This window comes from Solanum lycopersicum, chromosome 3 (genome assembly GCF_036512215.1).
Source record: "Solanum lycopersicum chromosome 3, SLM_r2.1".
Taxonomy (NCBI): Eukaryota; Viridiplantae; Streptophyta; class Magnoliopsida; order Solanales; family Solanaceae; genus Solanum; species Solanum lycopersicum.
The window spans coordinates 6,433,900-6,488,065 of NC_090802.1; the positions used below are offsets into that span (position 1 = coordinate 6,433,900).

Below are 54,166 nucleotides of genomic sequence, written 5' to 3' on the forward strand. Positions count from 1 at the left end.
TCAAAAAAAAATTGTATAGAGAAAACTTATAGTAATTTCTCCGTTTTAAAAAGAATGTTCCTATTTCCTTTTTAATTTGCTTAAAAAAGAATGACCTCTTTCCTTTTTTGGAAAACACTTTAACTTTAACTTTCCACGAAACATGTTTAACACCACAAGATTAAAGGATATTTTGGTACATTTGACATAACTTTAATTTAGAACCATAACATTAAAAATTTTTCTTTCTTTTTTTAAGTTCCATTTCAAATTAAGCTAGGTCATCACTTTTAAAACGGAGAGAGTATTTGTTTGTATGGTTGTTATTAGGGGCGGAATTAGAGGAAATTGAAAGTGTTCACTCTAACCCCACTTGGCAAATGTTAAATTATTGGTTTAGGAGTTCTAAATTCACCTTCTAAGTTCAAATCTCAAAACACTGTTTTTTATTTCTAAACCTCCTTAATGAATCTTATGAATCGTCCATTAATTATTACGTATTATTTCATAACGTATCATATTGTATAATATTATAGTATATCATAGAATAAATAACAATATTTGAACAAATTATACCATTTTCTATCATTACATAACGCCATACATCAATAATTTAAAAGACAAACAAAAAAAATTGACTACACAATAAAGCTATTAAAAAGGATAAAATAATTAATAAAATAAAATATTAAAATAACTTTATAATCAAAATCGATCATTACATAAAATAAATTTTTTCTATGTTATCTAACATAAATTTAATAATACAATTTTTTTTATATAAATAAATAACAACTAACCCAATAAGGTGATAACGCAATTAACTACGTTAAACTTTCACCTTGTCGATGAAAAATTACTTTCCTATTTATAATTAAAAAGAAAAAAAAAAACAGCAAATTCATTTGGTAGCCATCCTTCAGACAACGCGTGTTGGAGAGCAGTGTTGTCATCATAGTCATTTTTTACCCTGTCCTAATTTCTCTTCTTCATCCATTGCCCATCTGAAGCTCCCAATTTTCAATTTTTTTTCATTAAATTTTACAAGGTGACTCTTATTCTATGCTTTTTTTGGAATTTTTTCTTGTAAAATATATGTATTTTTTCTTTAATTTTACCTGCTAGTTTTTTTTCTTGATCTTGTGTCTATTTTGTTCAATTTTTCTTATTATTCAGTATTAGAGGGGGGAAAATGAAAAGGGTATTTGGGAATGATAATCGTTTTCAAAAGAACAGAAAACCCCCAAAAGTTATTGAGTATTAGAGAATGAATTGGGGGAGGGGGGGGGGGGGGGGATTTAGAAGATTTATGTAGCTGAATCCAATTTTTGTGGGATTTTTGTTTGTTTGTTGTGGTACTACTGCTGTTGTGAGTTTGCTGGGTGACAGTAGGAATGGTTTAATATCAGTTTTGTTCTTTGTTTATGATCTTGGTATGATTTTTATGATGAAATTATGTTTGCTCTTTTGGGAAAAAGTTGGGTTTTTTCTTTTTGCTTGGTGGTTTAGATATTTGAGGGAGGGATAAACTATAAAGATTCTATCTTGGTGTTGTGTTGGATTATTTAGTTAAAGAAGCCAAGTTGAAAGCTTGGATGGATTAGAAATGGATGGATTAGAAATGGGCGTCTTTAGTATTGTCTGAACTCATTGCTAAATGAAACATTTCGTAAACTATAAAGTTTCTGTCTTGGAGTTCTATTGGATTTTTTTTTTGTTAAAGAAGCCACATTGAGAGTTTGGGTGGACTGGAAAATGTTGTGTTTAGTATTGTCTGAACTCACTGCTAAATGAAACATTTCTTGAACTATTAAGTTTCTGTCTTGGAGTTCTATTGGGTTTGTTAAGGAAGCCACATTGAAAGTTGGGGTGGCCTCAAAATGGTGTCTTTGGTATTGTCTAAACTCACTGCTAAATGAAACATTTCGTAAACTATAATCTTGGAGTTCTATAGGATTTGTTAAAGAAGCCAAATTGAAAGTTTAGGTGGACTAGAAATGGTGTCTCTATTATTGTCTGAACTCACTGCCAAATGAAACATTTCGTAAACTATAAAGTTTCTGTCTTGGAGCTCTATTGGATTCATTAAAGAAACCAAATTGAAGTTGGGGTGGACTAAAAATGTTATCTTTAATATTGTCTGACCTCACTGCTAAATAAAACATTTTGTGAAGTATAAAGTTTCTGTTTTGGAGTTCTATTGAATTATTAAAGAAGAGAAATTGAAAGTTTGGGCGGACTAGAATTGGTGTGTTTAGTATTGTCTGAATTCATTGCTAAATGAAACATTTTGTAAACTATAAAGTTCCTGTCGTGGAGTTCTATTGGATTCATTAAAGAAGCCAAATTGAAGTAGAAAAAAGAAGAGAAATTGAAAGTTTGGAAGGACTAGATTTGGTGACTTTAGCACTGTCTGAATTCATTGCTAAATGAAACATAAACTATAAAGATTCTTTTCTATAGGATTTGTTAAAGAACCCAAATTGAAAGTTTGGGTGGACTAGAACTGGTGTCTTTAGCATTGTCTGAACTCACTGCCACATGAAACATTTCGTAAACTATTGTCTTGGAGTTCTACTGGATTTGTCAAAGAAGCCAAATTGGAAGTTGTGGTGGGCTCGAAATGGTGCATTTAGTATTGTCTGAACTCACTGCTTAATGAAACATTTCGTAAACTATAAAGTTTCTGCCTTGGAGTTCTATTCGATTCATTAAAGAAGCCAAATTTGAAGTTGGGGTGGGCTCAAAGTGCTCTCTTTAGTATTGTCTGAACTCACTGCAAAAAGAAACCTTCTTTACTTCTTGATGTAGTGTATATGAATTCTTTTGATTTTATCTAAAAGAAAGGAAGATATTTTTAGTTTCTTCACTTGGTTATGCAACTGGTTGATTTGGCAATGAATTGGTGTGCTCTCGTAGTGTCTTTTGCTAAGAGTTTCTCTGGAACTGTAGTATAAATATGTCTTATAGATTCAAAGGCATGATTCAGGTCTGCATACATCCTACACTCCTCAGACCCACTTGTAAATTACACTGGGTATGTTGTTGCTTTGATTCACAGTATGAATTTCTGAAATTTGATGTCAAAGAAACACTGATAGAAGTTGCGTATAAGAGGCATTATCTTGTTGGTGTAGTTTCCCTTCTTTTTTTCTTACCTAGTTCCTATGTGCAAATTTTCTGTTTTCTCTAGGGAGAATTTGTAACTTTTTTCTTCTCATCTTCAGCAAAATACATGCATTGTATGTCTGTTAACATTTATGCATTGTATGTCTGTTATAGATTGTGTTTTCTATTTTGATGACTTAAGTTGGGAGTGCATTGCGCTGCAATGAACTTGTTCATGCATTTATGATGCATTATCTGAATATCAAGAACTGTGTTGTGGTGATTGAAGTTACGAGTTGTTTGGTTAGAAGGAAATGGAAAGGAAGGAATGTAGCAGGTGACAAAGATAGTACAGGTTTAGTCAAAATTACTGTCTTATTCGTTATTTCTTTTAATCAACACCTTAGTCTTCTGATATGGTCTTAGTGAGATTCTTTCGTTCAACTGTGCTGTACTTGCTGATACTAACTAGTATTGTAGATCTTTATTAATGAACTTAGTTCCTAATTTGAATTTACCAACACAGGTAATGGCAGTTGAGGAAGATATTGATCTTTCAGATTTGAAGTACCAACTGAGCCAAACACATGTTAGTTGGAAGCAAGAGATGGAGGAAAGCCAGTCCCAAGTTGATGCTTTGCAAGCAAAACTATTAGACGTAAAAACTTGTATTCAGGGGTCAGAAGAAGATACGAAGAAAGAGTTAAATGTTCTTTGGAGCAGAGTCAGAACTGCTGCAACATTAATGATGTATTTGAAAACTAAAGCCAGAGTCATGTCTGTTCCTGATTTGGCCTCTACGTCATGCGGTATAAAAGAACTATATGGAGTAGGGCTTATAGATAAAAATGGTGTACCATTGTCCAGTTGGTCAAGGGACATAGATCTCTCGTCTTTTGATGATGCTGATGATGCAGCATTGATTAGACTTACAAGTACACAAGATTCTTTTGATGAACAAGATGGATCTTATAGGAGCGAATTACTCAGAAGTGCACAATTGGTTACATATGTTATGGAAAATCTTGTCAAGAGGGTTATAATGGCTGAATCTGAAACTGCTTTAGAAAAGGAGAAGGTAACAATAGGTCAGGAAGAGATTCAAAGAAGAGCACTTCAGATTGAAAACATGTCTACTAAGTTAGAAGAGATGGAAAGGTTTGCTTTTGGTACAAATTGTATCTTGAATGAGATGCGCCAGAGAGTTGAAGATTTGGTCGAAGAAACTTCTAGACAGAGACAGCGAGCTGCAGAAAATGAGCAGGAGCTTTGTTGTGTTAAGAGAGACTTCGAATCTCTGAAATCCTATGTCAGTGGTCTCATTAGTGTCAGAGAAACTCTTCTGTCATCAGAAAAACAATTCCAGACAATTGAAAAGCTTTTTGAACGGTCAGTGTATCTCTTTCGCTGGTGAACAGAATTTCTGTTTTTATATAATGATGATATAGCTGTTTATTTATGTTCTCTGAGTAATAATGGTCGGTGTGCCTGTGATGTCAGAAGAGACTACTGCATAATATGTTGCTTGATGATATGTCTTAATACTTGCAATGCAGTTTACCAAGAGTATATATATATCTTATAGCACACCTTTCTGAGTCAATAGGGTTAGAATCTAGTTATGCACCCGACATTATACACATGTTTTCTAATCAATTTCTTAATTCATTTGAGACTTTGAGTTTATGTATAACCATTTTTTCCAGCTATATTCTCCACGACACCAGAATGTTATCTGGTGTAGTGGGTTATAATTAATTTGCAATGTTTTTATGTACAAAAACGATATAAAATGAAATGGATCACTTGAATTAAGAATGAGGAATCATCATTTTTTTAGTGCAAAGGTTTTAAGGTTGAATAAAGACTAGCGTTATGACATGTCCTAGGGTACAAAACTTGGAACAAGAAGGGGTGGTGCAGGTTTGTAAAATCTCTTCTTTGATCCATTTGTAAAAGCACAGAACTAATGAAACTATGAAAGTAGTGATGAATCATCTTTTACAATTCTTTTAAGAATGGTAAGATTTTATAAGCCTTACTTGTGGGATTACATCAGGTATGTTGTTGTTGTTGATAAGATTTTATAAACAGAAACAGTGAAGCACAAAGTTTGTGCGGAATAAGTTCCTTTACATCACTCTAGGAAGTTCAGAAAGTCTCAACATTTTATCTGCTGTGTGCTGACTGCTGATCTTCTAGTCTACACCTAAAAGTCTAAAACCAAAAAAGATACACATTTATATTTCAATTTATGTATATTTTCATATTTGCTTTCAAAACATAGTCGATTTCTTTCTTTCCAAATCACCCACCATATGCATGAAGGAATGGTCTCCTAGATTTTCTTCCCAATACCCTTACCATTCAAACAATGCAGCATTTGTTTGATAGTCCTAGGCATCACCCAGCTTAACTTGATAAATGTTAAAAAACAGATTCCACGTTTGAGTTGTGATGCTACAATGCAGAAATACATGATTAGCATCGCTATTCTTTTTCATACTGTATACATCTACTATAAATAGGTATGGCCCTTCCCTATGAGGCTGTTGTGTAAGAAGTGCTTTGAATGTGAGAGTCTAACAAAAACATGTCACCTTGTATTGGAGGTCAATAGGAAGTAGCTGCTGACGGAGAAGGTACCTTTACTTAGTGGAACCCATACTAGCCAGTCAACTACCATTTCCTACTGGCGTTCAAAAGGCGCCGTAAGCGCTAACCTCACCTCTAATACAACATACTTCTAATCCACTTCATAAAAGAAGAAGAAGAAGATAACCTATCCACTTCCACAGTCATTGGAATTTCTCCTGAAACTTAACTCCCACCAGTACTAGATCTACATTGTATGATAGTATGATGGGTATGCCTCACTTAATTATGAAGATCTGGAAATAATTCCTTTAGAGGGGAGTGTTATGCGTCATGCCAAAAAAGAGTGTTGCCACCATTACCTACCATAATCCGTGTTTCTAACAAGGTCATCCCAAAAACTTCTTATATGCTTCCAAACACTGTGCTGAGGTAGTAATTTTGGTACTCCGGTTATGCTCTCTTCCGTACTTTTTGGTAACCACCACTTCCCATAATGCTCCTTCATTTTGATTGAATCTCCATAACCACTTGAAGAGTAAGCCCCTATTCTGGTATCTATGATTTCTCACCCCCATTCCCCTTGCTTCTTGTTCAACTTGACTATCCTCCAATCAAATAGGTGAAATTCTTTTTCTCCTCCAGAGAAACTCACTTCTTAGAGTATCTTGTCTATTTTCCACCTTGGCAGGCATTGGAGAAAGAGACATTGTATGTGTAGGAAATGAGTCCAAAATAATATTAAGCCAACCTGCCTCCCAAAGATAAGTATGGTCTTTTCCATATTGTTGAAGCTGTGAATATTTTTTTGAAATGGTTAACATCACTGAAGCTTTGTAATTTGACACCTAAAGGAAGTTCCATATATACTGTTGGCAAGCTCCCACTATTACGCTAAAGTATTGCGGCCAACTCTGTAAATTCTATACTACATTTACTGGAACCAAGTGACTCTTAACGTGAAGACCTGACACTCCTTCATCAGCCTCAGGAACTGAGCCCCTTCTGCCTCACATAGAACTGAGGTATCATCGGTATGCATGATGTGGGTGATAAAATTGTCTGTTTGGCACCTAATATCTGAAGCCCTGAACCCACCTTGTTTGTTCTTCCACCTTTAGCATACTACTGAAACACTCCATGACAGGATAAAAAGAAAGGGGCATACTCAAATGACACTATCCCCCTAATTGATGTACTAGACTCAATTTAGGTTCAGATAGCTGGATTTGATGATCTTATTGTAAATATGGCTCAGTGTTGCCTATGTACTGGTTGTAGTAATATACAATGTTACCCGTTTCAAAAAAAAAAAGGGCCTTCTGGGCTTCCATTGATAATCAGAGAAAATCCCACAGTTGGAATACTCACTTCGATCCATTTTATCCGCTTATTACCAAATCCCAAAGCCTTTAAAAGATTAAATAGGAACTCCCAGTTAACATGATCATATTTCTTTAGTCTAACTTGCAGATGACTCCAGGCTTCCCTTGTTTCTGTCTGGTGTCTGAGATTTCCTTGGTAATTAACCCGACATCCATGATTTGCCTTCTTTGATGGAAGTCATTTGAGTATAACCAACAAGCTTTGCAAGTCATTTGAGTATAACCAACAAGCTTTGCCAATGACTCTCTTCAATCTTTCAGTAAGGTGTGTGGCTATAATCTTGTCGAAGCTCCTGATTAAACTAATTGGTCCAAAGTCCCACCAATCTTCTGTTTTTGCTTTCTTAGGAATAAGAGCAATAAAAGAAGCACTAAAGAAGTTCTTCTCTAACTTCTCAGTATGATAAAAGTGAAATAAAGCCACCATTATGTCTTCCATGATAATTAACCAACATTTTTGATAGAATGCCTTAAAAAATCAATCGTTCCAGGAGTTTCATCTCCTGCCAACTACTAATAACATTATAAACTTCTTCCTCAGTAAACGTACCCTGAAGAAAGTCGTCCTGCACTAACAGGTGAGGAAGGTTGTCTCGTTGAAATCCCAGGTCTCCACCTTCCAAGACAGACTTGGTGGAAGTCCTTCAGTAAAGTAACTGCTTCGAAAATGTCCAACACCAATCTTGACACTTATAATTTGTCAGATGATCTGGTTTATTCACTACTTTAATCTGGATGTACTTGGTTTACTGGGCAAAGAGTTCCCTTTCTCCCTTACAGACCAGGAGAAGACTTATTTAAGCCAGATATAAACTCAAACGGTGAAATATAAAATTCAGCAGTGTTCTAAAATCAGGCTACCTGCTCTTACAACTGTCTACGGTGGGCTTCTCTTAAATTCGGGTTTGCTAATCATGATAATAGTGTTATAAATCTCATACTAATAGATGCACCATAACAGATGTCTGAGCACATCTAGTGGCTTATACTTGGAATCTCTTCTCCAGAATATAAATGTCTTGGGAGTTGGGACATAGATATTCGAGATACTTCCTTCTATTATGAATCGCCCTAAATTTCCAGTAGATTCATTCCGTAGCTTGCTTTGTTGCAGCAAGATGATCAGTCCGAGGGGTCGTTTGGTACAAAACAAGGTTATCCCATGATTATGATTCCACTTCCTTTATGAGATAGATAACACCAAGATTCTTGTATAAAATTTATATAAGTGTTAGCTAATACCAATAACCAAACGGTGGACAAATGCAACCGGGATTAGTATAGTAATCCCGATAACCAAGCGACCCTTTAGAAAATATTCTTTATACAGATGGAGTTGTGGTTATTGCAAGAACTATAATTGTAGAAGTTTGTCTTATATGTCGTTTACATGAAAGAGTGTAGTATAGTAATTAAAACAGACGGTAAAGTCCTGTATCTGCGATTTTTTTGGTACTCAGTTTATTTTATGTGAATCAGGTTAGCTGCAAAGACAACTCAATTGGAGAGTGAGAAAATGCAGAAAGAAGTTCAAGTCCAAAAGCTTATAGAAGAAAATGTGAAGTTGACAACTCTTCTTGACAAGAAAGAAGCACAACTCTTAGCCATGAATGAACAATGCAAGGTTATGGCACTTAGTGCTTCTAATATTTAAATTCTCTGAGATTTTTCTATTCAATGAATGCATCTTTGAGAGGAATATGCACCTATAGTTGTATTGTTGTATTTGCTCATTAGGTGGAGTGAAGTAATTCAACTATCCAGATGAACTTTGTTCTTCAATTTAATGTTAAGTTGTGCTGCACCGTCTTCGTGCATCGTCTTTTGTTTCTGTGCAACGACCTCACTCCTAAACAAGTTGGAGTTGGCTATATGAATCCTCGTTTCTTCTTTTATCTCTTGTGATTTTAGTTCATAATGTTCTGCTCCTAGCTAAGGAGCAAGGACAATGACTAGCTAGCTATTTTGTGTGATCACTTCACTACACCAAAAATGATCTTACCGGCAATAGCTTAATTGTTGCTAAATATGTATCTTTAGTGACAGTCACCACTCTTTGTAAATGTTTCTAAAACCAACAGCGATATTGAATCTAATGACGATTAATTAATATTGGTAAATTTTAGCACTCTTTGTTAACGTGTGTATATTTATTGCTACTAAAAGTTATTTTTGCAGCAGTAGTTGCAGCATGGTTTGTCCTTGTTGAAGAAAATCTCTGTCGAATAATGAGTTCTCGATAGAGGTAAAATTTAGGATCTAGAGTCTGTGAGTTCAGGGTGAGTGTGATCCTGTTATATGCATAAGTTTTGAATATATATATCTGACAAGTATCAAATTTGAATCCATTATTCTAGAGTAAAATGTGTTCAATGCTAAATCCTAGTTCGACTTTTAACTTGCATGAGGCATTCTCTATATGTTCAAATTGATAAATATAAGATTTAAATTAAAATTACTAATCTCGATTGGTCAAACTGTAAGCTATACATACACTAGCTCAGCCTTTGGCTTACATTATACATTATTGGATACGATACGAGATGCTTCATGCACCGTGCTACTATCAATTTTTTTTATTGTAGCATTAGTTGCATGTTGTAATGTTGGAATGCTCCTTTTAATTAAAAGGTACAAAAAGCTCAATCTAGCTAAGCTGGGGAGGTTTGTTGGTCATGATGGATCTAAACATTGAGGGTTAATTAGAGTACATGAATACATGCTAAATAATAAAATGTTATCAAATAAATAAAAAAGAACATGTGATGTTTTCTTGTACATGAACAAACTCATTTTAGAAAAGGAAAAATAAGTACATTCATCTCCTTTTTTTATCACCACATCACTGTCAAAATTAATCTCCCATGACCTGCATAACACTATAGTCCTTTTCATCTTTGATCCCTATGTTGTGGATAAGGTAAACCATGTTTTTTTTGTCTAGACAAAATCAAATCGAGATGGATTCAAAATTTAAATAGTAGGAGTCGTTTTGTCGCTGATCAGAGTTGTGCATGCATGTATAAGTAATGTAGGGATTAATTATGACTTATGAGTGAAAACTATGTATTATTTAACGCAAGCATTATTTATGCGCAGAGATAAGTTTTATTTGTTCCACTGGCTATATATTCTCAACAAATTAATAAATAGATTTTCTCATAACTTATATATGTATTAGTTATGCGTATTTGAAATTCCTAAATTGTGAACCAAACATTATATTGATTTTATACATGAACAACTTATTTCAATCTACCTACCAAATGTCGTATAAGATCTTATCCAACTACGGGTTCAACATCAGGATTCTATATAATTTATTTGATTTACTTTGTTTAAATTCTATTATATGTACTTATTTCGTGACTATTCTTAACACATGAAGTATTGTTTGATAGAGTGTTTTAGCAAAAATAATACTTATACTAATTTTATGTATTAGTAATACCTTATTTGGTACAGTTGTTCATCTTTTATATAATCAATGCTTGTATTAGTTATACAATCTATTGTGTATTACTAATACTATAAATTTCTAGGTACTAGTAATGCAAGGGGTTTATCGTACGCATTAGCATGCTTAAAGACCCTATTGCCCCTCATTTTTTTACATTTTTCCCACCATAATTATGAAGTGTATTTTTGTAAGTAAATATTTTTATGTAATGCATGTTATTTTTAATACACCAAATCTAACCGTGCATAAGAAATTATCTATGTATAATCAATGCAAATATTACTAATACAAATATTACGACTCACACTATTTTTATTTTATTTTTGTTTCTCACATGATGTTTGGAGCTCCAATACTAAATTCGGACCATATTCTGCAGGGCTCATTCAAGGTTGACGCTCTCAACATGATTTTCTTCATACCCAGGGCTCAAACTCGAAATCTCTGATTAAGAATGAAACACTCCCATCAGTGCACCACAATCAATGTTGGTTAGTACACTCTATTTAATGCGCTCTATCAAACAATCTGGAATAGAGTTTGAGCAAAAACTACTGAATTCGTATGCATATGACTTTGAATTTCCATTGGTTGCATTGTTGTACTCTTGACATTATTGTTTTGGAAACAAAGTACGTAATGGTCCATCTTTCTCCCTTCTAATTAATTTGGTGTTTTTCACATTAGCTGTGGTCTAGTTGTTTTATGTCAAAATTGTCTAAAAGTGCCTACAATCTAGGAGGAATTTAGGGTTCCTAATGTGTGAATTATTATTGAGAATGTAACATGATTCTGCTTGGTTCTTTGTATCTAGTTTTGATGAAGTAATTATATTTTGATTTATTTCTATTTTTTTTTCATCAAGAGTTTCATAATTGGACTTTAAACCCCTTTTATATGTCGGGAGTTATTAGTGTACGTACCGAGCTTTGATTTGCTATGGTGCTATCGTAGAAAATACTATACTAGAAGATGGTTCTGAAGCAAATATATTTCGTGCTTTTAACCCAATTTAAGCCGAAAGAACTTATTCTATGGTCACTACTAACTACTTTTGCTTAATGTACTTATTTCATAATTGTTCTTTAACACAAAAATAGAATTTGAACTAAAATTACCGAATTTACGTACATATGACTTAGAATTCCCATTTGTTACATTGTTGTGTTCTTAAAATTTATGTCCATGTCTTAGTTTATGACTTGTTCATTTAGTTCACATTATTGTTTTTGGGAAGAAATTAAAGTAATATGGTCCATCTTTTTCACTTCTAATTAATTTTGGTGTGTTCATGTCCATTGTCTAAAAGTGCCTATAATCTTGGAGGAATTCAGAATTTATGATTAGTGAAATATTATTGAGAATGTAACATGAGTGTGCTTGGTTCTTTGCATCTAGTTTTGATGTAGCAGCTATATTTCGATTTATCCTTTTATTTAAGGACTTCATAATTGGATTTTGATCTTCTGACAGTGTATTGGGCATTATTTTGCTATGCATCATTTTTTTTATGACGAGAAATTTGTAGTCGTTGTCCTTCTGGTGCGCACAGGGTAAAACTTCTACTCCTATGCAATAGATCGCAAACCATATAGGAGAGGTAACCCGCACTAGGTAAGCCCGATGTGACGAGCTCGACCGAGAAGGCAAACTCCTTACTTTCGCTGGCAAGGGATTTCGAACTTGAGACCTTTAACATGGAAGTCCCAAGCCTAACCCCTCCTATTCTATGCATCATTAATAATGCTATCATGGAAAATACTTTATTTGAATATGGTGATGGTACAAATAGATTTCGTACTTTTAATCCAACTTTAGCCGAAGAACTTATTTTACTAGTCACTGCTAACGCCTAACTGCTTTAGGTTTCAAATCTTTGAGATTTCTTTTTTCAATAAACGTTGGAAATGGTTACGTACATTTTTATTTATGGATGAGTGCTCTTGCCATGGCAGAGCCACCTTGTCCATGGTGTCTTTGTCGAAAAATTATGTGATATATACACGTAAAGTTTATATATATATATATATATATATATATATTTTTTTTTTTTTTTAAAAAAGTAACCCGTAGTGGAGATGGTTGTCGCGAACCCACATTTTGCCCTAGTTTGATTCCCGCATGAGCGTTTCATTTTTTCATAATTATTTTGCCTTCTTGAAGTTTGTAAATAAATAAACTCGAGTAAGTTTAACATAAGTGTTCAAATTCTTTTTCAGTTAAAATTGAATTATTTCGTTAAATTTTAATATGTTTTTTTTCAATTAAAATTAAATTATTTTCTTAAATTTTAATACATATGTCTTGTGAAATAAGATTTCCTTATATTTTAATATCTTTTTCCTTTGTGGAATAAGATTTTCTTAAAATTCAATACATTTTCCTTATGAAATAAGATTTTAATTGAAAAAAAATCTTAAAAATTTTAATATCTTTTCTTTGTGGAATAAGATTTTCTTATATTTTAATATCTTTTTTCTTTTGTGGAATAAGATTTTTTTTAATTCTAATACGTTTCCTTTCTCTATAAATAGAGATCAATTTACCCAAATTATATCACAATATTATTAGAAATAAAATCTCTATAAATCATTATTCTTTTTTTTTTAAAAATCTATTCAAAATTTGAATTCCCTTGATAAAATTACTTACTATGTACTGGCTCTTACCGTGATCGATCTAGCTTTGAACCTACATACCTAAGACTTTTTGCTTAGCCAAGTCCTTAGCCCTTAGGATCTAGAGTGGATACCAAGACATCCAAAAACACACCATACAATTACATGAAGCTTCAAATCATACGATAACACATTAAAAAGAGGTTACTGTTGGGATCGAATTCACGCACACACACTTAATGAATGAAAAACACAAGAACTTTCAAGAGAAAGAGATGAGAGATCTAGAGAGATAAAGAGAGAACCAATATTTTGTGGTAACACCTCGTGAGTAAACTTTCACGGTGGTGGGGTATATATATATATATTAATAAATCAGAGTATTTTTAGTTACAGAGAATAAATAGTACAACCTAAATTTAGGTCGTGGCGCTGCATTGAACCCCCCCCTCCCCCGGATGGGGGGCTCCCGCCCTCCATAACCCTCTGGCAACCTCACCGCGGAGGTTAAATCGTGTAAACATTAATATATAACAGTACATCAAATATTAATCAGGCTCCACAACCTAACAGTTATTATATAAAAGATGTCACTTAAATTAGAGCGGAAAGAATAATATACATTTATATTAAATTTGCATCTATATTAATGGTATAGCAGCACCCCTTGATGACCTAATTATAAATTTTGAATTGATCAATAGCTTTGTATGTTCACGTGCTTATTATAAAATAAAATTAAAAAAATCTACTCAAAGAAAATGCCATTTGTGTGTTCCATATTAATTTTACAAGTCCTTGGGTCCTAGTGTGATCCATTCTCATTCATAGAACATGGGAGGGTGCACCCCACTCCATTAATCATTTTTGTTGACCTTTATTTACACTTTTTGAGGGTTATTTGTGTTCTTTTTGTTATGTGGTGAAAGGATAATATTTGATCAATCATATTTATCTAAGTCAGGGTTTAATCATAAATTTTGATTATCTTTAAAATATAATTGAATTTCAAGAATTTGAAAAAAAATTATTCAGATATACATTTATTTTATCATAATCTCTAAAAAAAGATTATTATTATTTTTTTCCAGAATTCTCCTGTTGTTGATATATCCCGACCCTCTCCTATGTATCCGGATTCTATCCCCTCTCTGATATAATCTTTCCCTCTCGTATACATCTTCCTCCACTATGTATTTGAATGTCCTATCCCTTCTCTAATACTGATTTTTTTTTTGAAAGTCCAATGATATATTCGGAAGTTCAATGATGTGTCCGGAAGTTCAGTGATGTATTCAAAATCCATAAATTTTGAAGGACTTTTGTAATTTGCAAAAGAGTAGGGAAATAATGTAATTAACTCTTAACACTAAGGAATTTATGTAAATTATACAAAAAAAAAAAGAAGATACTTTCACTCAGAAACTTTAACATTTTTTCCCAATTAATTACGTATACCCAACACAACTTTAAGTTTCAAAAATCACAACTTCAAAACTTAATCTTTCAAGTTTCAACCAAAAGCTATATATGATCAAAAGAGAGCTAAGTACTTTTTTTGTACTTTAATTATGTAAAAACATCACCAGATCACTTATCAGTTATTGAATAATCATAAAGCAAAAATCCTGAAGCCGCTACATGCTATTACATAATATAGTGTATTGATAGAATGTAACATATACAAGAATATTTGAAGTCAAGTCTATTACTTTAAGGTATTAGTAATTATCTAGCTAGTATATGCCAAATCAAAGTCTTGCTTGTTACTTTTTTTATATCTATATTTTATCATAACAAAAAGCTATTGGAGAATTTATTTCTTTTGGTATATAGAGCAATTGACATACAAGAAGGAAGCTTTATTGGCCATTGAACATGGGAAATCAAAAAAAGTTCTTATAACATGCCATCAAAGCACCATTCTTGTGGTTCAAAATTGATATTATATTCATATGTTTTTTTTTTTTTTTTGTCTTTCAACATTTTTCTTAAAGACTAATTAAGAAAAAAATGTATTTTTGTCAGATTTTCTGTGCGTATGTTTTTTGACAATTCATAATAGGTCACATGCAAGGTTTTCCATGTTGAGACATTTTTATTATCACATTATTACAAAAATATTGCAAAAAGAAACATAACAACATATATTTATAATATATAGTTTTCTAAATGAATGTTTTGTTCACTTAGGAATCTTCATGAAAATGAGAAGACATGATGATTAGGTTATTGTCACTTATTGCTAATTATTTTTTTGATTAATTAACTACTCTATAAAAAAAAAGTTATTCAACCTCAAATTTAGAGTTTTATGTCAAGTTTCAAGTCTTTATTATTTATGGAATCTCAAACCCTTTTATTAGTAGTCAAAGTGGAACGAATATGGTGTCAAAATCATCATGTGTGATATTTTATCTGTCTTAATATATTTGTAAAAAAAAATCTTAGAGAATAAAATTATAAAAAATTATTTAATATTTAAGATATACAATTTTCTTTTTATCATATTAAAATAAGAAAAATCAATAAGTATAGTACTTTTATATAATTTTTAAATATTTTAATTCAATTCTTTTATCATGTGAAAATTAGTACTTTTTTCTATCTTTTTTTTTTTTTTTGGTTAATAATGGTTATATAAACACTTGTCATGTTATCTACTCCAAGACACTAGAAGCCACATGGATGAGATAACAATTATATATAAAAGCATAAAGTTTGCAAACTGTGGAAGATTTTTTTTATAAAAAAAAAAGAGGTTTGAATTTTATAGTTTAAAAGTTGAAGGTTTATATTATTTTCTTTATTTCATATTACTTGAATTTGCGAGCTAATGTATATATATTTAAAAAAATATTTAAAAATATAATTTAAATTATAATTTACAATATTATATTTGTGAATTATAAATATAACTTTATAAATAGTGTATTTTATCTTCTAGAAAATATAAAACCTCAATATAAAAAAAAATAATTAGACATATATCTTAAACCAAAAAAATCAAACATATATGTTAAACTTTGAACAATGAAAAAAGTATGAAGAATTCAATTAATATAAAAAAGCGAGGGTATAATGTATTAAAATATATTTAAAAATTTTCATATATCTTAAATACACTTTGTGAAATATTAAAATTAAATCGTTATCAAATTAGAAAAGAAATATTTTTTTAAAAATGGATTAGAAGAAAATAAGACAAATAAATTAAAATGTAAAAAACATTAATTTCGATCACTTTACTCATCTCAATTTAGAATATACTATTTGATTGGATATGTTTTTTTTTTTTTTTGCTTTTGAAATTTACGGTCTCAAATAGTTACTAAACGTTTATATATTTATAAATTATTTTATCAAGACTTTAAATAAAGAATTTTGAAATTAAAATTCTTCAAAATATAAACATTACTTTTTATTCTAAAACTGATTAAAAAGAAAATATGGGACAACAATTGAATAAGGTGAGAACATTAATTAACTAGGACTCTTAACATATTTTCAAAGTTGAACAAATGTGATGGAGTACTGATAAATATTCTTTCATCCTTAATTAAAAATTTTGAGTTTGAGTCTCCTCGAATATGAAGAACATTTTTAAGAAACGCTTTACTTCTTAGCTCAAGTTCAGATTTGATCAAGCTTCATTATAAATATCAAATACGGTGAAAACAATAGTCAAGAAAATACGTGTTATATGGTCTTCCCATCAACAATTGTTGCAATTTCATTTGACAATCAATTACTCATCTCACATTTGATGTGATGTATACCAAATTTAAGAAGAAGAAGAAATAATTGTCCAATTTTAATTTTAAAAATTTTAAAAATTAAATTATATTAGGTTAATTAAATATTTAAAGTTTAAAACTACAAAACAATATCATGATTTACGATTTTTCTTATATCAATATTGTAAAAAATATATCTTAAAAATTTGATTGAAACTCAGATAATTTAACCTCTCAAAAACTAAAATATAAACAAGTATATTAAGATGAATGGAGTATATTTATAAGGGAGAAGGGTCAAATATGCCCCTAAACTATTTGAAAAGGTTTAGATATACCCTCTGTTTAAAGTTTGATCCATTTATACCCTCGCCGTCCAACTTTTGGTCTACATATGCCCTTTTGGGCATTAGTTGACCAACTCGAAATATCCAACTCATTTTACTTTTATTTAAATGCCAAATGAATTTTCCACGTCATTTTTATGTATTATCACTTGATATTTATATTTCAAGGAAAAAGGGTCAAATATGCCCCTGAACTATTCGAAAGGTCTAGATATACCCCCGTTTAAAGTTTTGTCAATTTATACCCTCGCGTCCAACTTTTGGTCTACATATGCCCTTATGGGTGTTAGTTGGTCAACTCGAAATATCCAACTCATTTTACTTTTCTTTAAATGTCAAATGAGATTTCACATCATTTATATATATTATCACCTGACATTTATATTAAAAGAGAAAGGGGTCACTTATGCCCTAACTATCCGACCCAATTTTAAAACACATATACGACCGTCTTTTAAATGGTTCAATTATGCCCCTAATCCGACTCATATATGTGTGAATTATTTTGTTATTTACGTCATGATCGCCTGCTGCAGATTGCAGTTGTGTCTGTAACGTTGTTGCGGTGAACTCCTCTGCTCTAGCCTTTGCCTGCCAAGTTTGCGCCTCCAGCTCTGCGTTGCGCCAAAACACTTTTCAAACCTCGACTTCCTTTTCCTTTAGTTGTCGTGCCATTGATTCCTCGGCGGTTCCAATCAGAGCATGATAGTGTTCGCCATTTAAATGGTTCAATTATGCCCTAATCCGACCCATATAGGGTATTTAAAAAAAAAGGGTCGGGTTGTATAGATTATTTAAAAGACGGGTCGTATATGTGTTTTAAAATTAGGTCGGATAGTTAGGGGCATAAAAGATTCCTTTCTATTTTAATATAAATGTCAAGTAATAATATACAAAAATGATGTGGAAAATCCATTTGGCATTTAAAGAAAAGTAAAATGAGTTGGATATTTCGAATTGACCAACTAACACCCATAAGGGCATATGTAGACCAAAAGTTTGGACGCGAGAGTATAAATTGACCAAACTTTAAACGGAGGTATATCTAGACCTTTCGAATATATATATATATATATATATATATATATATTGATGATATTAAACAGTAAACGTGCATCAATAGTTGAAACATGGAATAATAAAAGTAACGAAGGATATAGCCACTTGTAAATAGTGATCTTTTGGAGGTACAAGTGTTTTTTTCTTAAAACTTTGTATAAATTGTTTCATTAAAAATTAAATTAAATTTTTAAAATTAAATTATTAGTAAATATGAAAACTATAATTTTGTAAAGTGTCAAATAAATCAATATAGAGAAGAAATAATTATTTGTACAGGTCAGAGATGGTCTGTCTTGTCCTATATATACTTGCCTAGTTGACTGTGAAATACTTCTCCATACTTACATTCCTATCTATAAAAAAAATTTAAAAAACATTTTTAAACGAAAGTTTTGACGTAACAATTAAAGTTATTGATCATAATAAGATTTAAGAATTTAAATCGTGAAAATAATTTTTATTAAAATGCTAAGTAAAAATATGTCTATAATAGATTTATTGCAATTGACCCCTCTTATGTACTTCGCGCATAACAAGAGAGGCGCGAGAGCTAAAGTACACCGAGTTGTCTTTTTGCTAAAGATAAAAGAAATACCAATGCTGCATTTTTGGTGTATGACTGGTTCTATTTATGTTTTGAATTATTTTACCAAACAAAGTCTTTGGCGTAACGATAAAATTTATCATTTTGTTAAGATCATGAATTTAATACACCGTGAAAATAACGATCCTACATATGTTATGCAAAATTATGTACAATAAATTTAATGTGATTCATTTTTTTTTGGACCTCACTCATAGCGACGGTGCTTATGCATATTGAATTGTCTTTATTGAAGATTTAAAAAATCAACAAAGCTTTTGGGCGGAAGGGTAAGTATTCACTTATCCTTAATCAGAGAACTTGAGATCAACCCTGCTGAGCATACAATTGTCTTTGTTAGAGAGCGTTTAAACCCTAAAACATGAACTTTTTAAGGTGAATTCACACTTAATACTGAAAACACAAAATGTGAAATCAAAAGAAGATATGATCGAGAGATTGCTCGGGTGGTATATAAGCACTCTCCACCTCTAATCCTAACGTCATCGATTCCATTAACCAAGGGAACAAAAAGTCGGGAGGGGTAAAGATAAACTGAAAGCAAATTTAACCAGACGTCAATGTAGATACTGGTCATCAAATGTGAAACAAAAAAAAAGACAAAAAGGGGTTTCTCATGTGGTAAGCATCATCCACCTCCGATCTTAGTCAAGAGTTCGAGTAACCAAGAGAGTAAAAAGATAGAAACTCAAAAGGGGTAAACAAATAAAAACAAAAGTGATAAAAAAAAAATCAATGGCAACATATTTGGTTTTTAGCTAAGGAGGTGAGTGTGGTCCAATTCTAGTGTTTTTAGGTGGGATGACATAAGTAGGGCATATGACCAATGGATGAAAGAACAAAAGAGACTCAAGCTCTTGTATACAAGACTAATCACAAAAATCAACATTCAATACCTATATTTATTTTCTTCCCTTCACACAACACACCATGTGCTATTGTTTTTGACACTCTCCCCATAAATACTTTCCTTTCCCTAATTCCAATTCCACACACAAAACTCAAAAACATTCAAATATTCAAACCACACCTCAAAGTCACCAATATTCCTTTCTAAAATTCCCAAATCTCCTCATAAACAAAATAAAAAAATGGCTCTAAAGAAATCAAGCAAACACATAACTCAAAGTATAGCCCTAAAACAAATCTTGAAAAGATGTTCAAGTTTTGGAAAAAATGAGAATGGACTTCCTTATGATGTACCAAAAGGCCACTTTGTAGTATATGTTGGTGAAAATAGAAGTAGATACATAATTCCAATTTCTTGGTTGACACATCCTGAATTTCAAACTTTGCTTCAAAGGGCTGAAGAAGAATTTGGATTCAATCATGATATGGGACTTACAATCCCTTGTGATGAAGAAGATTTTTGTTCTCTAATGTCAATGTAAAACCGCGTACAAAAAGGCATAAACGTGGTCCCATCCATTCTTTGAAATACGCACAACTAGAACTTACTGCATCAGACTGCCCTTTAAATCAGCGAGACATTTTACTATGGAGCAGCTAGATTAGGCCATTTTTAAGTGAAAATAGTTGAATTGAATTGTTTTTTTTTTTAAACTTGTCATAAAGAAATCCCTTCTAATTAACTTTTTGTGGGATTGAGTTTGTACAATCTCATGTGTTACTAAATATTTTGACAAGTGGTGTTATATTTGCACCCATTTATAAATCTTGATGTTACTATTCATGAGCAAAAAAGAGAATATCCACAACATTTTTCAAATTAATATGCATCGTCAATATAAAAAATAAAATTCACTATCAAAATATTGGCGATGTAAAAATAGTGCAAAACTTTAAGTTTGAGTTGAAGACATAACTTTCAATGTTCATGATATAAGATAAAATTAATTTTTGAAAACTCTTGGAAGATGACTCATTGATCAACTTGACTATGGTAACCATCACACACAGAGCTAGACGTATACTTAATTATTTTACTTGAATTTAATATTTTCAATATGAAAAAGATACGTATCGCTTTTTTTTAAAGAAAAAAGTACTTTAATATTAGCGAATCAAATTTTGAATCGATAATTTTAAAAGTAAAATACATTTATAGCAATAACATTGAAGAATGAATTTATTTAACTTAAATTCTAAATTTGTCTTCTGATATTAGTTATCAAAGGTAGATACTAACTATTTAAATATCTTGGTGAACACTCGAGATGCTTAATTATAGGTCAAGTAAATAAATAGTCATAATCACTTTTAGTTTGATAGTGTTTTAAATGTCTTTTTTATTGTTACAAATATTTCTATATGAAATATTAGGGCATTTAGTCATTTATCAAAAGAACAACCTATCATTCTTTTTAGAAAAAGGTCTGAAAAATATTCAAATTTTGATCAAAATTATTGTAACGATATCAAACTTTGAAAAGGACTTTTTACTCCTGCACTATTTAATAGTGTATTTTAAAGATATATATATGCTCACGTGGACGTAAAAAATATTGCATAATTATAGATAGTAATGTGTCCACGTAGGCATATATATATATATATACTTTTAAAATACATTGTTAAATAGTGCAAGGATAAAAGGTCTTTAATAAAGTTTGATATCGTAATTACAATTTCAGTCAATATTAGAGTATATTCAGACTATTTTTCCTTTTTTTTAACCAAATTCTTAAAAGGTTCTTATTATTAGTTTTGATATTTTTATCAAAACACGTAATATAATTACTTATTTATAAAACTAATTTTCTATTGTTGGAAAAAAATCATCTAACTATTTTTAAAAAGGGGGAATTTAATGAGAAAATAAAATAAAAAAATGGCATAAGCATCTATTGTGAAGTAGTTTGGGAGTAGTTTGGGAGCATTATTAGTGAACTTGTCCTATACGCGATACGAATTTAACCAAAACTTTGATATATATACAAACTTTGAACATCGAATAGAAAAAAAATATATTGTTTATATCTTAGCGTTGATTGACAAGTTAATGCCATTGAATGTGGAGAATATTTTTGCTTAAATTTTGGTTACAAATAGGACCCTTATTTGCCTTTGCTTAATTGACGGCCAAACTAACTTATTTTGAAAAAATATTTTTCTTTTATAGGAAAGAAAAAGTATTTTTCGAGAGTAGTTATTTGTATTTGACTAATTATTTTGAAAAAATTACTTTTGTTATTTTAATTTGATTGTCTTTGTTTTCACTTAACGCATAGTTTAGAAAAGTTTTATTTTTTAACCTTGTCATCTTAAATTAAATACATAGTATCAAAATATTTTTTAATTTTATAGTATTAAATAAACATTCTTTTTTAAACAGACATGAAAAGAAAACAGAACAAACTGAACGATTCATGATTAAGTAATACTAGTGTCAATGATGTAATCAAGTACTAATTGTTTTGATTGAATTAAATGATAATTTGACCATATGTTGAACACACATTATTTTGAGCACATGACCCTTGTGACTTAATTAGCTCCTAATCAATTCTTATTCAATGATATATAATTTAAAACAATATAGTTAAACATTGACATTTCCTTAATCTCTAGGTTTGATTTGATACAATATATTTTTCAAAAAAAAAAATAATAATAATTAAAAAATTCTCATCTAAAATAATTCTTAGTATTTGATTTTGCTAAATTTTTATTAGGTTGTTCACAAGCCCAATCAACATATGCACATCTTTTTAAAAGTAAAATATTTTCATTATAATATATCGAATAATTTGCCCTTTTTTTCAAGTATTAAATTACTTTCAAGGATTAAATTGATACCTATCAATCAAATTTAATTCAAATAACTTTATATTGAAGATAATAACAAGGCATTCGATTCGAAACCTATTGTTAGATTAATAGGATTAGGATAATAATATCGAAATAAGATGCGAGCTTATGTTATCCCGCTTTTGATTATGAACATTAAATAATTCAAAAACTATTCTATTTTTATTAAAATGATGGAATTAGTTATTCTAAACTTTTTGGCTAAAAATTATCATAATGTAAAATTAGGAAGATATTATAAACATATGAATATAACAAGGGACAAGATTCAGTACTAACGTACAATAAAACAGTAGTATGGGGACAAACATTGAGTATATATCACAAGTCATGCACTAGCAACCTCATAATTTTAGATTTTTAAAGACAATAACGGACCCTTTCTCAAGATTATTTTCTTTGCCTCTTCCTTCGCTGTTCGATATTCGATATGTATTATTAAATTTAGATTTACGCTCGGAAGTCACATGTTAGGGAGTAAAGTTGTAGGGTTTTGTTCTGATTTTAATTCTTTTTCTCGAAGAAACGTTAAAATATTACTTTTGTCGAAAGAAAATTTGAATTTTTTCCTTTCATATTTGAGTTATTTTCCTTCGTGGGAAAAAGGTTTGTAAATCTATATATTGAAGATCTTTGTTCTTATATTACAATACAATAACATCGACAATACAGACGTTTAACAGTTTAGTTTATGGGGAGATTATTGTGGGTTGTTTAACCAAATCCTTTTACTAATATGTTTTTATTTGTCATCTGATTGCGATTATAAGTTTTCGCATGACGCATTGATTCGTTTCGAGCCCAACATAAATTAATCTCTAACAAAAACGATTTCTTATTTAGTAGGATTCAAACTCAAAATTTTTTATAAAGAATAAATGAGAATTTATCACTCTATCACGACCATCATCGATTTTCCTTTCTTTTTCAAACATTTAACATGGAGAGAAACAATAGACTTTAAAAAAACATATTTGAAAGTTAATTAATATTGAACAAAGTGAACTGGTCCACACATTTATGTGTGGATGAAACTGTTCAAAATTGTTGTTATTAGTCTTTTTCATTTAGGTTTAATGTTAAGTTAATTTAGGATTAGAGAAAAGACAAAATATAGGATTATAATCACTAGTTTTAAACCTTTGTCTTGTTGTCTAATGCATCTATATTTCTATTTGTGTATCTCATTGGCAGCCTCAATATTTGTCCCCTCTTGTTTTCCTACCACACAATATTATCCAACTTGCTAAATTTAATATGAGGGGAAGAGTCAAAATTTGGTGAACTATCATAAATTTGAGTAAATTTATTTCTTGAAGAATAGTTTTTCCAAAAAAAAAAAATAATTTTTGATTGGTAAAAGAATTTTGCAAATATTTTTTCTATAAGAAAAATAAGTTACCTAAAAATAAGTAAAATAACTTCTTCAGTAAAAAATAGGAAAAACAAATTTCATAATTGACTTTGTCCACCTCTTTTTCGTAAATACATGATCATTTTTATTCTCACCATCGCCGCCTCCATCTCCACTTTCTATAATATAAAATGTGTTTGGCGTGAGAAAAATGGTTTTTCATAGAAATTGTTTTCTTGAAAAAATTGTCAAAGAAAATTGAGTTTTTTACTTATTTTTTTGTGATCGGTATAAAGTATTATTCTAAAAGTATTGTATATAATCTAGACAAATATCATGCGAGGTGATAGTGGGAGTTGGGGGTGATGGGGATACGGGATATAAGGGTGGGGTGAAGATGAGGTGTGTTGAAGGGTCGCAAGGACAGAATCAATGTGAAATGTCACTTGTGAAACTCGTCCCCTACTTCTATTAAGGAAGTCATTTTCCTCATTTTTCACGAGCTTGTTTTTCTACATAAATTGTTTTCCAAAATTTATGACCAAACAAATATGAAAATATTAGAATAGAGAATGTTTTTTCCATACCAAACACACCTTTTATAAAAAATTTGTTTACATGCTGAAAATCATATTTTTCTTCGTACCGAACAAGTCTTTATTACCTATTAGAGCTCCAATTAATTTTAAATTATAATTAAAAGTTGAGGGATACATTATACTTATAATAGATCTGATTTCTAATTTCAGAACTTGAGAACTCTCGAGGATCTAAAGTTTCGAATTTCTTTTTATTATTAACTTCTTTATTCGTGCATTTTTATTCTTCATTTAATTAATTTTTAAAGTTAAATTAGATTACATTAATTTAATATTTTAAACAAAAAAATTAGATATTCAAAACTATATCAAAAGTACTATAAATTACAATTTCTTACATATCAATATGATAAAAAATATATATATCGTAAAATTTTAGTCAAATTTTTTATAATTCAACTCTGAAAAAGAAAATTATGATAATTCAAAATGAACAGAGATAGTAAGTTATTATTTATTATACTTAGGTCTTAAACTAGTTGACTAAATACACTTGACCTCAATTGAATTGTTTGATTTTGGTCGAATCATTGATTTAACTTAGTGATGTTATATTTGTCATCCGATTAAATCAAATAAATATTGCATGATAGGAGAGAAAAGACAATTATTCAAACTTGGGGGAAATTATATTATTAATATTGTGTCTACCATTTGAATTATATACAACACATTTATTTTATCTTTGTCATTTTTGTCTGAAAGCTAAACTTTATTGTTGACTCTAAGAAAATAATTCTCCAGAGTAACAATACCAAATATATAAATTTTTTTAAAAAAAAGTATATATATTTGAAAGACTCTTCTTTGGGGTCTTTCGACTCTGAATTATTGACAATCTTAAATACACTCCTATCTTGTACTTGACTGACTAAATTAAGATATACCCCAATCGCCAGTCGATCACATGACATAGTAAATGGTCTCAAACTCATGTAGAAGCATGAAACTCTTAATAAAAAGATGAAAGAAGTGTTAAAAGAACCCCTAAACTTGACGAAAATTTGAGGATGTATTTAAGTTCAATTAGTCAAATAAGAAGCCTTTTTTGAGACTGTCAATCATATAGAAATTAAACTGATAATCCACACCGAATTTAGAAATATTTGAACTCTCTTTAAAGAAAATAGAAAAGCTGAATATGATCTTCCTTTAGCGTGTAGATTGGTTATGAGGAAAATTCATCAATCATGTTATTGACAATATATAATCATGTCATTTTAACTTAAAAGCTTAATTAACTGATATTTATATCCTCCAACTTACTATATAAAAGTTCCACATTAGAAATAAAACGATCCCTCCAAAACTTCTAATTAAAGATGAAAAGAAGCACTTAAAAATCATGTAGTATTCCTAACAAAAGGAATACTACAACATTCTAGTGAAATTCAATGGATACCAACATCGATTGCAATAAGAACTAACCACAAGAAGCTGCCTTCCTAAACAGACCATTTCCTTTAGTATCTCTAAGAATAACCATATCCAGGCTAGATGGTTTCTTCCCATCTATTCTAGTCTTGGTGAACATTACCTAGTACATGTTGCTGGTGGAGGTGCCAAATAATCTGTGAAATTAATCGAGGTACGTGTAAGTTGGCCTCGAACCTACAGTTATCAAAAATAAAAAACATATCTAAGCTACACATTGTCCCAATGAAATACACATTGCAAGAAAGACCGGTAAACATCCTTGTATGTTGTATTCCGAAAATCACTTGCTTATATCTAGTCATAACTGAAATAAATAGCCAATTATAAGAAAAAGTTCAGAGATACAAAGCTTCTAACGCACCATTACAATGAATTTACGAACTCAAAAACCAGAGACCAACCGATGCAGGGAGATCATCTTCTCACAGGAGGCACAACACCTCGACCAGGTGCTGCTCCACGACCTGCAGCCTGAGCCTGCAAATAAGTTCATAATCAGGCATGTCTTTTTTGCTAGCTAAAAACACAATTGTTGGAAAGTGAAAATATTAGTAAAATTAGAAACGACACTGACCTTAGCTCGCATGGCCATAGCACGTCCCCGTCCAACACCGAGTGATGAACCTTTGCCCTACAATAAATAAAATCAAACAAAGGTCAAAGCATTTCATCAAAACAGATAAATGAATATAGGTAACAGCTAAAGGTGTACCTTGATTCTGGATTCTAGCCGCTTGAACATGGGAGCATTCTTAAGCATATCAGGAATTATCATGAACCTGGCGGAAACTAAATTTTAGCTATGATCTTGCCTGAAGCAGCACATAATTATGGAAAAGGAGGACCACATACCTGACTTTGCTGCCTCGAATAAAAACGTGTTCCAGTTGTGACACCCTTCCATCCTGCATTAACCCACTTTAACAATTAGTGTCACCAATAGTGAATATTAAAAGTAGGAATTTACAATACATTTCTTTTTCCATGAATAACAAAACAGGAACCAAATATTGTAGCTACGAAGGTGCACGATTCATTGAACACCAAGCACCCAACAGCAAGCCAGGCATCATCATTAATGTGCCTAGCAGAGTGGGGGTGCATATCCCCAAAAATTGCACACTGGGGCAAAAGATCAGAAAGATTTGTGTGGTTTATTCATTTGACACAAAAATTTCTATGCTGATGCATTTTCCAGTCACTAATGATAAATTATCAAGGACATGCATTGTAGTGCAGGACAAACTCAGCTTAGTAGTATCATCATTCTTGTATATCTCCTAATATATTAGGCAAATAGGGTTTCTTGTACTTCGATTATCACACTATTTTCTTGTAGTTATTGTTCCTTTTTCAAAATGATTTGTCATGCTTTCTATACTCTTTTGCCATGGTTTCTTCACTTCCATTATTTTTTTTAATATACTTGGATATGATTTTCCTTGAACCGATGGCCTTTGGAAATAGAATCTCTACAAGGTTTGGGTACACTCTACCCTCCCTGACCCCACTTGTCGCATTACACTAGGTATGTTGTTGTAAATATGGTAAATAGAATCCCACTAAAACAGAAATGTAGAATAAAAAAAGGGAAACTAGAGAAAATACAAAAAGAGAGACACAAAACCAACAGAAAACATAAGCTGAAAGAAACTACAAACACTAAATATCCTCCTGTTTGCAATTCTACCACCAGCACTAGACACCTGTTCTGGTATTTTATATCATAAAGCTCAATATCATAAAAAGAAAAATGGAACAGAAACATCCTGCCAAACAAACGCTACTAATGTTTTCTCTATTTTTGCGTACACATGGATGAGCAAGCTTCAATTTAAACCATGTAAACATAAGTGACCACACCACACACATGCACTCTCTGTATATGAGATCATACTAATGCTTGTGACATATTACATGATCATTGCTTGATATTGATAGGGATACTACTTCCACATTTTGCAGCCCCATATAAATTAATATTTTTAAAATTAACAGTGACTGTTTTGAAAAGTGAAAGGGGACTTATAATCCACTGGGCCAAAGCAAAAAGCATAAAGAGATGCACACTTCTTCAAAGTAAGCACACGATTACAGAAACTTAAAAATTAGCAATCTTATATGAATTTAGTGGTGTAAATGTAATAACCAGAATTGCAATTAAAACAATTAGTTCACCATCTAATAGAAAAAATTGTTGATATTTGTCAGACTCCTAGAAGTTGAAATTCAAAAAACCCACCATTTTCTTAGGATCACTCTGTGCATCATTGTTAACCATTTTCCCTTGATCACCTTGCTGACATAATCGCTCATCAATTCCCTTTACCTAATATTGTCAACTCTTATTCAATAAGGCAAGCAGTCTACCTTAAATGTGTCTATGCTCAATCAGTAGATTAAATCTAGAGAAAGTTACACCTTTCTTGAGACAGATATATTTAGATCTCCACCTATCAGTCCTATTCTTTTCAGCTCATCAATCTAGGATGACAATGTGACACAAAAGCAGGTTTGGATAATGAACAGATAAATTTCCACTTAAAAGGTTTTAGCCAACACTTGGTTGCATTAAATCATTACATATGAACTTCAACTACAAAAACTCTTGAAACTTACTCAACCATTGAAGAATTGAAGTTGGAGCACCATAACAATTTAAAGGACCGAACATTAACTTCTTCAACGACAAAGAAGCACACAAAGACGGACCTAAAGGTGTAACCTAATAGTTAATGAAGTGGGAGGAGAACCATGACGATCTGGTTCCAATGCAAACTAAATAAAAAACACACTAGGTAATTCATTTTCATCTTCCTAAGCCTTAGTGGACAAAGTTATTTGGTACCTAATTGGTTGGAGGTAGCATGTACCTGCTGGATTAGTCGAGGTGCACCTAAATTGACTCGGAAACCACCTTTACCAAAAATAAGCAATTAAGCTACTTAGAATACTGTCCAGAACTTCATATTTCATGGTGCGATAATTTTGTACCTTCGCTTCCATTACTTCAAAAATGGAAATTTCGAATCATAAACAGAGCAAAAGGATCCCAAGGCTCAATTTTTCAGGCTATTAGCCATAAGAGATAAACAAATAAGCAAAAAATAATACAATTTTACATTTGTTTTTAGATTGTTTTTGTATAATTTGATACCAAAACTTAGGGTTTAAGATTTAGGGTTTGAGGAATACGGCGGAAATCAAATCAATGAATTAAAAAAGTAGAAAAACCTTACTTTGGCAGTGTAAGTTATGCTTTCGAGCTGACAATTCCAGTTATCCTCGCACTCAACCATACTTCCTCTGTAAAGCTCACCGCTCTTCATTTCAACGGTTACTATGTGCCCTGTTGCTTCGTGTAGAAGCTTCACCGGAATCCCCAAGCTACGACTCATCGTTATTATCCTTCTAGAACCTTCTCTTCTTCTCTGCTAAACCTAATGGTTGTTTTCCGGCGAGTTGCTCGTCGAAACTCGTAACGCTAAATACCGGTTCAAAATGAAGTACTTATAAAAGGTGACATGTGACTTTTTGCCCCCCCAAAGTTTATGTATGTTCATTTTGGTCCAAAACATATTTACTTAATTAAAAATGAACATTAATGTATAACAAAAGGTGTTCATCACCATCTTTTATTGTAAACTTAATAAATTTATCAAAAATAAATGTTAAATTAATTGTGAACCCTATAGCTAACAAAAATTTACCATTAATGTCTTCTTTATTAAATTCAAAGAAAAACTCGATAAATCTAACACAATTTTCTCTAATAAATATTTTCATTTTTTCTTGCTTAAAACAGAAATGGACATTACATCAGTAGAATAATATTTTAGAAAGGAAAATATAATAAATTTTCTTGGAAAAACTAGAGAAATATGGTGTTAGATTTTATGGAGCCTATCTTTGGAGCTAATAAAGAAAGACAATAATAAATTTTGTTAACAATGTAAATTCGTAATAAAATTCAACACTTTTTCTAAATAAATCAGTTGGATTTAGGATAAAGGATCAAAATGAACACATTCATCAAACATTACGAATCATGCTAATCAAGTGATATATATCAAGAAGCAAAATGAACATTTTTTTTATACGATCAACATAAAGTTTAATTATACATTAAGGGCTATTTGATTTTTTTGTTATACTATTCTTATTTATTGATAGGTAGTATTTGGTCTTTAATAATAATTTGAGAAATAAGTAACTAATAGTAATGATAAAAAATGAAGACAAAAAAATATTTTTTCTTGATATATTAAAATGATAAATAAAATAAAATTTTTATTTTAAAAAAATTGACAAATAAAAATAAATATATGTAATATTATACATATATGATTTGGACAAAAATTACTAATACACATGATATGCAATGTTAAGGCTAGATTCACCTCTTTCAAGAAAATTAAAAGTTTTATAATATATTTTTTTAATTTAGGATGTGTTTAACCATGAAAAATTGTGAACATTAAAAGAAGAAAAAAAATAGTATTTCATTTTAAATTATTATATTTGTAATTTCAAATTGTATTTAGTGTGAAAATAATTTTTTGATATTTTGAAAAATTCATAATTCAACTTCAAGCTGAAGTTAGTCCTGAGGGGTAGCTCGGCTGGTAAAGGCCTGAGGACAAAGTCCTTCATATCGCTAGTTCAAGCCTTAGCAGGGCCACTGTAGGCATTACAAACCAGCCGCGTCTCCAGGGCTCCGTGAAACTAACCGTGGTAAACCCGCCTTGAAACAACAGAACCCGATGGGTATAGCTAGTCGTGTTCGTAAAGCTATACTCGAAAATCACGGCCAAAAAAAAAAACTTTAAGTTGAAGTTCATGATTATTATAGTCAAACATGTTATTTGGAGTTGAACTCCAGAAAAAAAAAAAAAAAAAACATGATCAAATACCTGCATAGAGTTTCCCCCGAGATTATTTTTCTACAATTCTATATTTAAATTAAATATAATAAACCAGTTAAAACGAAAGGAGAAATATTGAACTATAGTTATTTAATAAGATATGATATTAATATTGCACTTTAGAAAAACTTAATACATATAATACCAAGCTAAGATGTCTAGAAAATGCACTGTGTCAATGAACGAACAGTCGAATACATTTACTAAAAAAAAGATAAGTGCAATATAGTCAAAGTGAGGATAACTATCTAAGCTACCATCAAAGTATATATCTTTTTAAAATTCGTAATTCAAAATAACTTTAATCTTATTCATCTTGTAATTCAAGATTTATTTATACCTCAATCAGATTTGTATTTTTCTTAAAGTCTTTTGGTGTGTTAAAATTAGTATATAATAAAATAAGGTATATAAATTTTTTTGAGAATTCAAAAAAAATATCATGACAAAACGAAAGGTGTATCATTACAATAGGTGTTTAGGGACACTTCTTGCTTATAAAAATTAAGGCATATACAAATTTGGGCCGCAAAGTTCAATCAAGAATAAATTTTGTGTACATTTTTTGTTAAAAAAATTAGAAAAAATAACTTAAATACACAACTATAATTTTTATATTCTCCAATTTTCCTTACTTTTTTTAAATATTACATAATTTCTTTTTTTTTTATTTTAGTGTAAGTTTTTAGATACATTACATTCTCTCTCTTATAATACACGTTTACCCATTTTAATGCCTATTTTTTCTCCATTAAAACACTCTACCTCTTAAATCAGTTTTTGAATTTTAAATTTTATTCATTTAAACACTCAACCTTTTAATCAGCTTTATGATTTTGAATTTTTAAATTTAATTAATTTTAATTAAAAGACCAAATTTTGAAATTTTGAATTTCAAAATTTAAAAAAGTAAAAATATCAGGAAGCAGGACAACTTCCATTAACTTCTACCGTCTTCTTCTTACTCCATCAAATTTCAATTCTTTTTTTTCCTTAATCATCTCCATTCATCTTAACTCATTACATTTTTTTCTTTTCTTCTTTGCAAGATTCTTTCATAAATTAATTATTGGATTTACTACCTCTCTCGTTGATAAGTGCAAGCAAGCCTCGAATCCTCACTTTCATTCTTTAGCTCTATTATGGTAAATTCCCACATTGGAAAGAAAATAGGAAAAAGTTTTTTCATGATCCTATGAATCTTCAGAAGGATTCAAACAAAGACTCTGGCGAAATATCAAAATCAAAGGTTGTCAAAATACAACAAAAAAAAAGAAGAAAAAAAGCAGCAAACATTGTTGTTAGGCCTACATTGTCTCAGGTTAGTATTTTGGTACTTAAAACTGTTGTTGAAATTAGTAAAAATTTTAAGGAATCTAGTGTGCTTGCCGATACATTTGAATAAGTGTGTATAGTGTTTTAGAGGTGAATTGATACATGAATTTGTTGTGTATCATAATATTTTATATGTATCATGAAGTTTTGAAAATTGTTGTAATGTATCATTCAATAAGTTTCGTAAATGCGTCATCAACTGTGCTTGATGATACATATAGAATCAGTGTGTACAGTATTTAGTCAATTCACTGATACATGTAGTAGATATGTATCACATGTTTTGCATATAGTATGAATTTCTGAAAACTGATATCATGTATCAGTAAGGTATTAGTTGTTTAGTTGATGTACTGATACATGTTTGAAAATTATTATAATGTATCATTCACTAAGTTTAATAAATGCGTCATTAACTGTACTTGATGATACATATAGAATCAGTGTGTATATTGTTTAGTCAATGTTTCTCATACATGTATTAGATATGAAATTAAATCTCCAACAACGATTCCATTGATTTTGTAACTTTCATACTGCAATTCGTTCACCCAAATTCCGGAATGTCTCATCAAAATCGAAGTATTCATCTTGAAAAATCCACTGTAACAACAATAAAATTATTGTAGTTCGAAATTTAACAGATTGTTCAAAAAAATTGTTTTCAAAATAGATGACATAATCTTTGTTTTTCAAAATTTGAAATTAATATCCAATTAAGTGCTGATTTTATGCTGATTAATGATATGTTACCGTAAATTTAGCTGTTTTATTAACAACATTAACTGTACTGTTTTCCCCCTTTTTTTTCTCAACAGTTTAAAATTACCATGTATCATTTACCATGTATCACTAAAGTCTAAAGTATCACGACTCAACAAATTTAAGGAATTTTTTGTAAATACTAAATTTGTCGGGACAAAATGAAATTATTGAATTACACTATGGGATTCTTTAAATTTTTACAAAAAATTAATCATTATAATAAAAAGTAAGATATCAAGAAAAAGTTACTTTGTTGTTTTACATTTTCTTTCTTAGCAATCATATCATTTATCATCTTCTTTTATTTTAACTCCTATTATACTTTTTTTTTTAAAAAAAAAATTGAAGAAAATGGTCTAAAGCCCTCTCAAGATATACACGAAATTTTAACTACACATTTCAATTTTACGGGGGTCTTATTATCCTCTGAACTTTCTATTTTCTCTATTTTCTACACACTTAAACGCTGACCACAATACATAAATCAAACAAATATTTCAACGTGATAGCACGTACCGGGTCCCCCACTTTTCAACTCCCAATTTCGTTTTTTTCCCATTTCTTTCCTAAAACGTAAAAACCCATAAAAATTATTCTTTATCTTTTTCATCTCCTTCTCCATTTGCAGATGCAATTTTGTTGATGATAGAAGGAATTATTGTGTATTTTTAACTTGATTTCGAGGTTTATCAACTGATTTAGTAAAAGTTTAGTTTTTTATCCCTTTTTTCGAGTTTTTATTTTATTCCTTAGAGTTTCTGTTGATTCGTGAAATTAAGAACAACATTGGGTCTGATTCATCCATACAAAGCTTATTCAATCGTTGGAGAAAGAGAAAATTTTTGTCAAAATTTAAGGTGTTCTCACCTTCTAACGCGCCTCGAAGAGGTGTTCTCACCTCCTATGACAAGTTAGTGTTTAAGTGTGTAGAAAATAGAGCAAAGTGAAGTTTAGGGGGTAATAGGACAATTGTGAAGTTGGAGTGTGTAGTTGAAATTTCAGGTATAGTTTGAAGGGGTTTTAGACCATTTTCTCAAATTTTTGATAAGTTATTATAATACATTATCAAAAATATGAATTAATAGTTAAAATGCATTGATTGACGCAAAATATAAATTCTTTATATTTTCTATTATTACAAAAAATATCAATAAGGCATAACAAGCTATCAACATCTTGAATTAGATACTATAATTCTAACTCTTATCTTTATTTAAAGAAATAATACATTAAGATGTCTTTTAACTTGACTTCAAATCACATTCATGCCCTTCATCTTTGGGTGTGCATAAGTAGACGCTTTAACTTGTATAAAGTTGAACAAATAGACACGCATGTCTTACATGACATCCTATATGTCATTTTTTGTCCTACGTGTGTCGTGTCACGTAGTACTCATGTATCTACTTGTTCAAATTTATACAAGTTTAAGTCTCTATTTATGCATATTCAAAATTAAAGGATATAAATATGAAATAAGACCAAATTAAGGGACACTTTTATGTATTATCCTTATTTAAAATATGAACTTATTACTGATAGAACTATATTAACCGTAGTCTGTACATATAATAATTGCTTCAACAAAAGAATAGATTTTAACATTCAATTGATAAAAAAATTCTACCTAAAGCTAATAATTTCAAACAAATTTATAATTTACATCTAATACTTAAAGTCTATATTAAATGCATAATACATAAACATTACCTTAAGTTGGTTTCAACAGATAACTATGCTCTCCAATTTTAGGTGTGCACAAGTAGGCACTAAAAGCTGTATAAAATTAAGCAAGTAGATACACTTGTTCTACATGGCATAATATACATAGGATGCCACGTAAAAAATAAAAATTGTCATGTAGTATGTCATGTCGAACGAATGTGTCTATTTGCTCAATTTTATACCAACTTAAACGCTTTATGCACATCCTAAATTCAAAATCGTAATTATTAACTAATGTCAAATTAAGAATCATATTTATTTTTATACCTATATTAAAACCCCAATAAATTCAAATCACGTACTATAATACCTATTCAAATGATTAATTCATCCAACTGCACCCATGTGGGGTTCTCCTTGGAACAACAATAATGATAAGCTACACCATTATTGCATTGTAGGACTCCCTTAGTTTTATATTAATTATTTATATATTCTTTACAAAATAATAAATTAAAATAATAATTTTACAAAATTTCTCCTATAAGATATTTTCTTACACTCTTCTAAAAAAAAACTGTAAAGGCATAATGAAATTTTTATAGTTAATTATATCTTAATTTTATAAATTTAACAAACAACTTGATATAATTATTTATAATATAGTAGACAACTAATATATATAACGTGAAGCCTAAGGGAGTAACAAAGAATAGTGTTTTGCTTTTTCTGTCACTACATAGAAAAAATACTAATTTCGTTTCAATTTATTAATCTTATTTTGTTTATATTTGTTTAAATAGGAGTAGCTTTTTTTTATTTAAAAGAATTTTTAATTTTAATTTTGTGGTAAATCATACAAATCAATTTAAGACTATAAGATTAAGAAATTCTCTTAGTCTTTTTAAATTTCGTATCAGAATAAAATCGGATAAATAAATTCGAACGGGATAAAACATTACTAATATACGATATGCATGCAGACAAATAGATGTTGGTCCATATAAATATGATGTCAATTGTAGCTGATTTTGCTATAGAATAAAAAAAGAAGACTAAGAATTATTAGGCTATATGGAATTATAGATGATGATGATATAGTAAAATAATATTTTGTTGTTTTATGTATGGACAATTATTTCATGTTACATTGGCCTTGTCTGTTTCGAGCATAATCTCGTGTTATGTTCCACAATATTTTTCATAAAAAAAAAATTATTAGTGAATTTATTTTTATTTTTTTAAAATATTTGATAAGTAAATAAAAAAATATATAATTATGCCAAATTCATTTGTATATAATATAATCTAATAGAAACGCTATGAAAATGAAATGAGGTATGGAATGGAGGTACCGGAGTAGCGGGATGCAGAGTTGTTTAAAATGAAATTAAAATCGATAATTTGAATAGAAAAAAAGCTATTGATTTACCAATAATGAGTTATTGGTTTATCCGTTTTGATGTTTTTTGTTATCGGATTATTGATTTTTAACGGTTTGAGGTTTTTTCTTAACGGGTTAATTGATAATCGGATAATTAATTAAATAATTATATTTATACAATTTTGTATATAATCCGTTTACTTAAAGTTTGGTTTCCTACTTTTATTTTTTGTTATCTCAAACTTTTGGTTATTCTACAATATAAAAGTGTTTGTTTTTTAACAAGATGCAACTTATGAACTCATGTGCATAGTTTATTTGACTTGTCACCTCGTTTCTAAGTGATTATCGATAACGATCAATAAAGGATATATCAATAATCAATAAGTCAATATCTTAATGATTCTATAGCAGTTTAGCCTCTCTACCAATCAATAACTAATAAGTCAAGTTAATAAACTTCACAACCAAATCGAATCGACTGATACGCAATGGAGTAGGAATTGATGGAGTTGAGTGGGTGGGAAAAAAACCGAGCTTGAAATGTTACTATATTTCAAACTTGTCTTCTTTTATCTTCGATTAAAAACATTGTTTTTTATTATTTTTTAAGAAATTTAATTTTTTAAAAAAATATATATATTTTAAATAGGCGTGACACACCATGTTTACTTAATTGAATAGATTTTGAAATATTTTTCTCAGTTTTTTTCTAACATCCATACATAAAAATAATAATATCTAGTCACCACAATTAGGGACAAAAACTATGTAAAGACATGTTGATGTATACATACATAGAGATAGATTGATGGAAGCATAAAAGTATGGATAAGTATTTCAATATAATTCAATTGAATGATATCATCGAGGTCGATTGCTTTCTTTCGAGATAATAGTGAGGAAGAAAAATGCTTAGTCTATCGACGTAGTTCCAAGTCTTTTATGTCCCTACGAGACTGACAAGTATTTTCCTCCTTTTGTTAAAATTATAGACTAGATCTTTATTCCTCTCCTTCAAGTTTTACTGCACCATTTTCGATCAAGTAAACCAAGCTCATAAAAAGAAAAAATATTTTACATCGATGTGTCGTACTCTCTCGATTAGGTCATCATAAAAAAATACAAAAAAATCTTTACAAAGTGACAAAAGCAATCGATGTAACTATTCTTTTTCTTAATTTGAAATTTTGAATATGAAAGTATTCTTGATAAAAAAAAACATTTTCTCCTTCGAATGAGCTCTACACTATATAAATGTTAGTAAGACGTCAATACAAATATCAGAATATCGATAGTCCAATTAAATGGACAAGACAAAATGCTTCTAAGCATGTTGCACATGTATCACAAAACTAAGACAAAAGGAAAACATATAATAATGAAACAACCCACAAAATGTTTGGAATTCATCCATTTGTGTGTCACCATCAGAATCATCTTTCTCTTTTAAGTCTCCTTCACTATCTTTTTCAAAAAACAAGTTCTTTTTCTTTGTCCCCCCAATCCCTATAGCCACAACCTTTGACCCTTACCTTTAATATGCACTCTTGAAAACGATTTAAATTATATATACTAATTTGATAAATAATCTTCCAATTTAATCGATTACAACGCTTTAGTATTCCACTTTCTAGGTTACCACGTCAGGCTCGTTACGAAGAGTTACATGTCATTTTCAATCAAGTTACTTGACAATGCACAAAACTTGAACTTTGGAAAGAAAATTAGAAACTCCCTAAAATAGTTCCAAAAAGGATTTCTTGAATTACTTAAAAAGAATCCATTTCATTGTTTTCAACTCAAGAGGGTCTTTTTTTTTTTTTTTTGTAATAGAAAACCAAATCAATAAAATAGCTACAACTAAAAATAATTGAGAATATTTTCCTTTAGACAAAAAACTTAAGTTCTACTGTTCTAGTGCTAGCTATTGTTGCATTGCAATGCAACTCCTCAAAATATCAAAGAGACAATAGGAAGGGCAAAAATTAGGATGAGACCTTGGGTTTTATGTGTCACCATTGCCGGTCGTGGTACTTCAGGAGAGTGAAATTTGATCAACACGACAACCTTCGAGCATGAACACAGTGTCAGTCATGGTAGGACGATCAAGGGGGTCCGGTGCTGTGCAAAGTAAGCCTACTTTTACACCTAATAAGAACTCTTCCCATTCTGATGATTCAGGGTCCAGTTCAAGCAATCCTGGTTCTAACAATTCTGAAATTTGCCCTCTCTGTAATTGCCTCTTTACCCATTTCACAATGTCCTCATCCTGCGAGAACATTAACGACTTTTTCCCTGTTAGCAGTTCAAGTAATACAATGCCAAAGCTATAAATATCTGATTGTCTTGTAGCTTCTCCTGTTAACGTTGCTTCTGGAGCTACATAGCCTACAGTCCCAACTGATGTTGAAGAGGAAGGTTCGGCTGGTGTGGCTACAGTAAGCTTGTCTAAGCCGAAGTCTGAAAGATGGGCTTCAAAGTCTGCATCGAACAGTACATTTTGTGGTTTAACATCTCCGTGAATGATAGAGGCTGCGTGGAGGAAAGCAAGCCCACGGGCAATGCCAAGTGCAACGAGGTGTCGCATTGGCCAATTGAGAACATGACCACCATCTTGATGAGATGCTTCTTGAAGGAGTGTTGCAAGGTTCCCGTTTGGCATGTAATCGTATGCAAGTAGTCTAAGGTCTGGAGGGCCAGCATAGTACCCGCGTAGAACAGTTAGGTTTCTGTGCTTCACTCTGCCAAGCGATTCAGCCTCTTTTCTGAATGTGTTTTCATCTAGTGATCTATCTGGTAGTCTACAGATTGAGAGCAACATTCCATCACTGTAACAGGCCTTGAATAGCACTCCGTGGCGTGTTCTGCTAAGAACATTTTCCTCATCAAATTCCCTAGTTGCTTCGATTGTTTCAGCAACTGTAATTCTGTTATTGAACATAACAAGTTTTGGTCCAGCATTGTTACCACTGCCACGAGAACCACTGGTCCTTGAACTAACCCTTGCAGGGCTATGCTTCTTCTCCCCACCTGCCTTTGCTTTGAGCTTCCTACGCCATCTCAGTAAGGCGTATATGTAAAAACAGCAGAATGATGCAAGGAGAAGACCTCCACTAGCAGACACTGCAATAAGCATAATCAATCTATTCTTACCATTACCAGTCCGCTCACATTTTCTTTTTAATGGCTCCCCACACAAACCCTGGTTGCCACTGTAATCCGATGGATCATTAAAATGAGAACCGAGCTTCACTGGTATCTGGCCTTCCAGCTTATTGTTTGATACATTGAAGTTCACCAAATTAGGGAGCACTGTAAGATTTTCTGGGATATTCCCACTCAAGTTGTTTCCGGAGAGGTCAAGGGTGATTAAGCTTGATAAGCTGGAGAGTGATGCTGGGATGTTCCCCGAAAGATGGTTCATGTCCAGCAAAACCGATGTGAGGGATGAACAATTGGAAATAACTTCTGGAATTTCACCTGTCAGGGTATTTCTACCCAAATCCAACACACTCAAATGGGAGAGACGTGCTAGATCAGAAGGAATTTGGCCACTCAATGAATTTGACCTCAGATTTAAAATCTTCAGAGCAGTGTTATTACCCAAGTCAGGAGGTACGGAACCAGATATGTGATTCTTAGACAACGAGAGGACAACTAACGATGTCAAGAAGCCAAACGTAGATGGTATATGACCTGAAAATGAATTGGAAGATAGATTCAAGTACTGCAAACCCATTAAGCTACTAAAACCTTCGGGAACATTTCCAGACAAGTTGTTTTCTTGCAAAGCAATCACTTGTAAACTAGGCAAACCACCAAGAACAGATGGCAATTCGCCTGATAAATTCAGTCTACTCAAATCAAGAACTACAAGCTTATACAAAGTTCCAATGCTAGACGGGATAGTCCCTGAGAAGTCATTCTTACTCAGATTTAGAACCGATAACTGCTGAAGGTTCTCAATAACAACAGGAATACTACCTGAAAACTTGTTTCCACTAAGATTCAATGTGCTTAAATTGCTCAAAAACATCAACTCCTCAGGCAAGCTTCCCGTAAGACGGTTTCCTTCCAAATTCAAACTTTCAAGACTAGTGATATTGCTAAAACTAGAAGGGATTGAACCCGAAAACTGATTTCTTCCCATTGACAAAATCTTCAAGTTACTAAGATCACCTAAAAAAGCTGGAATTTCCCCTATGAATCTGTTTCCTTCAAGATCAAGAACACTCAAACTACTACATTTCGTTATCCCAACCGGTATATTACCTTCAAATGAATTATTTCCTAATCTCAGTTGCTCTAAACTCAACAAATTCCCAATGGAACTCGGGATTGTACCCGAAAACAGATTCCCTGACAAGTCCAACGACGACAATGCAGAATTGTCTGTCAAGAAAAAAGGGAAATCTCCACGTATCTGATTGTGTTGAATATCTAAAACTTGCAATGAACTAAAACATGTAGATGATTGTGGGTGAATAATCTCAGAGAAGGCATTGAAACTCAACTGAACAATCTGAAGGGAAGGAGGATATACAGAACCATTGCAGAAAAATGAAGTTGCCAAGTATCCAGAAAGCTTATTATGCGAAAAATTTATCACCTTAATCTTCGGAAGAGCAGCAATCCCCGCCGGTATAACACCAGTAATACCATTTCCTTCAGCACTCAAATGCACCAACGACGAACAGTTCGAAATTGCAGAAGGAACTGTTCCTTCTAACTCATTATAGTCAAGCATAAGATACTGAAGTTGCTGAAGCCTACCTAAACTCGCTGGAATATCACCGGAGAATCGATTGTACGACAGATTAAGCAGAATAACCTGAGAGAGCTCCGATATTTTCTCCGGTATACCACCGGTAAACAAATTCTCCGAGACATCAAAATACCTCAGATTCACCGGCAAATCAGTGGGTATTTCACCATACATCTGATTTCCAGCCACATTAAACGTTTCAAGGTCAGTCAAATTCATAATCTCCGGCGGGATTTGACCGGAAAACGAGTTATACTGGAAGGAAACAGTATCCAGAAGTTTGCATTTGGAGATTGAAGCAGGTATAGTTCCATTAAAGAAATTTGAACGAAGAGTAATCTTACGCAACATTCGCAAATCAGAAATCTGAGTAGTGAGAAACCCACTAAGCTGTAAATGTGGAAGACGAATTTCACTCACATATGAATCATTTGAACAAAAAATTCCTCGCCAATCGCATGGAGCAGAAGGAGATGTAGAATCCCAACTTGTGAGTGCTCCAAGTGGGTCATGAATACTACTTTTGAAGGATTGAAGTGCTTGAATTTCTGGGTTTTGTTGAGAAAAGCAAAAGAATGAAGGGGTGGTGAAGAAGAAGAAGAAGAAGAAGAAATTTACAGAAGATGAAGAAGTAGCCATGGAGATTAAGGGTATCATTGTGAGAGTGAGACAGTGAAAGATGATTGTTATTGGCAGGGCGGAGCTAGTTTTGGTAAGTCGCGGAATCAGAATTTTTACTAATAAAAAAGTGATCGAGAGGAACGAGGGGAGCTCCTTCTCCTAAGTCGTAGATTCGTACATTTAGAATTTTTATTAACAAGTGGTGGAATTTCTATAACTCGCGCTCAAAATTTTCACTAATGAAGAATGGGACGGACTCCTTCTGTAACTCGCGTATTCAGAATTTTCACTAATGAAGAATGAGATTGATTCTATAACTCGTGTACTCAAAATTTTCCTTAATGAAAGACGAGATTGCTTCTATAATTCACCCTCTCAAAATTTTGCTAATAAAAGATAGAATTGTTTATAAGTTGCGGATTTAAAATTTTTATTACTAAAGAATGGAGTTGCTTCAGATAATTCGAATTTTTACTAATGAAGGTTGGAGATGCTTTTGATAAGTCACGAACTTAGAATTTTCATTAAAATAAAAATACGTTCAACTATGAAAATTTTTACTAGAAAAATAAAAAATAAAATTGATTTTCATCAATTGCGAACTCAGAATTTTCATTAATAAAAGGTAAAGTTATTTTTGATAAGTTGTGGACTCATTATTTTCACTAATGAAAGAATGAACTTAATTTTGATAAATGGTGAATTGTCAAAAATTTTACTAATAATAAAATATTATTTCTGATAAGTGATAGATTCACAATTTTTATCTTAATTTTAACAAATCGTAATTTGTCAAAAATTTTACTAATAATAAAATATTATTTCTGATAAGTAATAGATTTATAATTTTTACTAACAAGACAATTTGTCCATTATAAATATTATTTTTTTTTGAAAAAAATTATTATTTTTTCACTTTATTTTATGAATTGAGTGTATAGTGTGAAGTAGATGTGGGGATTTAGAGTTTTTATGAAGGAACATTTATCAAATGTGATGTGGAATTAAAAATGTCATAAATCTATGGACTATATGGTTTAATGTGGGTTGGCAAAATTTAACCTCTTATGTGTTGAAATTATTGGTCTCATCATGACATCTTATCCAACTTATTGATTTACAACTTATACATGCTTTGATTATGTAAATTATAAAATAATAATTGAATATCATATTAAATGTGTTGAATTTTATACAAAAAAGAAAAATATCAATATACATAGTTTGGATATATGAATAATTCCTTTTGGTAATTAATAACCAAACTAGTGGAGAGTTCAATCCAAAAAGACTATTACGATAAGTGGAAGAATTCATTTTTAAGTTATAAATTAATTAAATGGTCGTTTGATAATTGTATAAAAAAAATTATTCACATATTAATTTTCGTATGACTTATATAATGTTTGATAGATAAATAAAAAGTAAAATATTCATATATTAAATCAATATGATATTCAGTTGACGATTTAGAAATAATTTTATCATACATTGTGGGGGGTTATTTTTCAATTTTGCGCTAAATAGAAGAGAATAATCTTATAATGTATAATTAAATTAATAATTGTGGTGAAGTACATAATTAAATACTCCATCTGTCTGGTATTGTTTGTCATGTTGCGTTTTTCGAAAGTCAATTTGACTAATTTTTAAAGTTATATTAGATCACATTAATTCTATATTTTAAACAAAAAAACTAGATATTCTAAAACTATATGAAAAATATTATAAATTGCAACTTTTTGCATATTAATATGATGAAAAGATGTATCTTAAATTGTTGGTAAAAAATTTTTAGTTTGACTCTAAAAATAAAAATCATAACAAATAAAATCGGACGGAAAAAGTATTTCTTAATAAGTAGGGATAAAAATAAAAGAGGAAAGAATATGATGTTATGTTTTTTCTTTATTATACTAAAGTCGGATTAATTTAAATTTTTATAGTAATTTGTTGTAAGATTCATTGAATCAATAGAACCTTTTTCACATCCAAAGCCTAATATTATCTTCATCCACTTTTAATTATCACAGTTTTTTTTAAAAAGTCAAATGATAATAATTTTGACTAACATTTTACGATATCTAAATTTTCGTATAAATATTGAATATCTAAATTTTTTGTTTAAAATATCAAATGAATGCAATCTAATTTAACTTTAAAAATCTGTCAAATTAACTTTCTAAAAATGCAATATGACAAATAAAAATGAACAACGAATATTACATTAAGTGATGCAGTTTTTATTTATTTTTTAGTTACCTACCTCTGTGAATCATTTGTATGTAGAAAATTATTGTGAGCATTTTAATTTTCTATCCTTCTTTCTTTTTTTTCATCATCTTTACCAAATGTCAAAAACAAGTACTCATTTTTAGTTTTATCACACAAAAAAATCCTTTTTTTTAAAAAAAAGTACAATTTTCTAAATTAAAAGTATTAAACAATTTTTTATCTTAAAAATATAATATCACTCTTATAGCAAAGCACCATTAAGAGAAAAATTAAATATTATTATACATATAAAAAGAACAATTAATTTTATTTATTTATTTTTGAAAAAAAAAAGTTGGAGAAATAAATTTGTTTATTAGACTGCCATTTTTTCACCTTTTATTGTTCTGTCATTTCCTTGTAACCTTTTCCACCAAATTTGTTGACTTTTGGTACTTTAGATTTACTATTTTTAGGATGTGGGTGGCCAATTAAAGGTGCACAAAAAGGAGAAAAAATGAACAAAAATAATACTCTTTTATGAAAAAAAAAGGAGAAAGAATTGCACAAAAATAAAACTAATATATATTTTTTTAATTATATCTATATACTTTATTTTCTTGATACTAGTCTAGTATCAAGAAAACAAAGTATATAAAAATATAATTAAAAAAAATATTTATTAAAAACATGTTTGTCTACACAATTGACTATTTCATTTTTTTGTTTTAAAAATAATAATGAAGAAGTTATTTTGATGAGTTTTTTGAGTGAACATTTTTTTGACCAACAAAAATTCTAACTTATTTGTTTATTCAAGTTAAAATGCATGTCCAAAAATCACTTGATTTTTTTTTTGAAAAAAAGCATACTTTTTTTTTGTCAATTATATCCCATATTTTATCTCCAAATGCCTATTTATAGTTACAAAAAAATATTATTTTATATATTTCAAATAATTTATTACTTTATAATTCTGAACTTATATTTATTTGAGATATATATAGTCATTTTTAAAGTATATTATATTCAGAGAAAAATAAGTAATATTATTAATTTATTTTAATAATGCATTAAGTTAATATTGGACTGATAAAAATAAACGAAAAAAGTACTATAAAGTTTCACTGACATAAAGTTCAAACACTTTTAACAGAATATAAATTATATTACTTGTTATAAAGTCTCCCTGGCAAAGGGTAGATACAAAGGACCACAAAAACCCAATAATTGTGTTGACATTATATTGGGTATTTTCTGGGTCTACTTTTATTTATCATATTTTTTTTAAAATTAATTTATTTAATTTTTAAAATTAAATTAATTTATATTAATTTGATATTTTAAGTAGAAAAGTTAGATATTTAAAACTATACGAAAATATAATAAAATTATAATTATTCATATATTAATATGATTATAAAAGTATATAGTAAAATGTTATTCAAGTTTTTTATAATCAGAAAAAAAAAATTAACATAACAATTAAAAATGGACGAAGAAATATGTTAATATCTTCTTCTATTAAAGTCAATAGGTAGGTTAATTTGATAGCTACAAAGATACATTAAATATCATTTTTGCTTCTGTTCTCGGCGGGCGGGAGTTTATACAAATCTTTCTATAAAAATTCAAAAATTCAAAGTTAAATAAATTATTTTTTTATATATATGATTAAAATGCATAATGGATTTTTAAAAAAATTAACTAAAATGATAGATCATTTAAAACTAATATTTAATTTATTTGATGGTATATATATATATATATAAAGCTTGGTATAGAAAAATTATATGTTTACCAATTTAAAAGGATCATCTTAATAAGATTGAGGATCACAAGTTAAATTTTGAAAAGACATCTTAAATTTCGAATATAGATGAGGAGGAGTTGCTCGAATGGTAAGTACCCTTCACTTAAAATTTAAAAATTGCAAGTTCGAATCATCGAGAAAACAAAAGGAGTGAGAATTCGTAGGAGGAGGGTTAAAAAAAACAAAAAGAAAAAATGAATATACAGTACATCCTATTATAAAGGATTAAATTTCTTCGTAACACGAAATAATGTTTGAAATAGAGATACAAGAAGAAATTTGTAATATAATTTTTCATTCAAGATTTAAATCAATGAAATTAAGGTAATTAAGATGATAAATTATCACAAACATCCAATAAATTTTTGACTATCCATAAAAATACCAAGATACAATCAAATTCAATCTTGACAGCACAAAAAGATTCACAAAATCCTTTTTACATTAAATAAATTCACAAAAAAAATTAAATCACTCTGCGTTCAAAAAAATATAGAACTAACAGTTCTCAAATCACGATATTTTTTTTATATAAAACTTCCTCAATACCATTTCTTTATTGAGTCTCCTTGGACTCCCATAATGTTGCAAAAACAGAAGATTCTGGTTCCTTAATCCAACCCCAAAGTGCTCTAAACATGTTTATCAAATCAATTAATGTAAAAAATATCAAAGAAATTGTTAGAATTATAAAAATAAAAACAAATAACAAGGCAAAAACTATGTCTATTTTATCAATTTTCCCCAAATGTCCTGATTTAAAATGTGAAAAAACATTAATCAAAAAAATAATTAATAAACCTGTAATTAATCCAGAAAGTAGAGTCAATATTGCTCTGCATATGAACTTGAAGGCATAATGGCAAGGCTTGTTTTCTCTTTTTGAATTATTATTATTATTCTCCATATTTATGAATTTTTTTCTATGGTATTGGAAAAAGAAAAATAATATAGCGGTTCGAATTTACGTAATGTAATTTAATTTAACACAAATTTTAAAAAGAAGGATTTTTTATATATATAATTTTTTGAACGGACTAAAAAAAATGAATCAATAAATTGGGTCAGAGGAAATAAGAAGAAACAAAATTGAATTGGCAAAGCAATAAATTTAAGGGAAGTAATTAAGTTCTAAAGAAAATATTTGATTGGGGATTTACTTACTTGAAATATCATATAGGGATTTTTATTTATGGTTTGATTTTTATATGCACTTGATATAATTGAGGTGGTACGTTACTTGAAATATCATATAGGAATTTAATTATGATTTGATTTTTATACACCTTCTTAAATATTCATTATAGTTTAATTAAATATTATATAAATCGTACGTTATGCTTATATTTTTTGTATATTTAAAAAAAAATTAATTTGTGTTAATTCTTTTATAAAAGAAATTAATATCAATTATATATAGTGAATATTTTTGAAAGAATTTGTTTTATGAAATTAGAAAACATAAATAAAATAAGAAATAGTAATATAATAATATAATTATAAAGGAAAAAAATAGTATTCATTTTTAGTGTAAAATTTGATGCAGACATAAATAATGCTTACATTAAATTTGATGTAAATTTAATATTATTTGAACTGGAGATGCTCTTAGGGTGTGCGATTTAATAGAATTCAATAGCTTTACCTAGAATTACTAAATTGGGAAGATTTGGGGTTGGGTGGGTTGGGGGTTGGGGAGCTAATCAAATTTTCTGAAAGAATTATTGAAAACATACTTAATTTTGTATAAATTATTAGCTTTGTTTTTAAATTATCGATAGTCTTAAATTTTTTTTAATTGATAAATTAAACTTAGATACAACTCTGATCTTTCACATGACAAGAAAGTAGTCTCAAACTTTTGTAGGAGTGTGAATTTCACTCATGTTGAAATCGAGAACTTTAATAAAAAATTGAGAGAAGTATTCAAAACATCCTTAATATTGATGAAAATTTAGGAGTGTATCTCACTCATATTGCAAGATCAGGGTGTATTTAAGTTTCGTTAGCCAAATTAGAGGGTGTCTTAAAATTGTCAATTGTTCGAAAATGAAGCTAATAATTCGCGGAGAGTTAGAAACGTTTTCAGTACTTTGGTCATGATTTTGCTTTTCCTAAAATTCAGTTTTACTTTATTTGAAAATTAGTATTTATTTTCTCTATTAATTTTTCTCTTTTCAAATTTACTCTTTTTTTATATAAAATAATTCCATTTAAATTTAGTTCATGTTTAAATAATATTTTGCGTTTTTTCTTCAATTTCCAAATATTTACTAGAAAAAAGTATGATTAAACACAATTTTAATTACAACTTTGAAAATGTCAAATGATTTTCTCACTAATTCTGGTATTCTTAGAGAATAGAGAGTGTACACCACATTCTTGAAGGCACTTTGGCAGCTTCCTCACCAATTAAATCATGAAATTAGAGGTTAATAATAATTGTGGTAAAATGATAAATATTATTATTTTTTAAACAAATAATTAAGTCGCTATAGCAAGCTTAATTAATACAGTTACTTGAAAAGATCTTTTTATGATTACTAAACAATTGAAGTGATTGAACGAAATATTGGATTGATTCAATATCAAATCTCAAATCTCCATATATAGACAACTAATGATAGGGGTTGCATTTTACGGAAAGAAAGCTAATGACAAAAAGTTATTAATTTTTTAAAAAAAGTTCTCGTTGTTTTTCGTCATCTCAAATTTAAAGAAATATAAATGAAAGTCTAATTCGGCTAGAAACAATTGAATATGATCTTTTGGTAAAGAAAATTCATGACTCAAAAAGTAGTAGCTAAGGTTGGAGCTAAGAGTTCATCCGAACCCCTTCGATGAAAAATTACCTTATTTATATATGATTAATTTTGTTTTTATATATATATATAATATAAATGTTGAACCACCTTCAAATTATTGATGTGTTTGCTTTTCCAAATTATGATGAATATGTTTTGAAATTTTGTCTTGTCAAATGCCCTTCTTCTTTCAATTTTTATGGAGTCTCGTTAGTATTTTGATTCAAAATTTAAATTTCATATGTCTATTTCGTTTATAGAATATCTTTTAAGTTCACTATCTAGATACCCTATTTTGATGCAACTTGAAAGTGTTACCCCTAGTCATTGTTTTTTCCACATGAAATTAATGATAGATTTTTTTTTATATTAAAAATACTGAATCTAGTTGAACTCGTTAATTATATACTTCATTCGGTATGCATGTATATATCACCAACAAATTATGTTGGGGCATATTCATAAACTTTGAAATGTTTTAAGAATTTCATAGAATTTTAAAGTTGAAATTTGAAGGCTTTACAATTATGGTATTGGGATTCACTTGCTTGAGAAAAAAGCCATAGAGGACTTGGACATTATTGATGAGCCACACCCTATTAATCCCAAGGATAATCACATTTCCTTTGAGGTAAATTATTAGTTTTTATTTCTTAAATATTTTATGTTCAATCCAACACGGTCAGATATAAACTGAAACAAAGAGGGAATATACAATTTATTTTTATTATTTTATTTTTTATAATGATAATAGTCGAGCTAACTTGAACTACTAGAAACTATAGAAAGATAGAATTGAAGAAGAAAAGGCTTTGTCGTGATACAATCCTTAAAGATATATATTGCTCGTATATTAGTTAGGGTATTACAAGCAATTCCATTTACGATCCAACAAAGCCCTAGTATATATATTGCTAGTGTATTTTTTGTTTGAATTACTTCAAGAGAATTCTTATTTTTACATAATTACTTGAGAGATAACTTTTCATAATAGTCATATTTTTTCACAAATAGATATATTTGTGTTCAATTCAAGACCTTTAAATATTACAAACTAATTCAATATGCACATTCTTCAATTATTACTTTAGCTAGTTATTATCTTGTTACATTCCATCAACACAAGCACTACGTATATAACTATTGCCCTTAGATAAATGGGAATAAACCATCTACTATAACACTTTTTGTATTTGTTAGAATTTGAACATGATTATTATCATACTTCATCGATAACTAGATCACACGTTACGATACACTTACTATGACTTTTTTTTTTTGTTATTGATGATATGACATGTTTTTTTAAATTAAAGAGTGTGTTGATGTTGGTTTGGTAAAAAAGAAATTAGTTAGAGGAAGAAAGGATCAAAGTGGATCAAGTATTTTTTTTCCAGATGGCTATAACATGATTGAAATGTGCAATTGTGACAACATTCCAATTGTGGCTATTTCTTCAAGTTGTCACTTTATAAAGCCCAATAAATTTGTAACTTACAATAACAAGATGATGGTGCCGATTGCTACTCCAAATTATAGTTGTGGTTTTATGGAAACTCTCATGATGGAGAAATTAAGAATGGACATGCTCAATTTTTCCTTCTAAAATTGTAGTCATGGTTTGTTTATTTTTACATGTACAAAAGATGTGTATTTTGCATTTTCAAACTTTATCGTTTGGTTGTATTTGCAACCATTATTTTTAATGAATAAAAGTATAAAACAAATGTTTGTTATGTTTTATGTTTTATGAGTTTGAGATCATATTGTCAACTTGATCCTTTGTGCTTTTTTAAAGGGAAAAGGATCAAAAATACCCTTGAACTATTTGAAATAGCTCGTATATACCTTTAAACTTTATTTCGTCTCAAAACTATCCTTCCTTTCATACTATTGGGTCAAAAGTACTCTTCTTATTAACGAAAGTATTTAAATGCCACGTGGATGCCATATGGATGTCACATTGCATGCCAATAAGATTCCACTGCCACGACTAAATAGAAAGGATCAACGATACCCCTAAACTATTCGAAATAGCTCATATTACCCTTAAACTATATTTCGGCTCAAAACTACCCTTTCCGTCAAACTATTGGATCAAAAGTACCCTTCTTATCAATGGAAGTTGTTAAATGTCATGTGGATATCACATTGCATGCCAAATAGGTTCCACTGTCACATAGACAAAATCCTTAAGTCCTAATTACTTCCCCCCTCATTTCATTATTTCAGAAATGATATATTCACCCGTTTTTTCATACTTTTCTTCGTGGCTAGGTTTCAAAGTGGATATTCATGCTTGTAGGTTAGTATATATTTTTTTCTTATTTTATTACGTTTACGACTTCAAAGCATATAGTTACAATTTCACAACTTTCCCCTAATTTCGCAGCTAAGGCTTCGTAGCTTTCTTGGGGGCAGAGTTTCAAAGTGGATATTCATGGTTGTAGGTTAGTAAATATTTTTTCTTATTTTATTACGTTTACAATTTCAAAGTATGATAATTAGAATTTCATAACTTTTCCATCATTTCGCGGCCAAGGTTTCATAACTTTTTTCGGAATTGAGTTGCAAAGTGGATTTTCGTGGTTGTAAACACAATAAAATAAGAAAAAAATTTACTAAGCTATAACCACAAATATCCACTTTGAAACCAGCGACGAAGAAAATCGTGAAACCCTAGCCGCGAAATGAGGGAGAAGGGGCGAAATCGTTTTTTGGAAAATGATGAAATGAGTAATTAAGATTTAGGGATTTAGTCAATGTGACACATGTGGAATTTAACAACTTTCGCTAATAAGAAGGTCACTTTTGACCGAATAGTTTGACGGGAAGGATAGTTTTGAGCCGAAATATAGTTTAAGGATATATATGAGCTATTTCAGATAGTTTAAGGGTATTTTTGACCATTTTCCTTTTAGTCTATGTGACAGTGGAAATCTATTGGGGTGTCATGTGGCATCCACATGACATTTAACAATTTTCGTTAATTAGAAGGACAGTTTTGACCCAATAATTTGACGGAAGGGTAGTTTTGAGCCAAAATATAGTTTAAGAGTATATATGAGCTATTTCAAATAGTTTAAGGGTATTTTTGACTATTTCTCATTTTTTAAAAAAAAATTCTTCAAAGTTAGGCTCTACTATAGAGATGTGGATTCATAAATTAAAGTTGATTATTTTTAATGAATGAAACTATAAGAGAAATGCTTGTTATATTTTATGTTTTATGAGTTTGAAATCATATTGTTAAGAGAAAATGATTTGAAAAATATTTCAATTTTGATCGCATTGTTGTTACAATACCAAATTTTATGAAGAATCTTTTATCCATGCATTATTTAAATAAGTATTTTAATGGTATATATATGCCCACATGGACACATTAATATTTATAATTATGCAATATTTATGATGTTCAAGTGAATATATATATATATGTACATCTTTAAAATACACTATTAAGTAGTGTAGGGGATAAAAGTTCGCGCAACGTGTCCTTACTTGGTGGATCGTTAATTATTCAATTTTAAAAAGAGGGATGAATTATAAATTAAAATTATGAATTTATAGTTTTTTTTAAAATAAAATGAAGCTATTTAATAGTGCTCAAGGGAACTAAACACTCATCGAGAAGGGTAGCAAAATTTAAGTTGGTTATAGCTTTGCCGCAACTATTTTTTTTATTTTAAAAAAAGCATATTTAAACAATTGTATTATGTGAGTTATATATATATATTTTTCGAGGTTCATAAATCATACCTTACTTATTATTTTTTCGTATTAAAATATACCTTGATGTTTACTTACTGTACACACAATTGTTGATATAATTTAATAAATATTTGACCAACTTAATATCAAGATGTTAGTGAATAAAATTATTTTAAGGTATAGTGATAATTGAAATGTGTAAAATAATTGTTAGTTTAACTATGAAATTCACTAAATATTAATGTTAGTATTTTGTCAATCAATTAAATGTAGTCCAATAATATAAAGTATAACTTTTGATCAAAATAATAATCAATAAATGTATATTTTGTTTTTTATTATATGATATATATTTAACTAATAAATATAATTATTTTGATTGATCGTCTAAATATAACTTGCCATAATTTTTTGTTTTGTTACTACTGTCGTAAAAAATACGACATGTTAGTTGGAACAAATGATACAATTTATGATTTTTCAACAAACGACAAAAAGGATCATCAAATAAAGAATTGTGATATAAAATAGAAATTATATGTGGATGCATATACTTTATATTTATTTCCTTTACTAAACACACAACAATATATATATATATATATATATATGAAATTTCCTAAATATTAATGTAAGTAATCAATTAAATGTAGTCCAAAAATATAAAGTATAACTTTTGATCAAAATAATAATCAACAAATGCATATTTTGTTTTGTAACACCCCGTATTCAAAATAGACTAAAAATCAGCTTTTTAGAAAAATCTGCAGGTGCAACCAACGGGTCCATCGACGGTCCGTAGAACGATCCACGGTCCGTCCTGCACATTCGTCAATGGGGTCAGAAACCTCCAAAATCTCAACCTAGGAAAATTTGATTAAGTCATAATCGACGAACGAACCGTCGACACCCCATTCACCCACTCTCTGACAAGAGCCACAGATGATCAGCTCGGTCCATAGGTGGACCCACGGTTTATAGGTCTGACCGTAGGTGGGAACTAGCAGACAGTTAAGGGGGAAATGCAGTTGGGTTAACTTCAAATGGTCATAACTCTTAGCACAAAATGAATTATGTGTCTCATGACCTACCCACAAATAGATAATTGAATTAACTTTCCATAGCCACCGACCTTGCTAAAATCAGACCTCCAAGTAAAAAGTTATGTCTATTTTAGTAAAGGCCTGTCGAACAGGCCTAACTTACGGACCCAAAAGACGGACCGTCGATGGAACGACGGACCGTCTGTCTAGGTCGTTGTTTTGTCCAATAGCAATTAACCCAGGGGTCTTTTGGTCTTTTACCACTTCGTTTAAACCCTATGATACATCATTTTGACCCTAAATCATCAGATTTTAGTCACTTTAATCCTAGAAACATAACTAAAACTTACCCTAAGTCAAATCATTAATCAAAACTTAGAAAAATTAGAAGCAAGAAAGGAGAAAAGGGTCAACAACCCTAGTTCAAGAATGCATCAAGGTTCCACAGTTTCAACCCCAAAATCTAAGTGTTTCTCCGTGAATTTCATCGCCAGGTATGTGAGATTTCACTAGTGGGTTCCTTTCACCCATTAAGTCCCTAGTTTTCAGTCAATTCTTGATTCTCTTATCATGATTAAACATAGGGTTTCTAGAAGTTTAATAAAACTTCATGAATTTACTAAATATATGTTCCAAATCAGATGGTAAAGTTATTATTCATTTTATCGCATGGATTTCAGAACCCTAGCTTTGTATTTCTTTAGTTCTTGAATTACACATTCTAGGTCAGATATTTCAGCTATTCAGTTATACATGCCTCAGTTTTTAATGTATCATTATCAGATTAAATGTTGCATTCTCAGTTTGCATGTTCAATTTTGAGCTATTCAGTATTTCTAGGAAATTCAGACATAATTTGTTAATTATATAAATTAATGGGAGTAACATAATACGGAGTTGGACTAGGGTTCAGCATACCCAATTAGTCCCAGAACTACTAGTCAAGTAGATTGTAAGTCTCGTCTCTGGGCAATCAGTTTAGTGATCACGCCAGCATGACTTTCTACCTCTGGCAAGGTATATTGGGTTCTCGATGGAGAGTATACATCGGACTCCACA

General features: G+C 30.0%; 4 protein-coding genes across 8 annotated transcripts; 2 read left to right on the forward strand and 2 right to left on the reverse strand.

The window, feature by feature from the left end:
- The first annotated feature begins 850 nt into the window (after window positions 1-850).
- Window positions 851-8,873, forward strand: LOC101246997 (uncharacterized). Of its 3 annotated transcripts, none has more exons than XM_026029812.2 (4): window positions 877-1,027; window positions 3,262-3,442; window positions 3,614-4,476; window positions 8,547-8,873. In XM_026029812.2, the coding sequence occupies exons 3-4, from the start codon at window positions 3,617-3,619 to the stop codon at window positions 8,719-8,721; spliced, it is 1,035 nt and encodes a 344-aa protein (XP_025885597.1). In that variant the 5' UTR covers window positions 877-1,027; window positions 3,262-3,442; window positions 3,614-3,616; the 3' UTR covers window positions 8,722-8,873. The 3 variants fall into 3 exon arrangements, with proteins under 3 accessions (XP_004234537.1, XP_025885597.1, XP_010317697.1); XM_010319395.4 differs by having other exon boundaries at window positions 3,377-3,442; XM_004234489.5 differs by lacking the exon at window positions 3,262-3,442 and having other exon boundaries at window positions 851-1,027.
- A 10,936-nt stretch (window positions 8,874-19,809) lies between these two features.
- On the forward strand, window positions 19,810-20,762 carry LOC101247499 (auxin-responsive protein SAUR50). The gene has a single exon (XM_004234491.5). It carries the CDS (start codon window positions 19,987-19,989, stop codon window positions 20,284-20,286), a length of 300 nt encoding a protein of 99 aa, XP_004234539.1. The 5' UTR covers window positions 19,810-19,986; the 3' UTR covers window positions 20,287-20,762.
- Window positions 20,763-25,837: 5,075 nt separating this feature from the next.
- LOC101247792 (small nuclear ribonucleoprotein SmD3b) lies at window positions 25,838-29,632 on the reverse strand. 3 transcript variants are annotated; one of them, XR_740318.3, is made up of 6 exons: window positions 29,296-29,632; window positions 26,909-26,961; window positions 26,769-26,835; window positions 26,631-26,687; window positions 26,418-26,533; window positions 25,838-26,190 (listed from the first exon to the last, which is right to left on the reverse strand). XR_740318.3 is itself a non-coding variant. In XM_010319396.3 (5 exons), exons 1-5 carry the CDS (start codon window positions 29,452-29,454, stop codon window positions 26,471-26,473), a joined length of 399 nt encoding a protein of 132 aa, XP_010317698.1. In that variant the 5' UTR covers window positions 29,455-29,577; the 3' UTR covers window positions 26,271-26,470. The 3 variants fall into 3 exon arrangements, 1 of the variants encoding a protein (XP_010317698.1); XR_740317.3 differs by having other exon boundaries at window positions 25,838-26,230; window positions 29,296-29,577; XM_010319396.3 differs by lacking the exon at window positions 25,838-26,190 and having other exon boundaries at window positions 26,271-26,533; window positions 29,296-29,577.
- An 8,242-nt stretch (window positions 29,633-37,874) lies between these two features.
- On the reverse strand, window positions 37,875-41,766 carry LOC101245331 (probable LRR receptor-like serine/threonine-protein kinase At4g36180). Its single transcript, XM_004234552.5, has one exon. The coding sequence runs from the start codon at window positions 41,553-41,555 to the stop codon at window positions 38,169-38,171; it is 3,387 nt and encodes a 1,128-aa protein (XP_004234600.2). The 5' UTR covers window positions 41,556-41,766; the 3' UTR covers window positions 37,875-38,168.
- Window positions 41,767-54,166: the final 12,400 nt, after the last annotated feature.

Bases quoted from the DNA above. Each gene is read 5' to 3' on its own strand.
- LOC101246997 (XM_004234489.5), top strand. From the start codon at position 3,617: ATGGCAGTTGAGGAAGATATTGATCTTTCAGATTTGAAGTACCAACTG. The intron at 4,477-8,546 runs GTCAGTGTATCT...TATGTGAATCAG, and splicing joins ATTGAAAAGCTTTTTGAACG to GTTAGCTGCAAAGACAACTC.
- LOC101247499 (XM_004234491.5), top strand. From the start codon at position 19,987: ATGGCTCTAAAGAAATCAAGCAAACACATAACTCAAAGTATAGCCCTA.
- LOC101247792 (XM_010319396.3), bottom strand. From the start codon at position 29,454: ATGAGTCGTAGCTTGGGGATTCCGGTGAAGCTTCTACACGAAGCAACA. The intron at 26,836-26,908 runs GTATGTGGTCCT...AGTTTCCGCCAG, and splicing joins ATTCGAGGCAGCAAAGTCAG to GTTCATGATAATTCCTGATA. The intron at 26,534-26,630 runs GTCAGTGTCGTT...ACTTATTTGCAG, and splicing joins CTATGGCCATGCGAGCTAAG to GCTCAGGCTGCAGGTCGTGG.
- LOC101245331 (XM_004234552.5), bottom strand. From the start codon at position 41,555: ATGATACCCTTAATCTCCATGGCTACTTCTTCATCTTCTGTAAATTTC.